The sequence below is a fragment of the Nelumbo lutea genome, chromosome 4, assembly GCF_056320005.1.
Source record: "Nelumbo lutea isolate HS-2025 chromosome 4, American lotus-T2T, whole genome shotgun sequence".
In the NCBI taxonomy this organism is placed as follows: domain Eukaryota; kingdom Viridiplantae; phylum Streptophyta; class Magnoliopsida; order Proteales; family Nelumbonaceae; genus Nelumbo; species Nelumbo lutea.
Window position 1 is genome coordinate 17456435 of NC_142687.1, and position 60948 is coordinate 17517382.

Here is a 60948-nt window from a genome sequence, read left to right on the forward strand (position 1 = left end):
ATCCCAGTTTAATTCTCTTCTTTTCTTTCCTCCATTTTCTCGTAAAAAAAACATTGGTTTTATAAACTGTAACTTAGAAAAACTTTTTTTCTAAATTATCTCTAATTTTTATTTATCCTCTCATCCACTTTCTTAATATAAAAATATGGTGTGCACAGACATTTAATTATCAGCCATTATCAGTATTATATGATTTTTTTTTTCTAAAATTTGGAACCATTATAGTGTACGTTTTGATTCTAACAACATGAGTATCATGTTCCACTTCCACAATCACTTATTTTTTTATTTATATTCACTTTTAGTTTTGCTGCATCATTATTATTATTCACTTTTTTGTTTTATAAAAACAATGAATGACAATAATGTAATGTTCTTGAAAATGATTTTTATTTTGGTGGGATTCTATATTCTTTGGGACGATAATTATTTTATAGTTTTAGTAATTGATGATGGCTTGATCGATGCTTATGGGGTGGGTATGAACTGTCAACTGTATGTAATAGGGTAATTTAATTAAAGCCATATCCACTATTTTGCGAGGTAGGTTAATGCAACAAGTAGCAATTAATATATATTGTTTATCTAGACATTAATGTCGGGGCCAATTTGATAATTCAGTATTAGATCATATTGTTTCTCTAGAGCCTAAATCCCTCAATCCTAAGGTTATGTTTGGTTTAAAGGAAAAAGTAAGGAAATGTAGAGAAACTTTTAATCTTATATGGGTTTTCTTATCTTTCCTTTCCTTTCCCTAATTTTTACTTTAAACCAAATACAGCCTAAGGGAGTAAGGGCCTTCTCTACACTACGAAGGCTTAAATCACAAGAAAACAAAATATACATGTTTATGGGGTGTAGAGGTGCTTACGGTTCAATTAATCGAATTGTGGGATTTTTTTGTAATCAAATTGGTATTATTGTTTTTTGGAAAATCTGTAATCAAAACCGAACTGAAACCAATTGATTGACCGGTTCAGTTCATCAGTCTTGCTGCATCATTATTTTTATTCACCTTTTTGTTTTATAAAAACAATGAATCACAATAATGTAATGTTCTTGAAACTGATTTTTATTTTGGTGGGATTCTATATTCTTTGGGACGATAATTATTTTATAGTTTTAGTAATTGATGATGGCTTGATCGGATGCTTGTGGGGTGGGTATGAACTGTCAACTGTATGTAATAGGGTAATTTAATTAAAGCCATATCCACTACTTGCGAGGTAGGTTCATGCAGCAAGTAGCAATTAATATATATTGTTTATCTAGACATTAATGTCGGGGTCAATTTGATAATTCAGTATTCGATCATATTGTTTCTCTAGAGCCTAAATCCCTCAATACTAAGGTTATGTTTGGTTTAAAGGAAAAAGTAAGGAAAGGTAGGAAAACTTTTACAAATTTTGTATAGATTTTCCTATCTTTCGTTTCCTTTCCCTAATTTTTACTTCAAACCAAACACAGCCTAAGGGAGTAAGGGCCTTTTCTACACTACGAAGGCTTTAAATCACAAGAAAACAAAATATACATGTTTATGGGGGTGTAGAGGTGCTTACGGTTCAATTAATCGAATTGTGGGCTTTTTTTTGTAATCAAATTGGTACTATCGGTTTTTGGAAAATCTGCAATCAAAATCGAACTGAAACCAATCGGTTGACCGGTTCGGTTCATCAGTTTCAGTTTTTTTTTTTTATTTTTACAATATATTTTATAAAAATATAATAAAAAATATTATATTTTAAATAATAATTAATATATCACATATTATAAATAAATAAATAAATAAATAAATAAATATATATATATATATATAATATATAGAAATATATAAAAATATATGTATACCGATCGGTTCAGTTAACTACTAGTTCTCTATATTGGTTAACCGAAACCAAATCGGTACCTTTGGTTTTTTTTTTTAAAACACCGAAACAACGGGTTCGATTAACTGATTTTTCAGTTCGGTTTTGATCAATTTGGTTTTTCGGTTTTTTTGCTCACCCCTAATGGGGTGTTTACAACTATCAAGCTTTTAAACATTCATATAGTTTGATACATCCGATGGGGGCATATTGGACTTCGTATCAAGTCACTTCATTTTTTTCTTTTTTAGTTTTTTTTTCAAGCATTCTTAGGGGGTTGGTATATCCCTAAAACAGGTCAAACCCCCAAAACCTCTTATTTCACATATCAATGACTCACCGATATGATACATATCGCATGATATGTTGTGAAACTTTGATTCTTGCATTTTATATATTGTTCTTTAATTTTGTAATCTATCTATCTCTCTCTCTCTCTCTCTCTCTCTCTCTCTCTCTCTCTCTATATATATATATATATATATATATATATATATATATATAGAGAGAGAGAGAGAGAGAGAGAGAGAGAGAGAGAGAGAGAGAGATAACAAGACGGTCAACGCCAGCATTAGGGGTGTCAATTGGGCTGGATTTGGTCCAATTTGATCCAGTCCAATCCAATCCAATGAATGCTTTGGACCAATTTGGACTGGTCCAATTCAATGTCTAGGCCATCCAATCTATTCATATTCATTTTGATTTAGATTGGTTTCAACTCAAACCTAGTCCATTGACACATATATTCTTATATTATATCAATGAACTAGATATTGAATTAATCCAACTCAATCCAATATAGATTTGTTATGGACAGACCTGGTCCAATCCAATCTAATATGTCTTGTTGGTCTGTCCAATCCATCCAAATTGATTTTGGACTATACAGGGTCTAATCCAAAATTGGTTCATTGACACCCTTAGTCAGCATGCCTCTCCTTTCTCCAAACCCCCTTCCTAATTTCTTGTTTTTTTTTGAATTTTTTATTTTTTTTAATTCCACATAATTGCCCATTAAACCAATAAGGAAACAACATTTGCTAAATTATCTCTAACAACTAATAGATAAAAAAATAGAGATTTGATTTTCTAATGTTTAGCCAAGTGGCACCACCATCCCCCACTTTCCCCTAAATTATCTTTAATTCTTATTTATCTTCTCCCCTGCTTTGCCAAGTGGCACCATTATCCCCTACTTTCTCCTAAATTATCTCTAATTCCTATTTATCCTCTTCCCCACTTTTTATCTATATCTATCTAAAGAAAGTTTGAATTAACAAATTTAAAATATATTGAAATATTAAAAATAAATTATATAATAACTTTAAAATATTTATTTAAAACACAATAATCATTATAATAGATTTAATAATATTCACATTATTAATAATTTTCATTTTTACAAAAATATTTATGAAATTATGTACTAACAATATAAATTATAATTTTACAAAAATGTTATTCAAATGATAAAAATTTAGCATAAAAAAAAAATATTATTTAAATATTTTAATAACTAAATATCTTAAATAACAACATATTAAAAATAACTAAATAATTATAAAACATTTAGCATTATGTAATAACTTTAAAATAAATAAAATTCAAATAAAAAATTAAATATTTAAATAACAAAATATTTAAATAGCTAAAATAAGGAAATTATGTAACTAATTTAAAAAATTTTTAAAAGTATAAAAATAATTATAATAAATTTCATAAATAAATCATTAATATTTTACAAATTATTAATGAAATTATGTAATAATAGTATAAATTATAATTTTATGGATTATTAAATTCAATAACTAATTAATATTTTAATATTTTAAATAATAAAATTATTTAAATAACAAAATAATATTGTAAAATAATTTCACTTATATCAATTAATAATTCTAGAAAATAAATTTCAAAAAACTTTAAATAATAAAATTATTTAAATAACTAATTAATATTTTAATATTTTAAATAATAAAATTATTTAAATAACAAAATAATATTGTAAAATAATTTCACTTATATCAATTAATAATTCTAGAAAATAAATTTCAAAAAACTAATATTTATTAATAATAATTTTAAAATCTGAATCTATATTTATTTTATACTTATATATACATTAAAATTAATATTTATTGTATTTTTAGTAATTATTTATTATTGATGAGGGCGGATTTGGCCCTCCAGTGATATTGTGACACATGGCACCTCAGAACAACTAGGTGACACCTAGAACCACTTTGGCAACAACTTGCCTTAGCCAAGTTGATGGTGTCCCACTTGGCAGCCTGGCATAGGCACGAGTAGGCAACTCGGCACCTCACATGCAGCTTGGCACCTGGTCAGTCCGACACCTCATAGGAAGCTCGACACCTTATAGGCAACTCGACACTATAGTCAGCTCGCCACCTAGCCTACCTAGCTTGACTCAGCTCGGCAGCCAAAGTTCTCCACCTCGACATGAGTCATGGGCCACTTGGAAGCAGATCAAATGACGAGGTACTTAGCACAAAAAATTGACCATCACCAAAAATCGATCCATCAATTTTTAGCTCTCTACTTTCAAGAAATTTTAGCTCGCTACTAGCCTACTGACTTAAGCATTGGAGCGAACTCGCTGGGTTAGCCACCCCGGGTCCTTTGACATTTGGTTCCTTGCAGGTCTCTAAAAAGCAACGAAGCTCATCAATCTAGCTCGACACCTAGGCATCACAAAAAATTGATTCATCAATTGCCAGCTCGATTCAGCTCGACAGTCAAAGTTCTCCACTTCGGCCTGAGCCATCGGCTACTTGGAAGCAGACCAAATGACGAGGTACTTAGCACAAAAAAATGGCCATCACAAAAAAATCGATTAATCATCTATTTTTTGTAATAAAAATATTTTCAATAATTGTGTATATTATATTTTTGTTATGTTATTTAACAAAAAGTTTTCAGTAATTGTTGGAGATTAAACTACTACTATTTAACATTTTAACTTTAATTTATTATAGTTTTGTTATAAATTTATTTTTAGTAATTATATATTTTATTTATAATTTATTAAAGATGTTGAACCAAAGCCGATTGAAAATATTAGAAACCAACCAATTCAAGTCGAATTGGATTAGATTGGTCAACTTCTTCAGTTTCACGAACAATCCTAGCTAAAATTAAAAGTAGTATATAAAATCTAAATAATTATTTATTATTTAAAAAGTTAAAATATAAGCTTTCGCTTAACAAAGCCCATGCATCATACAGATCCCCATTATATATATAGCAAGTTAGTCCACGTCACCTTGCTTCTCCTTTCTCCATTACCTCAACATTTTCTTTCTTGCGCAGAGGCAGCAGATCAACCAACGTGGCGGTTGCAGTAAGAGGACGGATCAGTTGCAGTAGCTGAACCCGCCGTTCTCCCGTTCTCCCTTGAAGGCTTCGCAACAGCAGGGGAGTCACACGTAAAAATGTTTGCACGTGAAATGTAAAATCTACTCGCATGAATAGATTTCGTTTTCTGAATGGGGAAATGGCTCATTCCATAATAATATATAGGCTAAATTATAAAGAGCCCCTGTACTATGGGGTCTGTGACAAAGGCTTGTAGCGGAGTTCGGTTGTAAGCAAAATCTTTGTAATTTGAAGATTTGCTTACTACTGGTTATTTCTTGCTGCCGTCGGCGTTCGGTTGTGCTCAGAAATCGCCGATGGCCTGTATTAGGGTTCGGTTGTGGCGGTATTCATTAGCCGGTGGCCTCTATTACCTGGCTCAGCGTGTTGATACCACCGGCGAAAGGACACTGGCGGTGGTTACTAAACGTGATAAAGCTCCTGAAGGTCTGCTCGAGAAGGTCACTTCCGACGATGTGAACATTGGGTTTGGCTACGTCTGTGTGAGGAATCGCATCAAGGACGAGTCCTACAAGGAAGGAGGCCAGGGCTGAGGAGGCGAGACTGTTTCAGTCGGATTCTCTTCTCTCGCAGATCGACAAATCTATCGTGGGCATCCCTGTTATGGCCAGGAGACTGGTGCAAATCCAGGCTGTTAGTCTCACGAGATGCTTGCTGGACATCGTGAAGAGCATCAACAACAAGCTCAACCTGAACGTTTCTGAGCTCAACAAATTGCCCCAGCGGAAGCCATGATTGCTTTCATGCGGATTCTTGGGTCTGCAAAGGAATCCCTAAAGAAAGTCCTCGTGAGAGGGGAGTTTGACGAGTACCTAGATGACAAATTCATGCACTGTACCGCCCAACTGTCGGACAAGCTCAACAAGTACTCCAAGGAGCTCAATCTGAAGCGCAAGGACTCCAAGGAGAAGTTTTTAATGGAGGAAATCCTAGTACCGGAGGAATCCAAAGGGATTGAACTTCCCAATTTCCTCCCTCACACTACTTTCCTCGCTATATTACAGAGAAAAGTGAAGGAAGTATCGACCACTCCCATCAAATTCGTTCAAGAGGTGTGGAATTACGTAGAGGAGGTGGTCGTACGTGTACTGATACCACATTCAGAGAGCTACCCAAAGCTTCAATCTTGCACCAGAAGAGCAGCGCAGAATCTGATTGGCAAGATGAAGGATCAATCGATTAACCGAGTAACAGAGATCGTGGAAATGGAGAAGATGACGGATTATACATGCAACCTGGCGACGGCTCATGGCCAAACAAGAGATCTTCATGCAGAGTTTCAATGACCCCTACCAATATTCCTCTACAAATATTGAATTGCGGCATCTAAGGGAATATGGGGGGATGGTGCAACAAGCGTTTGACCTGAGAATGAGGATCAGAGCTTACTGGACGATTATGTTGCAGAGGCCAGAGGCTGGTCACTGCAACGAGTTGTGGCAGTTATGGCCTAGAGGAACGGAAAATAGAGGAAAGCAGGAAGAAGAAAGGGGAAGGGGAAGAAGAGAAATTGGAGGAGAGAGAAAGAGAAATGTGAAGGAATCTAAGGTATAAGGTATTACAATCGCTGCTGTTCATGTATCCTGAGGTAGGGGAAGATGAACAGTGTTTTTCTACAAGGGTAGTATGGGAATTAAAAAATATTGGAACAGTGGATTTCAACGGAAAGCTAAGGAAATGGGGTCTTTGTCTCATGATCATAGTACAAGGGGGGTCTTTTTAATATATATATATATATATAGATTGGGTCAGTTGTGGTTCTTGTCTGTTCCGAATTAATTTAGACCTAGAATTAGTTATTTTATTAAAAAAATATTTTCTTTTAATTTTTATCATATTTTATGTTTAAAATGATAAATTTGATAGATGATAAATAAGATAGTATTAGTTAAAATTGTTTACTTTATTAACATATAAATAATTTAATATTTTCATAATTTTTAATTAAGGATGTATTATCAAAATTTAGATCTTAAGTTATTATTTAAGTAAACAAATATGTTTTTCAATATAATTGGGCTTGGATCCGATTATTAATCGAAACAATTCTGGGTCTATGATTTTGTCCTAATTAATAATTGGTCCGGGACTGATTATACTTGGATTGGACCCAAATCCAACTTGTTGACAACACTAATGTACGGGCATAAATCATGCTGGAATCTTTTGAAAGGGATTTTAGTTAGGAGGAGATCTAGTCTCCAATCAAGTCTAGAGTCCAAAGGTTTGATTATGAAAATTACCAAGGAAAAGGTTTTCCAATACAGATTACCAAAAGGTGGGAGATTCAGAGTGGCATCCTTAGGGCATACCTTAAAAATACATGCACGAGAGGTTGTTTCTAGAACTATTTTGTTAAATATTTTAAAACCAGAAGCTACACTTAATTTATATTATGATACCATTATGCCCTTGACTTAGTCTTTCTAAAGTGCTAACTCATATTTCTCAAAGCCTTATTTCAATAAATTTCATCTTTATTTATTACCATTGAATTTATAGAATTTTGAATGGACAATTTAGTAACTTTACTCTCACAGTCAACTCCGTTAGTGGGTCAGGGGCTGGGCAAGGTGCTCTTGAATCTTGTAGAAGCTCAAGGGGTCTTTGTAACAAAGCGAAGTTGAAGGGAGCTAAGTATTAACATCTCATAAATACAGGATGGTTATATGTAATTTACTCTACGTACAACCAATGCCTTTTCAACTTTCCAATAACTAATTAGGAAGAACAACCACACCAGACGAGGAGTATACCATTAATTATAGTGTATTGACAAATCTTTCACTAGAAGGGTGAGATTGAGGATTGCTTTTGCGGCATTAGGAGTCAAAGCTAAGGGGACTAATTCTTTGTTGAATTTTGATGGAAGTGTCAAACTCTCCGAGGCAGGTAGAACAGTGTTGATGAAGTCTACCCTTGAGAGTGGAGACCATCCTTGTGTACATAAGACTATCACATGCAAACTCGACCAATTAATGCCAAAGGTGGTGGGTTCAGAGATTAATTCTTTAATTATTTATGTAGAGACTTTTGATGGAAAGGTAAAAGGTACTACTTAATCAAAGAAACGAAAGAGAAGTCTGTTTGGGTCAGGCTCACAAATTATTCCTTTTTGGTGTATTAAGGAGAAAGGAAACATTTCTCGTACTTGGGCTGGTTTGATTAGTTGCAAGGGCCAAGGGATCTAATTTTGAAGGGGCCGGGGGTGTACGGTAGATGGTTGGAAATTGGAAAATTAATTCCTAACCACACCCTTTGGCATGTAATGAAAATAGAGCTTTTGTGAGAAATAAATGGTGCCGCGTGCCCGGGGATTGTTAGTTGTTACTGACATGGCGCTGATGGGGTTGGCTAATTTTGGGTATAGCTCTAGCTAGGCCATGCATTAGACAGACCCCGGCCTTCTTAATATACAAGTGTCAAAGGATCGATCTCTCAGCAGCTGGCTACTTGACCTACAGATTATACAATGCAACCTTTTCTTTTCATCTCTTGCGTAAAACTCAGAAATGCAGATTTAAATGAAAAGGAAAAATAGAAATAAAGAGAAACAAGACAAGAGATGGAATATACAAATTTACCTGATTTGATTTATAGTGTACATCCACAAACTTAACAACAACAGAAATTCACTATGTAATCCATAATGGAGAGAGGAATACAGAAATCCACCAGGTCCGGCCAGCTTTCTTAATTAATCTACCTACAACAAGTGCCCCATCTACACTCTACACTACAGTAGTAAGGCATAACCTTGTGCCTATGTGATCCTCCCTCTACTCTAGAGCCCTTAAAAAGGATGTCCTACATGGAATAAATCTAGTACCATGATAATTCTCCAGCCCAAACAAACACAAGTGGTAATTAAGCTGATTCTCAAGTAATTTAGGTTTAATATACAAAATAAGAGATCAGAAACACAAGGTTAAGAGAGCTTTTTCAAGGAATTATGTTAATTTATTTCCAACCTGTTTTAGTTGCATACACCAATTAAATAACTAATAATGTAAATTAAACGCTATTAATCCGATAAGATACTTTTAGCATGTAAGAAGTAGCCTTAGTGTCCGGCCGTTTGGGTGAGCTTCATTGCATCCATCGGCTTCTTATGGTGCATGGTAGGCTCCACAATCCACACAAAAGAAAGCAGCTGTGAAAGCCATTATTGTTTGGTGAAAAACCTGAAAAGTTAAAAAGAGGAGGTTTACAGTTTACACCAACCCAAAAATCAAAATTGAGTAGCTTCTCCCAAACACTAGAGGCTCCCCCAAGACATATACAGCTCAATCAACGCTGAAATCCTCTCAAACGGGATCTTAATTTAATAAAATAAGCTGATCGATTATAGTTAAGTAGCTAGAGTTTTTCCTGATGAGCAAACTTCAGAGCTAGATTTATTTATTTATTTATTTTGTTTTCCATATATCTGCAGGGGTTTTTTACCCCAGGTGTTATGTAGGGTTACAACTTACACAGTTTAATATTATTGTCGCTGGACCTCACAAGCACCCTGCTCTGTCCCACCCAAGTCCCCCTGTAATGTTTAATATAAAAAAGAAAATCCTGACAAAATGTCTAAATGATCCTGTATTGTTTGGTTTCTGACAATCATTGGATGAAGGATGAAAAAGGAGTAAGTTATAAGTAGATAGGGAGAAGAGTGAAGAGGATATGAAGGTGGATCCCAGATATTATTATCGCACATTTCATTTACACAGATACATCTAGAAAACAGAGTTGAGCTGTGTGGGTTAAACTGCTGGAAACTTGCCAGCTCTACTCTCCCAGCTGTAATTCAGTTAGCCATGAAAGTGACCCTTCCTCTCCTTATTTCTTGCACCCGTCGGATAATCCAAGAGCGGTGCTCATTTCGAGTTCTCTCACCGGTGAAAATTATTTGACGTGGCGACAAACAATGCGCAATGCCCTGCAAGCGAAGAACAAATAGGCTTTTGTTGATGGTTCGTTGCCAAGACCAGAGGATTCTGAGAAGGAATAGGCTTGGGTGAATGTAATTCCATGGTGATCTCTTGGATCTTTAATTCTTTGGCAAGAGATCTCCATGAAAGTGTTGTTTATATCAAAACTGTACAAGAAATTTGGAAGGATCTTGAAGATCGCTTCTCTCAGAGCAATGCACCACGCATACACCAAGTGAAGCGGGGCATTGCTCTATTACAGCAAGCCGGGGACAATCGATTGCAGCCTACTTCACAAAGCTGAAGGGGCTCTGGGACGTTGCAAGAAAGGTGGACACAAACACAAATGCGACTATTGCAAGAAATGTGGACACACAAAGGATCGTTGTTATGAGCTTCATGGCTACCCTATTAACTGGGAAAGGGGGCACAATTCACAATCCAAGAAATCCAGTGACACTCAGATTGCAACACAGACATCTGTTGAGACAGAAGAAGTTAAGCAATATCTTTCTAATAATGCATCTCCGATCATCGGACTAACATATCAACAATACCAGAAGCTGATCAACAATCTTGGACCCGAGAAGACCTCATCAACAAATCCTATGATTTCATCTAGCTTTGTTGGTATGATCATTGAATCTTCGTCCCATGCATCATCTTGGATTCTAGATGCAGGTGCATCGGATCATATGACACCATATCCTGATCATATGATTCCGCTAAAATCATCTCATCCTGTGAAATTACCGGACGATACAGTCTTGCCAATTACTCATCATGGATCAGTATCTCTTACACCTTCTCTCACCATTGATAAAGTGTTGTGCATTTCACAATTTCAATGCAACCTCTTATCTATGAGCAATTTGACCTCACAACTTCACTGTTGTGCTATATTTCTTCTACAATTTTGCATATTGCAAGACCTAGTCTCGAACAAAGTGATTGGAGTGGGTAGAATGCACAACATAATTTATCACCTACATACTCCCAAATCCATGCCATCCACAACCTCCCCACTGTCGATAGCTGATGCTATATCTTTGACTTCACCTACCATAAATAATTGCACTACTATTGATTACCAATTGTGGCACAGATGGTTAGGACATGCATCCTCCAACCGAATTACTTCATTGTTTGGTTGTTCCCTTGTTGAAGATCATTGTTGTGAAGCTTGTCACTGAGAAAAATTCACTCGACTCCCCTTTCATCTCAGCACCTCTAGGGCTGTTACACCTTTTGATTTACTAGATTGTGACACTTGGGGTGAGTACCGAACCCCATTCATTAGTGGTGTTCATTTTTCTTAACCATTGTAGATATCCATTCTCAGTGCACCTGGGTGTATTTGGTGAAAAATAAATCAGAGACATTTTCTCTTTTGATTGGTTTTTGTGCTATGGTTAAAAATCAATTTGGAACCTCAGTTAAGGTTATCCGTTCTGATAATGAGTCCAAATTCACATCTAGACCAATGATGGAGTTTTATATGACAAACGGCTTTATTCATCAGCGTTCATGTGTTGACACTCCTCAACAAAATTGAGACTCTATTTCACAAAGCCCCTTCATATGATCATATCCAAAACCACATGAAAAGTTTGCTGCAAGGGAACAAAGATGCATCTTTGTTGGTTATCCTTTTGCACAAAAGGCTTACCATTTATATGATTTTGACACACATCAAATATTCGTCTCACGAGATATTACCTTCCATGAATCTGTCTTCCCTTTCGTCGCCACCGCAGATCAGAACAATCAAGTACAATTTTTTGTTGTGCCATTACCTAGTGCTGATGATAGCCTACCTATGGTTGCTCACCCCCTATCCGAGCCAATGACCAATTCCAACATGGAACCCTCAGTAACACTAGCACTCACTTCCAATCCTGCCCCTGTCATTAATCAACTTGCTAAACCCAAGCCAACGAGTACCTGACTCACACCCTCTCATCTTCAAGACTATATATGCTCTCTACCTACTTCCTTACATTCTGCCTTCTACACTTGTATTTCATCTCACATTGAGCCTTAGAACTACCATCAAGTTGCCAAGGACCCAAAATGGCAGTAAGCTTTGGCGGATGAAATAAATGCTTTGGTACAAAACAATACTTGGAGTATATTGGATTTACCCCCAAGAAAGCATGCCATTGGCAAAATGGGTGTACAATGTCAAATTTAAAGTAGATTGGTTCAGTTGAACGGTATAAAGCCCGCCTTGTAGCAAAGGGTTACAACCAAATTGAAGGGTTAGGCTACCACGACACCTATGCTCTTGTAGCCAAGCTAGTCACTATACGGGCTCTTATTGTCGTTGTCATAGCAAAACATTAGGATTTGTAGCAATTAGATGTAAGTAATGCTTTCTTGCATGGAGATATTTACATGACTATTCCTCAAGGGTTCGAATAAGGTCAACCTAATAAGGTTTACAAACTACATAAATCACTATATGGGTTCAAACAAGCCTCCCGAATGTGGTTTGAGAAGTTCACCATTGCCTTGAAGCAATATAATTTTCAACAATCTCTCAATGATTATTCTCTCTTCACTCTTCATCGTGATGGGCATTTCACTAGTGTACTTGTGTATGTGGATGATCTCATTATTATGGTGACTCTTCATCATGTATTGAAGATCTCAAGAACTATCTTTAGTCATGCTTCCCTCTTAAAGATCTCGGTCCACTGACCTACTTTCTAGGTATTGAAGTCATCACTACTCAATAGGGTATTTTTCTCTGCCAACAAAAATACATACATGACATTCTTCAAGAAACTAACATGTCGGAGTGCCGACCCAGTCATATTCCAATGGAGCAACAAAAACATTTCCATGATGACAGCAACCCATTACTTTCAGATTCAGCTCAATATCGACGCCTGGTTGACTGCCTAGTGTATGTTACTGTCACATGGCCAGATTTATGCTATTCAGTGAACATCCTAAGTCAATTCATGCATCAACCACGACAAGAACATATGGATGCTGCCATGAAAATTGTTCGCTATCTTCGGGTTACTGCCAACCTAGGCCATTTTTTTCTCATCTACCAATGATCTATGCCTTACTGGATATAGTGATTTGAATTAGGCAAGCTATCCCATCACTCGGCGCTCTACCACAGGTTATATTACTATGCTTGGTACATCTGCCATATCTTGAAAAACCAAGAAACAACATACAGTCTCACGTTCTTCAGCTGAGGCTGAATACTGAGCTATGGCATCCACAACAGTTGAGTTAATATGGTTAAAGCTCATCTTACAAGAACTTACAGTTTCATTTGATCGACCCATCAAACTTTGCTGTGATAGTCAATCTACTCTACATATTGTGACCAATCTGGTATTTCATGAACGTACCAAACACATTGAGTTAAACTGTCATTTTATCCGTGAACAAATCACCAACAACACTATTCACACTTCCAATTTGCAAAGCACGAAACAGCCTGCTGATTTATTCACAAAGGCACTTGGCACTAATCAATTCCATTCCTAACAAGCAAGTCGGGCATCTAATCTCTTCCTGCTCCAACTTGGGGCGTATTATCGCATGTCATTTACACATACATCTAGAAAACAGAGTTGATCTGTGTCGGTTAAACAGCTGGAAACTTGCCAGCTGTGCTCTTAGCCAGCTGTAATTCAGTTATTTACCTTGCATAAATCCCCCCTGTATATTGAATAAACGGTGGTTGTTTCTTTCATTTTTAGATATCCTGCAAGTAAAAATTTTGTTCACACAACATCCAACGCTACATCGATCTCCCCTACATGTAGATGTATATTAAATTTACAAATAGGTGTTTTCAAATGTACAACAAGAGCCCCTCTGCTTTCAGAGTGTGCAAGGTTTTTACTTGCAAGAGAAGAGATCCCGGTCACAACATGAACATGCTGATGCTGGGCATGAGATGATCTTGACAATCAAACAAATGATGATTAAAGCGGAGTTACAAAATAAAATCATCCATATTGGCGAGCACGGAGCACCCCTTGAATTCTTCTACAAACTTGCACATTTTCAATCAGCGCTTCAGCATTGTTCATTTGTTCTTATTTTACACGGATGGTGGCCAGATTTCTCGTGCAATTTCGAACTCCAAACTGTTGAAATTCTTTAGTAGGCAAGCAAAGCACAAGCAGATAGGTTTGGTAATATACTATATATATGTATAGCTCAACTTTTGAGAGGTTGTTGCAATGGCTATAAATATAACTATGTAATTCTTATAAACTCATTTTATTTTACAAGTCTAAAAAATAACACGAGGTACACGATCAAACTTTCGAAAGCTCCAGCACTATTAACTAGTTCAAATTTCCATTTCACACCATATTGCCCTCTATTTATTTTGGGGGAGCTAATCTGAGGATTTTATTAATATACATATAGAAGAAAAGGAAGTTGCAAACTTTAACTTTACAACAGAACTGTGCAATGAGCCAGCTAGCTCATCCACCCCATTTTATAATTACAGACCCATTACCTGCACTATTAATAGCAGGCTCTAGATACACTTCCCCCTCTTTACACTTCTCTGGCAAGTTCATCTGCTAGAGTGAACGGCAGATTTCCTAACCAACCTAAAGCACGTAGGCTGCCAGTTAGAAATGTGGCATCCCAAGATAATGTCTGAAAACCCAGTAGAGCCTGACCCCTCCTCTCATTCATCTTCAAATCTTTTTGTACTAATAAACCCAAATTTACAGATCTCCAGAAGCTATAGTGTTCCGTCAATATGATCATTTCTGAAAGGTTGTCATGGGCACCTAATGTGATCTTCAGCGAAAAAAGTACTTTCTCCCTCTCTGTCTACGAATCCCAATAGCAATTGTGGTCAACTCTACAACCAATCATCTGCTAACGCATGACACAATATAGCGACCTTTCTCCAGATCATAGATAGTCTTGTATTGGGGTTTTTGCCACTTTGACAGGGACCATGCTGTAAAAATCACCATGATAAAGACAAAAAAGAGGGAAACCAACATGGATGAATCATCACTGACATTGGTAACAATCCAATCAACTTCCATACCCGACTCAGCTGTATTTTGCAAGATGAAAGCTCCCAAAGCCCAGTCAAGTGGCATATTTGCAACCTGATTTGCAACCAGAATCCTGCTCTCAACAAAAGTAACTATACGATCAAAAGATTTGAAATTGCATGGAATGCCTGGCTAAATAGACTCTGACAAGCATAGATACTTGGTACATTCAACTCGAAACAATTATATTCCAGACTGAGCTTATGTACTATATGAAACACTTATGTATTAGAAATGCTGGATAAAACCTTTGAGAACAATGAAAAAACATTTAAGTTTAGTTGAATTAAGTTGGGAGTTAGACCACAAGACTGTAGTTGATGCAAATTGCCAGTAGTGCTATGACCCCCTATATGGGTAGGTTAAAAAAAAGAGAAGGTAAATGGGGAAAAACTATTAATCTTCATCAGTTGTTAGGCTTTTTGGAACATAATAAGTTTCTAGATTAACTTGAGATTTTGATTTTGCATTTTATGGATAGAAAACATGATCTTCCTAGATATGGCTTTTAAAACAATGATAAACAGTGTTTTCTACTAGATAGAACAGTGGCTAAAGAAGGCCACGATGTCTGTGGATAAGGCAGAGTTATACCACATGCAAATTTGACAGCTTTCTGGGGAAGCAAACCAGGAGTAAACTTGTTTTTGATAATTTGTAATCAGGTACCAAGAGTATAACATTCAGTCACCTACTTAAAACCAGGGATGAGGAAATGATAGGTCCAGGATGTACCACATAAACTTGGTTTGTAGATTATCATGTATCCCACCCCATATAGTTGAGATAAGGCTTAGATGATGATCAAGGTTTTAAAAACTGGCAGGGAAATGGAACCACTTTGGCCTCCGTTTTCCAGGTCAGCAGTTCAACTCTGTTAGGTATAACATGAAAAGAGAAGAGGAGAAGAAGAAAAGAGTAGGCAGTTCAACCTCTCTCTCTCTCTCTCTGAACAGTTCAGCAGTTAGTTAGACTGTCCAGATCAACGGTTTGTTGACCAATTCAATGTTTTTTAAATAATGGGCCAGCGGGTAAATGAAACCAGAATGGTGACCGGTTTCCAGTCTGAACAGCTCAACTGCCTGGGGTCAATGACGTTTTGAAAACATTGATGATGATCATGATATAATCACGGAATGATCTTGGGAGGAAGTGGCAGAAATCATAAAAGGAAATACCTTTGATCATCCAATGAAATTCCAAGAGTATCATGCAGTAGAGCCACAATATAAGATGAAGAGAAGCAATATCGCAGCAAATCATCCTCAGAAAGGCTACTGTATTTCTTTTTGAGTGCTGACCAGTCTTCTTCACAAAACTGTTGTCCAGTGAACATCAGATTGGAGAGAAATGCTGTTTCAGGCAGTCTGAAGAACTGTCAAGCAAAAGCCAAAAAGAAAAGGAGGCTTAGAAATCATATAACCAAGTAATAGCACAATACTACTAACAGGAAGAATATATTTTTAGAAGGCATCGAGTCATTGACGATACATATCCAATAGGGTAATTCTTACAAACATATTTAAACTCCATATATGAACTTTTATTTTTAAACTCCATATGTGAAATTGTTGATAATCTGCCAGAAGGGTGAGGAATCTGTTTAGAAGCCTAATTTAAAGATCAGGTTCCCCCAATTACTAACTCTGGGATGTGTCTTTAGGCCCGACATTTACCATTACACTCACTTCTAATCTTCTTTTAGATAAGTTACACTACTTCTAATCTTAATACAGTTTGTTTAGGCTGTTAAAAGAGGAAAAAAATCAGACTGACATATATGAAAGAATTCATAAAACCTTTGATGTATGATAGAAATTCTCTGTGGCCAAGAATTTTCCCTGCAGCTTTGGTATGAAGGTTGATCCGATGTAACAATGCTGGAAAGAGCATTTCTCTGGAGAAAGATGGTTGTCATTAATTGTCTATAAAGCAACAGATAAGCTCTTGATGAAGAACAAATGTGGGTTTATTACAAATAGAAGATTTCTTAGAGTGTTTGCAACCTTTTCCTTTCTGTAACAGCATTAGAGCAGCAGATCTACATTCTGAGAAGTTACCCCTAGCATGAAGAGTTGGAAGATATTTGCTCTTCTCATCCGGTACAGCAGGTGGGAGACTCTGGAACTGCACTTCATGTGAATACCCTTTAGGAGAACATGGATCTATAGACACAGTCTCTCGAACAGATTGTGCAGCTGCATTAGTAAGAAAGGGATTAGATTTTCAAAATTTCAATACTTCCTACTACTAGTGATTAAAGTTTACAATAAATAAATAGCTTTACAATATGAACATGGATCTATAGCAACTGTTTCTCTAACAGATTGTGCAGCTGCATTAGTAAAAAAGGGATTAGATTTTCAAATTTTCAATACTTCCTACTATTGGTGATAAAAGTTTACAGTAAATAAATTTGCAGTATGAAATTCTTTTTGCATCCTGATAATTCTTTATTGTTATCTAACAAGTGAAGAACGTGGAGAACAGTTTTCAGACACTGAAGACTTGATACTTGATACTTTATTTTTAAGGAATTTCTATAATTATGTTACTACTTAAATTGATATAAGAACATTCTAACAGCTTTAGTCTAAATACATATTCTTAATATTCCGTAATTGTTAACCAATGCTTTTTCTTTTTTGCTTACTCTTCTTTTGGGCAATAGGAACTTCTATTAAAAAATAATAACAAGAGAACAAGACAACCGGAACCAGAAAACACAAACAAGAAAAATATAGAAAGAATCAAAGAAACAAAGACAGAAGGCATCAGATAGCACAACCCCTGACAGTGTCAATCCCTTCCATAAAATCTATCTTTATCCTTGTTCTAAGTATCATACAACCAAGTTGGGGGAACCAGACCAGATTCATTTGAGCCTGAAAAACCATTGGAGGATTTACACAAGGGAACTATTTATCCTTCTCTTCTTTCTTCTCTTCTTGAAACCCATGGATCTTTTATGCTCTACTGGTAAAACCCTTAAACAAAGCATATTACATAGGTAAAATATACAATATATACAGGACATTTTACAAATATAGCACTAATATGTAGCCATAGTAATAATATTACAATAAGGTGTCAACCTTGTTATTTTTTCTGCCAAAAATTGGCACCTTATTGCCTAGGTGGGTGTTTTGTCACCTAGATAGGCACCTTTTTTTTATAAGGCATGGCATTCAGGCAAGGCACCGAAGAACCAAGGCTGCCTTGTTGCCTTGACAACTATACTTTTTTTGATCGGTACTTGACAACCATTCTTTGATGTTAAATAGGTAATTAGCTATATTGTACGCTGTATTTATGCTTTTTAGAACTTAATAGCTTAGCCTATGGGGGGTTTATACAAGGCTATAATGTTCCTGTTAATAGCATGATGCTCGGACCAGTTGAGCTAAGATTTTTTTTTTTTTGAAATATCTTATTTTTCAGAATTTAAATTTGTATGCTAATTTTTTTTTTCTTTTGATTTCAAAATTAGCATCTCACTTTGTTCAGCCATACACTTCCATCTCTAACCATAAGAGATCTAAATAAATACAGATAGGTCCAGAGAGGCAAATACTGCTTTTTTTTTTCTTTTGATTTCAAAATTTCTCACTTTGTTCAGGCACACACTTCCACCTCTAACCATAAGAGATCTAAATAAATGCAGGTTGATCTAGAGAGGAAAAATACTGCTATTAATAAATGCAGGTTGATTTAGAGAGGAAAATACTGCTATTTTTTTTTCCTTTGATTTCAAAATTAGCATTTAACTTTGTTCAGGCACACACTTTCATAAGAGATCTAAATAAATGTAGGTTGGTCCAGAGAGGCAAATACTGCCTCTCTCTAAATTCCTCACAACCTACAGTAACATACACAAAATGGACACATATTATGGCACTCCATGGAAAACATAACTTTGTTTATCCCATCTAATCACTATATATTTTCTACATAATGAATGTATCAAGTAATTGAATAATAAGCCCAAAGATTTAGCATTCCCACTAAGCATCCATCCTCCCAACAGAAGCTGCTTGGTGAATAACACACTACTATCATTTATTATATGAACTATGCATCCTATGAGGTTGATGGCTTAAAATATCTGCACTCGCTGCTTGTCAAAAATCATCTGCTATAGCCTGTATGCTTCATTATTGCCAGTCCTGAATTGTTCTACAAAAGACCGATGACCAAGTCTTACACCAACAGAAACATCTTTTCCTACAACTTTGCTCCCACTGAAAAAGCACCAGTTCTGATATGTATTGTTACCACTAATATCTGCATTGATTTTATTTGTCCAGAAAAACCTACCTATAGTCTGTATGCTTTTGTGCAATCAGTCCCGAATTATTCGACAACAGATTTATGCATAGTCTTAGTGCCCTTGAACCAACACAGAAGAATGACAATTTTTCCTGATAAAACACCAGTTCTTATTCTTCTTCCATTCTTTTCCTTTTTGGGAAAATCTATGATACCGGAAAGACAGGTTATCGGAAGAGTTTTGATCAATCAAATAACCCCATGAATTTTGATGAATATTATCTGATAGATCACCTCTTTTATGATACCCACTGATTGGCTGTAAGTTTTTCCAGTATCATGTCTTTCCGCTATCATAGTCGAACCCTTCCTTTCTTCTTACATAGTTTGCTAAGTAGTTAGCACCTCTTTTCCTACTGCAGTGCATAATCACCTAAAAGGTCAAAGCAAGATGATGAATTCCATGCTCAGAAATTTCACAAGGACAACCTATGTTTTCATGTATTAACTATTAACCTTAGAATTATATATTGTCATCTATATATTTTCAGAACAGGCCCGAGACAATTCTAGAATCTAAAATATCATTTGGATGCCATAGAAGACCTGAGACCATTCATAACCAAATCAAACATCAAAATATCAAAAAACAATATTTCGAGAAACAGATAAGGCCTTTGACATGATTGACTTGTAGCTTCAAACATATCTTTGTATGACAGTATCTGAAGAAACACCTTATAAAAAATGAATCACTTTATATGCTTGGTAGATGCTTAGGTTCCTGATTTCTGATAGCACACTCCCAAAACACTACCGTACAAAGCAAAAACACAACATGATCCAGAATAGATAGTTTTCAGAAAAGAAGATAGAGATGAAGTTAGTCCATTAACTTTATACCAAAAAGAAATGAGAAAATCAAAGAAAGATGGGAAAAGTATTTTGAAAAATTATTACATGAACATCATGTAGAAGGCACTAATGGAGGAGATAGTAACTAAGTTATTTAATAAGATAATAAAAGAAAAGAAGATGCCTAATGAGTGGAGAAAGAGCAGTATGGTACCTATATTTAAGAACAAAGGTGATATACAAAGTTGTAATAGCTATCAAAGGATTAATCTCATGAGGTACATTATGAAACTTTGTGAGAGAATTAACTGAGCAAAGGTTATGACATGAAACAAGTATATTATATATATATAAACAATTTTGGGTTTCTGCCAGGGAGATCAACCATGGAAGTTGTCTTCCTTTTGAGATGATTTATAGAAAAGTTTAGAGAGAATAAGAGAGAAAGCATAGAGCCCTAGAGAAAAAATATGGTGAATGGTGGAAAAGAAAGGGGTTCCAAATATGTATATAGACCTAATTAAGGATATTTAAAGGGTTTACCAACCAATGTTAGAACACCTATGGGAGAGATCAGATTTTACAGTTACAATGAATCGTTACCAAGGTTCAATACTTAGCTCTTATTTGCACTGATCATAGATGAATTGACTAAACATATTCAAGATGAGGTCTTCATGGTGCAATTTTTTATTAGCAGAAAAATTATTTTATTATATATAGCATGCACATGTATAGATTATTGGATTGTTAATAGACAAATAACCACTTACAAAATTTCCAATCTCTTGAGGCAAGTAATTCCTGCAACGAGTCATATGCAACATTCTGCAAAAGAAAATGACTTAGGAGCTCTTTAGATAAATATGAATCTCAAAAAAGGAAAAGAAGATGCAAATAAAATAAAAAAGAGGAAAATTTTGGAATCAAGCACCATGTTATAGAGAAATCCTTTTACAAAGTAAGCTTATTGTAATTGAAAGTGAATCAATTACCAATTTCAAACTGGCACAAAAAAGGAGAAAATTTGGATAGCCAAAAAAGGATTACAACAGCAACGAAAGCCACTGTCAAACTGATTTTATAAGCACAAAAGATTTTAACAATGGCTTGCCCACAATTACATAATGGCATATATACTAAAGTTCCCAAAACTCTCAGACATAACTAGTATAGTTAAAACATCACCTAGGTGTTGACTAAGAAACTGTCTAGGCACAATGTTTTCAACAGGATTCCCTGTCAGTTTAGCCCCTGAAGTGCTTATTTAAAAAAAATGTTGACCAAGTCAATGACTTGGCAACTTCGAAGGTCCAACATTCAACCCAGTCAACAGGTCAAGGGTTAGACATGAAATCTCTTTTTCTGTTTTTGCTTTTTATTTTTTGTATTTTTAACCATTTCTATTGTTAATTAATATATTGTGAATATAATATTAGAGACAAACCCAATTTTGATCTATGATATGGATTCACCCATTTCACCTGGACAGTCGAACCACTAACCTACCACCTGAAAGGAAAGGCAATTCCATTTCTAGGTAGGCGAAGATATAAGTATCTTAGTGGGTGTAAAGAACTAATCATGCTTCATGCCCCATTTGTATATTGATATAAAATGTGTGTAACCCATTTTGGATCACTAGGAGATTATGTAGAGCTAATAGTTGGGGCTCTTAATCCCTATTGTGTATGTTTGTTTTCTTTATATGCAAGGAAGTTAACTAAAAATATTGTCATTTTTCTCTTACTATCAAGTATAACTTGACACTTAATCATTTATCAATTTAATTTGTAGTTTAATGGCTTATAATTAACACGTATATACATAAAAGGATTGGGTCCACATTGGAAGCACTCTATGCTCTTTGTGACTCTCTAAAAATTTTCTCCTTTTTGCATTTTGTTAAAAATAAAAGTAACCAAAAGGCTATGGATTCAATTGTCATTAGTTGAAATGTCCATTAATTATCTCATAATATAATTTACCATTAATTCAATGCTCTATTTATTATATTAGAAAAGTGTACTCAATATAAAAAATTAATATAAGATTAGATGTCTAATAATATTAAAAATAAATAAATGAATTAATTTGGTTGGCTCATTCCTAACTAAACATCCCATATATTAGATTAGAAGTTGTTAATTTGAAGTATTAATTCTTTCCAAATTTAATTTTCAATTAATCCAATATTCTGTGTATTAGATTAGAAATTTAAATTCATAGAAAAATTATCATAGCATTAAACTAAAATATTTAATTCAAACAAATAATTATCATAGCATTAAACTATATATAGAAAAGGATTAAGCCCATGTCAGCAATTCAATTGTATGGGCCCGTGACATTATAAATCATATAAGAAAATTTTTTAAAAAGATAAAATGCAAAAATGCAAAAAACCATAGAAAAATAGCCACATCTTTGATATTATATATTCATCATAGTAAACAAAAATAAGTGTAGTAAAAGAGAACTATTGTTATTAATGATGGAAATGACCGAAAAAACAAATAAGAGATCTAATATCTACCATGTGACCCATTAACCAGGTCAAACGGTTTAATGATTAAACTGAATGGATAACTAGGGCATTAGTTGCACTGATTTTTTTTTTTGCAAGTAAACGGTTCATGGACTAAATAGACCTAAAAGCCTAGCTGGCTGATGGGTCATCCAGTCTTACTTGTCAGGTTAATGACAGGTTGAAAACATCGATATTTTGGTAAGATTTTAGTTATAGAGTCAATTGAGTAAAAGCAGATGGGCTTTTATTTGGATCTAACCCATATAAATGTATTTATAGGGTAAAAGAGTTGGATTTAGTTTAGGTTATATTAAAATGGATGGATATGGATCCTATTCATGGAACCACTCAATTCCAAATCAGATCTTGTAAGGCAACAAGGCCTAGAGGCCAGAACTTTTTCAAATCTGGAATTCTGGATTCAGATTTTATTGGATGTCACAACTCCTCTACGGTCTCTCTGACTCCTCTAAATTTTTGTGTTATATTTTACTATTTGAAAAAAAAGAAAAACAAAGAAAAAACATCAAATTCAAGGCTACTTAAACTCGCCCACAACCAACTGAGTGTCCTTTTGTATTAGGAAACTAAGTCTAATCGTGTAAGCATGTTTACACCTATCTGCACATCACAAGGTCTCTTCCGGTATACTTGTAATTTATTCATTTTTGCCATCTAGGTGATCTTTAGTTTTTGCCTAGGCATCAACTCACCAAATCAGGCCAAAAACACCTCTCTGCCTTAACTACACTGTATGATCTATCTCTAGGTTTCTAACATAAATATGAATTCATGTGGTTCACATGCAGAGAATTGGGTATCCACTAATGCTAAGCTTAGTCTAAATGTTTCTTTTTCCTGCACCTTTTGGTAAGATATAAGAATATTTGAATTTCTGGCATAGGGAATTTGATTCATGGCCTCTAAGAGGCTATTTGGATAGCATACTAGAATTTGGATTCTGTGCAAAACCAAATTCTAGATTCAATTCTAAAATCTAGCCTTATTCTAGAATCCATGTGCAACCTGTTTCAACTTCTGGACTGATTCTGGCAAAGTTATTAGAATTCCAAAATTCCAAATTATTTGAAATTTTACAGTGCCATGTTTCATAATCTGGATAATTCCAAATTCTAATTGATTCTAGTATGCAACCAAACGCCCCTCAAGTGTCGTTACATATTTTAAAATATGGTTACAATTATCATGGACAAGATGAAGCACAACTAAACTATTTAAGATATTTAATAATAACAAATTATATTTACAATTGAATCAATTTAAACAGTTTGACATTATAATTACCTGGCCAAAATGAAGCAAACTATGACTATAGAGATTGTAAGTGAACTTCCCAAATTTAAGAGTATGTGAAAACTCAGGAGGCAGAGGCTCACTTGAAACAAATGTGACCTGAAATAAAAGTACAGCACCGAATAAAAATGCCAATTCGATATCTCATACTTCTGAACTTTGCTCTACATAGTATACAAAATTGTAGTAACTTGTCTGCAAAACTGGAACTGAAAAATGTAAGAAATTCTACATTGATCATTTTATCTTTTTCTTGTTCCTTTTTGGATTAGTTGATCATTTGATGAATAGACATCAGTTTTTCATACATTCAAAACAGCATACATCTTTGTATATAGTAGTCACGTTCCTATTTAAGAGAATTTCCAGTACTTTGAAATGTCTTTGGATTCCTTAATGCGAAGGAAAAAAGGACAGCTCAACCAGCCATCTAAGAACAAGCAATGGCTAAATGACTGTAAAATGAATAAAGTAAACATGAGGATGTTGAAATGGATGAGTGACAGGATTACTGGATTAGGAAGGATAAGAATTACTTCATCCAATAGAGAGTAAAAACATAGTAGACCTAACAGGTGACAAATGAGAAAGTACTGGAACTATGTTACTCTACCCAAATGCATGTTCTTGCTTTCTATTGCAAAAAGCATGTTGTGAAAGCACATTAATAAAACCCATTTCACAGCACAAAGCCTACAGTAAAAGCCCAAAAGCAGCGTTCTGAATTTCTATTTTTAAAAACATAATAGCAGAAGTCTATCCAAACAGCACCTTATTCAAGTTGAAATCTCCACAACTGTTTTGAAGAAACTGAAAAAGAATATGATTCAAATCTACTAGAGGATAAGGACCCTGATAGAGTGGACTGATGAAACAGATTGCGGAACCAACCCCAAATAGTTGGAAAAAGCCTATTTGAGTTAAATTGAGAAACTAATCTTAAATACTATGAACAAAAGGAATAGAAGTGAAGGAAAGAAAGCTAAACCTGAGCAGAAGCCCCACCAAGTTCAATTATCCCAGTTGTATTCTGAGGATCACCACCAAGTGTGCCAAGGGCATAATTTGCCGCAACCCAGGCATATAAACCTTCATCAGAACCTACATGAGATATATCATCTGATATTAGGGTTCTAGAATGTGAATTCAGGGTCTAGTTATAAATTGCAAAACCAATGAAGATAGGGAAAAAATTCAACAAGGTATCAAGTACAAAGAAGTAGATTTTCCCATCTTCACAAAGCAAGACAGTAATTGATTAGCACATAGGAGTCAATTATAACATAAGCAAACCATAAATCTCTTTAGGTCTGTAATAACAGAAAATGAAGGTTAGAGTTGTGTTCAAAAATTTCTGCAAGGCCTTTGAAAGATTTCAAAATTTGCTAAGAAGAAAGATAAAAACATTTAAAAAGAGAAAGCTATCAAGATAAAGAACTAGGGTTCATGCTTCATGGTTTTACCTTGAACCCTATTGTATTTAAAAAATAACAACAAACAAACAAACTGATTAAAGGGATAATAGCTGTGTTACTCAGCCAAAAGCAGCATATAAGCCACACCTCTGGCCGAATCGGGATTTGCTCCTGACCGAGCGCACCTCACACCGACATCACAGCCCCATCCCACCGTGCATTGGGAACATCTCCCAATGAATAAAACATAAAAATACAGGAGATGTTCCCGATGTGCGGCTAGGACACGTTGAGGTTGGCGTGAGAAGCGCTCTGTGACAGTGAGAAGAGCAGATCCAGACTCTCTCTGGCCCACGTTTGCTTCACTGCATGACTTACTAGGGGAAGAATCGCTTAGTTGGCCTGTAGATAAACCACAAGCAGGAGGATCGAGCATTTACAAGTAGAGTTGAAACTTGACATCGAGGTCCAAACATGATAACCAACTGAAATGCCTCCTATTCACGATTCACCTAATCAGCCAACAAGAGACTGGTTTTCTCCGCATACCTCCTTCATCACCTCCTTCTACCTCGATAGAACACAGGCCTGTTTATCAGTCAGCGAAGCTAATAACCTATTAACCTCCCACGTTCAAAGCAATAAATTCTGACACACGGATTAAAATACCAAGTACAGTGTTGCCTGAGTAAATTGCAACTGGTCTTGCCTAGGTTGCAGGACGAATTAGATAAAAGAGTAAAGTTTCAATTGCATGAAATCGCAAGGAGGTCGAAAGCCCAAACCATTACCTGTGATAACAGAAGCCCAGTGATCCCGAAATAGGAAACCTGAGTCACTAAGAACCTTCCTGCAGGAGTCCAATATCCGCTCCTGAATATCTAAATCAAGCCTCCGCAAACCCGCAGTGGCCATTAGCCTAATTTCAGTCTCTCCCCAATGATCCTTCGGAATTCTCTCCTTGGCAAATTTCAAAAGCTTCAACAGGGAACTCGCGGCATTTTCTGGGTTCGCCGAATACGAAGATAGACCCGGATTCACCCTCATGGATGCCAACCCATCCTTCCCAAAATCGAAGAGAGGCACTCCTTTCCCGTTGATAGAGAACCGAAACACGTGAATTCGAGTACCGGTGCTCCCACCGTCCAAAACAATGGCAAACTTTCTCTTTGAAAATGGAGAATTTCGAGAACCTCTTGCATTGACGAATAGATAACAGAACAGGGTGATACTTACAACAACCGCAACGAAGATCCAGAGATCTCCTCGTGGCGTGCATTTTGTATTGGATGTAGAAATTCGAGAAAAGAATTTGTTGGAACGAGGGGGGTTGGGCCGAAAGTGGAGCTTTACTGTGTCCATCTTCTTTTGAGTTTGTACCGCCGGAGTTGGAATATTCGATCGTCGCATCGAAGAAGAAGAAGAGAAAGCTAGAGAGAAAGAAGAATCATGAGAACATTAGGGGTTTCTGAAACCCTGGGATTTTGCAGAGAAGGGTGAACGGATGATTGGAGGAGGAGGAGGAGGAGGAGGAGGAGAGGACTGTGAAAGCTCCGCCCTCTCTCTCTCCTTCTTCGTCTAGTCGCGCGCCATTTTGGTTTCTGCATGAGGAGATTATAAGCTTTTGCCTCTGAGCGAATTTTCGGGGGCCGGTCCAGTGCAATTTGTGGACCGGGCTTTTTGACCATGTAATAGAGTCATGCATGTGAGGTGAGTTGGCTGCTTTGTGAGTCGTCAGATCTTCCGGAGAGCACCCCACAGTGGTCCGAAGATTGCAAACTCTTGCAACATAATCGGGAACAAGGAACAGAATAAATTCACGTCAACGTCAGTTAACGACTGGCGGTGGCGGGAAGACGAACGAACATCGAAACGATACAGGTTACGGGTTACTATTTACCGACCACAGCGTCTCCGCTAGTCCGGTGAGGAAAAGCCTGCTAACACTATTCTAATTTCTAACACAGCAATTCAGCCCCATATCGGGAACATCTCCCCAAGGTCGTAGCAAATCGAATCTGTCCATGGTTCAGGTCTAGCACTCTGGCCGCTCCTACTTTTTAATTGTCTAAAACTCATCGTCAGCAATTTTCTTAAATTCACCATAATCTTTCAAAACGTCCAATAAACCTCATGTGGCCATGTCAGTTGTTTTTATTTTTCAAAACTCAACTTTGTCAATGTATTTTAATAATGTTTCTTAACGAAAATGACCATGTCAACATAAATAATAATTTTCATGACAAATTAGGGGAAAAGAGTCATTTAGGTTAGGATTAGACTGAAATTCTCTCTCTCGTTTGAAGGTCATTGTCGCACATATCTACTATTTAAAGATCTACTAGTTTGAAAATTTGAAAGAAGGCAATCAGAAATTTCAAAGACTTTTGATGTTTTGAAACATTTGTAATGTATTATTTTGAATCTGGAATGTAAATCCCCATTGAGGGTTCTACAGATTCATCAATATATATATATATTGTAAATTTTTATTTGATTGTCTAAAATATTTTTTGTAAATATTTGTTGCAATAATCTTTAGATTCAATGTCTAGTTTTTGTTTATTTTTTGAAAATATTTATCATATTATTAGTTTGTTTGTAATTTTTTATTTTTTCCAAAATATATAATTTAAAAATATCATTTTTTTTTATTTTTTCTTTTTTAGTTGATATTTTTAAATTTTTATCATTTTATGTATTTTTGTGTAGGTTTTTATTATCTTTTTGAAATTTTTATCACTTTCTTGTGTTTTTTACAATTTTTTACTTTTTTCTATAATATATAATTTTTGAATTTTTATCATTTTATGTATATTTGCAATTTATGTTTTTATCCAATCTTTATATTTTTTGAGTTTTTGTCTTTTTCAGTTTTCAATTTCCTTGTTTTTTCTTGCATTTTTAGTGTTATGCTATAATTTCAATGTTTTATAATTTCTGTTTTTTTAGATTTTTCTATTTTCTATAATCTATAAATTTTCTGTATTTTTTGTTATTTATTTGTAAGTTCTATGTTTTTCTATAATTTTAGATGTTTTTTACTAAAATTTTCATTTTTCGATTTTGCTTTTCAATTTCTATAGCTTTTTATATTTTTGTAATTTCTGTGTTTTTATGTATTTTAAATTTGAAAATAGTTTTTGAACATTTTCTTTTTTTTCATGTCTTCTTAGTTAAAATATTAAAATATATAGATATATATTTTATATTTTTCTATGAAGAGTAAAATGGTAATACATTAACTCTTGTTAGTCTGTTTAACGTCAAACTAGTGACATGGTGAATTTTAAACATTTTAAAAAGTTATAGTGAATTTAAGAGATAGGTTGAAAACTCATGAATTTTAGACAAATTCCATAAAGATAAAGGTATACAACCAATATAAACACCAATAGATGATTTTTAAGACAACATTTGACCCATGCATGCATTATAAATTTACAATAGCAAACCTCTGCAATCCGGCAATCTACATCAAAAACGAGGATTTCCCAATCTACATCAAATATTGGTCTACAACCAACATTTGACCCATGCATGCATTAGGGAAAAGCACCCTCTTTCTGTTTGCCTCCACTACCATAAGTATTAATCGGGTAAACGTCCTCTATCTTCTCCGTTTCAATTTCTGGATATACATTCTGTGATCCAGTCTTGCATCTCCAAGAACTGAGTTATCTTCTCTGACTCATCCCAATCATCTTCGATTCTTGATATCTCCATTACAGCTTCACATGTTGCATGCCTTGACACACAAACCAAAGAAGAGCAATATTCTAAGAAGAATGAAAAGTTGCAACAACAACAAGAAAAGTAATAGCCCATTTAAGAATTCTTAGAGGACTCATTGCCAATAATTTCTTCTCCATGGAGGAAGATCTTGAGCTCAGTTTGAGTTTGATTCATTCCTTGAAAATGCTTTCGGACAGGCATTAGCTCAATACATGTTTTTTCCTCTCCTTCACTTCTATCTCTAATTCCCCTCTATTCTCTCCACTTTCCCATAAAAATAAGACCATAATATATTAAGTTTTGGTTTTCCAAATCAAACAATATTTATATCTATAGATGTGATTTCAAGCAAATAAAGAGAGGGGAATAAGGGGGATTCGATAATGTTTCCTATATATTTGTGGCATCCTCCATTATTGTTAAAAATTTATTCTTAGATGATAATCTATTATTGTAAATAATTAAATTATTATATATTACTACTAATCAATAGCAATTTCAATATTTTTTTGAAAACTATTATAAAATATTATAATTTATAGTTATTTAATTTACTGTTCATTAATTATAGAAAATTATTAGAATTGTAGGGACGACAATTTTCCATGTAAAACGAGGGCCCTATCTTGCCCCACCCCAAACGGGGCAAGTTTTCTCAGATCTTGAATGGGGATGGGGCAGAGACAAGGTGGGGACAAAAAAAATATTTTTTCCCCAAATTAGGGATGAGGTTTGCATATAATTCCATGAATCCAATGGTAAATTAGTAAAATATCTATATATTTAATATTGATTTCTAAAATATCTCTAAGTTTTCCTCATATTCTTATAATCTTAGGATCCCATAATTTTGTTTATAAAATATCCCTAAATTGTCATAATCCAAATCCTAAAATACCCCCAAATTCCCATAGTCCGATTTATTAAATATCCATAAATTAGATTTTTTAGATGATTGACTTAAGGGGGTGAGGGACAAGGAGGGGTGCATCACATGGCCCCCGCCCCGCTATTATCATTTAGATAATAGCTACCTGGTTTTTCCCTTTCATTTCAAACTTAAACACTTTCTTTTTAATCTTGACAAATCGTATTTTTAAAAATCATGTTCCTTGTTATCCAAGTTATTTTTTTCTTATTTTAGTCAATACAACTCAATATTGATCCCCTAACTATTTGGGGTTACCTAAAATAATTTAGTTTTACAATTGTTAACGATCAAGGGTGATTTCTTTTTATAAATGTATTAACTCTCTAGATCATTTCTTACCACTTCCAAACACATCTCATTGAATCTTCCTCCTTGACCTTTTAAAAACTCTTACTTGCACCAAGACATGTGACCAACTATCTCAGTTGATGTTTCCCTCATTTTATCTTTGATGATTGGAACCACTCGTAAGTTCTCTTTAATGTACTGGCATTGTAGTCTTGTCATTCATTCTTCTTTCATTTATGGTGTGCCAAAAAGATATGATACAAGAAAACTTATAGGGTAGAAGACTTAAATATACCTTAAATTTTGACTTAAAACATACCTTATTAAGTGGCCCCAATGGGACTTAAACGTACCCTCCCATGGTAAAACGCTTAGAACTGTTGACGTTAACATCACATGACCCATCTGAATTTTTAAAAACCTTGTTTTGCCTTTTGAAATGCTTCTCCCATCTGGTTCAGTATTTCATCCAGAAAATTGTGCAATAGAGAATCTGAGAGACTTGTCACCATGGAGGCTTGAGCAATGCACAAAATCCATACCTGTGCTTGAAGAAGTGTTCAATGGGATCAAATGTTGGTGCCAAAGTAATACTCCATGACTGAATTCACTCATGCTCATGGAGACTGTCCGAAGTTAAAAGTGAGGATTCAAAGGGAACTTTAAGCAGTGAAGGGATCACTATGGATGAACAAATCTTAGAGTGTGACTTACAAATAGCTATCCAGGAGGACTATGCTCAAGCAGCCAAAATAAGAGATAGCCTTCAGCTTCTCCATGAAGATAGCAAAAGTCTTCAGTTCTAGCGGCAAATGCACCATTCTACAATTCCTTCAGATTGGAGATCTGGCTATAATACAATACCTCTAGGCAAGAGGGGAACATGTCAGTTGTAGAATATTTGGTTATTATATTGTCACGAGTTGTGAATTTGTGTGGATAGAATATGAACTCCCACTTGAGCTTTATGTTAGTCCGGCAATGTTGGGTAGGTATAATATGCACGGAAGTAGTTAAGTAGCATTTGGTGGGGAAGGGAGGGCAGCTTGCTTTTAAGCTCTTTTCTTTGTTTAAAGTTTTGAGTACATTTGGTTTCCATTTTGTTGCATTCTAAGCTCTCTTCTATTGTGCAATGCTTAATTATTTATTTAAAATTTACATTATATGCATTCTGTTGGCTAAGAGAGGAGGAGGGGGTTGGATGGAGTTGAAAGTGGGGCTTTGATTTTTCTTTAATTTTGTTTTATCACTTATTTTCTTTAAAAATTTGAAGTATTACGAAGGGCAAAATAGTCTTTCCATTGATACTGTAAATTCTAACCATCAGAAGATATGCTTAAGTCCATCCAAAAATCTAAGGGTATGTTTAATCAATCAGGTGGGTTATCATCAAAGTTCATGATAGTTGATTGGTCAATATTTTCTGGTATTATATCTTTTTAGCATCATAGCCTTCTCCTTTAAATCCATGTATTGGTTGCATTTATTTTTAAATATTATTGTTTTATCATAACAGTATTAATTTTAAAACTTAAAAATTTTTTAATGTCATTGCTATATTTCAATTATACATAGTATAACAGACATTGTGTGTATGTGTGTGGGAAACATCTCGTTTAGTTTCTCACTCATTATGAATGATTGATATAAAATTCTAAAAGTTTTAGTTTGGGGTATCGTTTGATCATTAATTTTAATAGAGTTTAATTTTACTTTTTTTTTTATTCATCCACCATAGAGATATTAAGGTTATGTTTGGATAGACTTCTACTTTTGTATTTTTAATAGTGTCAAAGTACAAAGTACATAAACTGCTATTGTGAAAATCGTTTGGGTAAAAAGATTTTGTAAAGTATGCTTTCTAAAACAAAAGAACCATTTACTGATTGGTAAAATTACATTAGCAGTCATGTGATTTAGTTGAATTTGCAAATGGAAAATACCACAATACCCATGATTAGCCACCTGTATGCATTGAAGGCACACACAAGCCACGTGTTCCTATAATGTACACAAAAAACTGCACAAAAACCATGATCTTATTCACTGTGTAGGAAAGGAAATGCCATACGAAATAACAGATAGTATACCAATGCAGCTGTTAACTAATGAGATTTCATCCAAAAACCATCACAAGGTATGTTTAAGTCCACCCAAAAACCTCAGGGTATGCTTAGTCAATCAGGTGGGTTTTGATCAAAATTCATGACGGTTGATTGGTCAATATTTTTTTGGTATCATATATTTTTAGCATCATAGGTTTCTCCTTAAAATCCAGTATCAGTCACATTCATTCTTTGAATATTGTTGTTTTATTCATTACCCAATACCCACAATATTGGGGTAATCAATACTGTTAAGTAATGGGAAATGCCCGCTAATAATGGGAATGCCATAAAATAGGGGAATCATAGTTCGTTGACAGAGTTACATCAAGGAAGCCATTGAACATATGGAGCGGGTTCCTTTCAGATCAGAGATCAAATAGGTAGAGTGAATAGCTATAACAGTCCATTAAACAAGCAATAAACAAGCTTCGTGATTAGTTTTGAGCTGTGGTCAACAATGGTGTTTCCGGTGAAGATAGGTCGTTGAATAGTGGAGCAAATGGAGAAAAAACATTCAAAAAGGGAGAACATGAAACCGGGAACCTATACCCGCAAGATTTTTGCTGTTAAGGGTGATTCTGGCGAAGTAGTAGTGCTGCCAACAGACCGTGCTTCTGGTGACGATACCCAGTGGGTTGGTGGTCAGAGATAGGTGACGGTGGAGAAAAAACTCACGGTGGCAGGAAGGTCTAGGGCTTGAAGAGGACAAGCAAATGAGGAGTCTTCGGTCGAGGGGTTCTATTGAAGGGTGGTCACACGTGATCACCCGCACGAAATTAAAAGCACAATTTTGCCAAAAGCACAAAGTAATAAAAATGGACTTCGTGCTTTTAAAATGTATAAAAGCACAAATAAAAAGTATGCTATTCAAATGATATGTAATGCTTTTCATATTTTTGTACTTTCAAAAATATGCGAAAGTACTTTATAAAAGCCTATCCAAATAAGGCCTTAACTTTGCTGATGGAAAGAAACTTGGTGGAAGTCGTGGCATGCATGCGAAATCTAATAACAACAACATAGTAACCTTCAACCTTCAATTTCCGAAGAGAATAGACTATGAAAATGTGAAATACGGATAAAAGATTTTGTAAGGAAGCATTTTATAAGCTATAAGCAAGGTTCTAAATCTCGATACAGGTTGATATGTCCGGCGTCTCAGCCTATATCGGTTTAGAGGGGTCAATTTAAGTCCTAGAAACCCTCTAACCATGGCCTGACCCGATACACCCCCTGTAGGGACATATCGAGAAGGCCCCAATACAATACATATTGACCGATACAGATTGATACATAACGATATTTTAAACATTGGCTATAGGCTTCAATTATATTAAGGGCCTGTTTGAGAGTGTTGAAGCTTTGGTTGAGCTGTTTTGCAAAAGCTTCAGTACAAAGCCTTATTCTTGGCTGAAAAAAAATAGCCATTTTTGGTTTTTCAGGATTTTCACCAAACATAACTTATGACTATTTGGATGGGCCCAGCTCAGAAGCCATTACCTGAAAGTTAGGGATGATCATGGGCTTGGCCGGGCATTACCATCTATAATAAGGGTTATAGACTTATAGCCCGAGCTCCCCATAAAAGACTTATTGGCCAAATCTGGGCTAGGCCTGGATAGACTTTGGGCCTAAGGCATTTAATAATGAAAATTAATTATTTATAAAATTTCAAATTATATGATACATAATATATGAAAAAATATTGCATGACCCTAAGCTAGGTTAGGCTTAGCTTGTCTTGGCTTAACTTTGGGCCCTTGACACAAAAAATATGGTATGGGAATCAACACACGGTTGTCTATTCTCTTTTATAGACGAATGTCTTCAATCATATAAGATAGATAACTCTAGAGAACAAGTTTATTCTCTCCCATGTGAATTGACATAAATATGTATACGTATTTCAGAATTTTATATAAATTTTTTATTTAATAGAAAAAGATATGTTTATTCTCCGGGGCATAGCCCATCCCCAACCCTGGGGAAAGTGGAATTCAATCCCAACTCTCCGACCCTCTCCGCTATAACCCGTTGGAGATCTAACGAACTAGCCAATTGGCACTCAGGCCTCAACACAAACACTAGGGCTGCCCAAGCCTAAAATTTCCGGTGCAGGATGAAAATGATCACTACTAAAGTCCTTCAAAACAAACATTAAGGCTATATTTGGTTTGAAGGAAAAGGTAGGGAAAGGAAGAGAAATATAGGGAAACCTATACAAGATTTGTAAAAGTTTCTTTACATTTTCCTTCTTTTCCCTACTTTTTCCTTCAAACCAAACACAGCCTAAATAATGAATACCCATTAGAAAAACAAAGAAAAAGGGAAAATTGTTTAGAGCCTCAAAGTTCTACTACATTACTCTAAAATATTAAGATACTTTGAATCAGAAACATAAGGTGTATTGTGAAGATAATTTTAAGAGACATTTTAGGATACACTTTAGATACGTATAGATACATACAAAAATCAAGATACGCATGGATACACTAAGAAACTTATATAAATATTAAAAAATATATTAATAATAATAAATATAAATTCTGTATGACCTTAAATAAGTTATTTAAACACTTATAAAGAAAACAAGTTATTTAAATATACAAACCCATACCTCAATAGTTTATATAAAATGTGAGATATAGGGACAAATTGGTAATCGTAGAAAATAATGGAAGGAGTAAAATGTGTATTAATTTTCAGAAAATCAATATAATTTATATTAATGTTTATTAGTATATAAATTTTAATAATCAATTTTAACATTAATTAATCAATATCCATTAAGAAGAAAAATATTTGCTTAAAAATAATAATACATACAACTATAATCACAATTGAATATGGTGTAGTGGTTTGTTTGTGTTTATTACAATCAAATTACTAGGGTCTAATTCTCCTTACCTTTTTTTTTGTAGTTTTAAATATGTTGGCTTAATGACAAGTCAACTTTGAATTTATTTCTTTAATGGCAGGTCAAATTGAAATTTGAATTTGAATATTGTCATAAATATAGTAATTAATTATTATTTAAGAGAAAAAAGGAGTTATTAGAGAGAAAAAGAATTATTAAATAGGCTTATTTATGAGAGAGAGAGAGGGGGGGAGATAATCTAATATTACAATATGTATCGACTGATACATTCAAAATATCGATCCGTATCAATTGATTCAAACCCGAAATGACCCGATACGAGTCCGTATCGATCCGAGACAAACGAAAAGGAATGAAACTATTGGATTTGTAGCGCTCCATGTATCGGGATGTAATTGGAATGATACGTGTCGACCTGTATCAACCAATACATTGCGATTTTTTAAACCATGGATACTTTTATCAAATTCTAGCTTAGTGTACTTGGCCATAGTAAGTTTCATGCATATAACAACTACTCAAAGGGAACTCGGATATGCTACCACAAGGACCCTACCCACAAGTACTCATAAGACACTATAGCCATACATTGTGAATATCTAATACATATATATTAAAGGAAGGTCTTCAGGCTACAACCCCCCCACCATTTAGACACATGGCTTTCTCATTTTTTTGGAAATGTAGACATGTGGCATTTTCTAAGTAGTTGTTAAAGCCTATAACCCACTACCACCATTCAAACAACTGGCCTTCTCATTTTTTGGAAAGCTAAACACATGGCAATTTTTGAGAAATTCCTATTAAAGCACCCTGCCCACTACCGGTCTACCCCCCATCATTCAGACATGTGACCTTCTCATTTTTCTAGAAAGCTAGACACGTGGCATTTTCTGAGAATTTGCTGCTAAAGCCCACAACCCACTACCACTATTTTTTGAGAAGTGGGTAGTTTCACTCCTAAACATTATCAACTGACAGTTATTTATTAGCTTAACACATGTTTATCCATAGTCCCATTAAAAGATTACCATAAACCCACATTTGTTTTTAAAATGATTTATTTAAAAAAATACTTTATTAATTACAAACTTGATTTAACTTTTAGAAAGCAACCTGATTTGACTTTAAAAATAAATAACTCAAAATAGATTTATTAGATAAATAGTAAATACCAAATAAAGTGGGTTATTGTTTACCAATAAAATCTCATTTAATATCTTAAATCAAATTAAAAAAAATTAATAGTGGGTTTGAAATAAAATAGGTCAGAAAAGATTGTCAATTACAAAGATGTAAGACCCATATTAGTTTTTTTTTTTTAATTTAATATTTGATTACTAAATAGTAAACTTCAAAAACTGATTGTGCATTAAAGTTATGTTAATTACCAGAATTTAGTGTAATTAGAAAATCTATTATAACAACAATACTCAGTAATTAAGTACTGAATATTAATAAAAATATAAGAAAATAATTATCACCATTACTAATTAAAATTAATACTATTATTTAATTAAATAATTAAATAAATATTATATTTTGATTAATCTTTAATTTTTTACAGTAAACATTTTAATTATAATAATTATTATGATAATAAAATCATTAGTTAAATACTTAATAGTAACAATAATAATTAATTAACTAAATATTGCAATACAAATAATCTTTAAAAAATAACAAAATAATAATAAAAAGTTAGACATTTTTTGTTTAAACAAAATAAAAATTTTCAAAAAATACTAGCCCCATACTTAGTACGGAGTCATTCTCTAGTTTCTCTATAAATGACAAGGAAATATTCCTGATGTGCGGCATATTGTGAGTAGATATATATGATTTTGTTTTACAAACAAAAACAAATTCCACATCAACAAAATAATGTTGTAAGAAACAAAATCATATACATTCACAAGGGAAATATTTCCAATTTGCAGATGGGATGTCCCTTGACGAATAGAAAATGACAGGTATATTTGATCTATAAATGTCCAATAAACAAATAAATATTAACCAAAAGTTTTCATTGATCTTAGAATTCATTTTCTTCGTTTCACCTTTTCCAGCCCTAATTCTTAGGTTCATTTACTAAACGGACTGGGTTCAGGTCTAAACAGGCCATGGTGGGCCTAGGGTCATGGTAAGCCTGACATCGTTTATACATAGTTTTAGCAACGTTCTAAAAGATAGATTGGGCTTTAGGCATAAGTTCAGAATGAGCCTTTCCCGGTTTGATCTACAGTTAACCCCCAAAATCCTGGTTTTCTCAATTTAATTGAACCCAGAAAGTAGGGGTGCAACTTGACTAGCATCCCTACCAGAAAGGTTCAGTATTTTGATTCTTTGTTTAACCTGCTTCAACCAATCAATCCTATTGTGTTATTAAAACCTGGGCTTTTACGGATTTGTAAATGTTTTTTGTTTTTCCACTAACGAAAAGAGGATGGATTTCAATACTAATCAAACTTGACATCGATCATATTAAAATCAACCTTGATGCATCTAAGAATGGGGAGGGATTTTGCTCATTTGCGATCATTGCTAGAGATATCTCGGGAAAGTCTTAGACATGAAGGCTTATAAGCTTGATGATGCGTAATCCGGTCAGTCCTAGCTGTCGGTTACTTCGCTTCTAATGAGATCGGAGGTACATGAAACAAGAAAGAAAATGGAGACTTCCAGGGAGGAACCCGGTTGGAACATTCCGAAGCTCAAGTTAGTGCTCTTTTAGAAGGCAAGGGAAATGGGGAAATCTAAGACTAGAAAACGCAAGAATCACATACCCTCTTCTTTGTGAGATGGGGGCCTTTTATAATCACCCTGTGTGCTCACTTCCATGCCTCTGCCAGTTCGGGCATCATTGCCTCTACCTGATCGGGTCACTTCCTTCTGTCAACTGCCAGTTCGGGTGTCATAACCTCCACTGCCAGTTGCCAGGGCCACCTCTGTCCATCTGGGTGGCGGTGGCAGATGGCCGTTGGATGGCGGTTGTCATGTGTCAGCCCTTTGATCGGTCAGGTGCGCCACCTCCGTGTACGGTCTCCTGGGCGTCAGGTACAATTGCTCAATCAAGCGATTTGGAGCTGAAGTGGTCTTTTAATGTGAAGTCTCAAGTTCGGGTAGGAGTATGACCTGAACTTCCCCTAGGTGGGTAGTTTGGGCTTTCGGCCTTTGGTGCTCTTTGCAAGGCTCAGGACCTCGAAGGGAGAGCTCGGGACTCCTTAGTTCGGAGCTCAGTTTGTAGGTTCCTTCGAGGGAATTTGGCTCTCTTTAGTTCAGAGCTCAGGCTGAGGGTTCCTTTGAGGGAGCTCGGTTCTTTAGTTCGGAGCTCAGGTTGTGGGCCTGCTACCATGTCGAGCTGGCATTTCTGCCAGGTCACTCTCGGTTGCTTCCACGTGTAACATGGCCGAGGGGTCGGGTCAAATCTTCCTCCATCAATTGCCCACCACTCCCTGTGCTCGGGGTCATGACCCAACATGGGGAGTTCATGGGATGACAGGTGGATTTGCCTCGAGACACTTTGGCCTTGATCAGGAATGTGCGACTTGGTCTACTTGTGTTCTCGGCTCAACCGGGGTTGGCTTGGCTTGACCAAGGGTCAGTCCTGGGCTGCGTGTGGCTCACGCGCGCCAAAGATTTTCAAAATTTTGAACGTGCGTGCCAAACAATTTCGAATTTTTGAATGCACGCACCAAAGTGTCTTTTCGTCGGGGAGTGCGTAGCTGACTTTGTGGGGAGCCGTTGGATGGTTTCGATCTTGGCCGTTGATGCACAGGTACAGTGGCTTTAAATAGTGGGGGGACCCCCAGTCACTTTCCTCTGTTATCCTTCAGTGTTTGTTCCTTGAGCTCGTGTCACTCATTCGTAGTTCGGTAGCTTTTCCTGGTGAGTCCTCAGCCTTTGTTTTCGATGTCTAGCTTTAGTAGCATGGATAGCCCTCTAGGGGGGTTAGACGCTAGTTCTACAAACCGAGCTGCTGCCCCCGACGGCCTTAGTGAGTCCGAGGCGGGGCCCAAGGTAGAGCTCGAGTTCGAGCCCATATACCGAGTCACATTGGGTAGTTTGGCATCCACCTCCCGCCGAGGTCGGGTGCCAGATAAGTTCGGACCTTCCACTATGACGCCTGAACGGCTTTGGTCCCTTATTGTCCAGTACAACTTGCCCGAGGAGTATACTTACTTGGTACCATTAGGCGACTTTCCTTGGGAACACGGTTCGGATGAGATCATGATATTCCGGGAGTAGTTTGTTGTCGGGTTGCGCCTTCCCTTTCATCCTCTTATCGTCGAAGTCATGAACCACTTCGGCGTTACTATAGGTCAGCTCCACCCGAACTCTGTTCGTAACCTTGCTGGGACTATCTCCCTATGCTGCGAGCACTGCCTTCCTTTAGACCTGGAAGTCTTTTCAGCTATCCTCATGCTCAAAAAGTAGGCGGGTCCCCTGCCCGGGCGTAGGAGGGCGTACTACTTGTCACCTTGCCCAAGCTTCAAGCTTTTACAGGACCTTCCAAATAAGGTCACGACATGGAAGCGGGACTACTTCGTGGTTCGAAGTGCTACGAGGTGGCCATTTCCTACTGAGTGGGGTTTGGCCGCTCCTGATCCCGGTGTCGTATTAGATGAAGGCACGGTGAAGGGCCTCCAGGACTGGGCCCGGCAAGGGCTCAAATGCGAAGCCTATTTGGCGGAGGATAAACTCATTAAGGCCGGTCTAAGTTCGGGTAGGTTTCTCGCTCATAAAGATGCTTTTGTTTCTGCTTTTATTCCCATTTTCTGACGCCGATCTCCTTTTTACAGGTGTTATGGAGGCAAAAAAGACTCAAGGTGCGAACTTGTTTGCTGGCATTAAGCGGAAGAAGCGAGTTGCTAAACGAGTTCGCGCCGATCCTTCCCAGGTGTCGGAGCCTGAGGTATCGAGGACGGAGCCTCCTGAGAAGCCCGAGGTTCCCCCTTCAGTTCAGGAGGTAGCAGGGGCTCCCTATGCCCGGGCTGCGCCTTCAGGCTCGAGGAGCCACGGTGGGATTGGGAGCTGACGCCGGGCTACGCTCTCCAAAAAAGCAAGGCCGACACTTGTCTAGAGGAGGTCGCGCAGTGGGCCGATCTCCCTACCAATCACATAGGTGCTCGGGCTGCAACTCACGCCATGGTGGTAAGTTGGAATGGGTTTTTTTTTTTGCCGAGCTGATTTGTCCTCGTTCTGGCAGGTGAACTCCTCTATCCACGCCTTGGCGATCTAGGCGGAGAGGCGCTTGAGACGGGTAGAAGCTGCCGAGGCTAAGATATCGAGGTCTCAGAGAGACAAAGAGGCCATAGGAATGGTGGTGAGACATATGGCCGATCTGAAGTTGGACCTGGAGCACCAGGTTGAGTACCTTCAGGAAGACATTAGGGAGAAGACGCAGATCTTTTCTCAGGCTGTTGAGGAGGCGGAGGCAAAATCCGTTGAGGATTATATCATCTCGCCACGCTTTGACGACATGATACCAGCGCCATAACCACCTTGCGCATCACTGAGGAGATGGCTACCGCTGCTGATGATGATGTGGATTCCGAAGATGAAGCGGGTCCTTCAGGTGTTGTCGAAGTCCCTTCTGAAGGTGAGGAAGATTGTCCTCTAGGGTTGTGAGCTCGTTTATATATATATATATATATATATATAAACACTGTAAAGCAAACATTTAGCATTGAAGTATTTTTTCTTGTTCAAATATGTTGTGCAAATATTCTCCATTTGCCAAAGTGACTATACCCGAGCTACTAGACTTGTGCCCCGAGGCGAGTTAGCGTAGTAAGGCTATGTGCCCGAAATGTTCACCCCAAATTGCTTTCATCGATGATGTGCCGAGGTCATCTTTAGCTCGGTATTCTGCCCCTTTTGGTGCCGAGGTCCTTGTTAGCTCGACATTCTGGGCCTTGGGGTGCCGAGGTTTTTGCTAACTCAGCAGTTTATTAACTTATGAGTAAAACCGTCTTAAGTTGATGATGTTCCATGCCCGGGGTATCTGCTTACCTTCCAGGGTTTCGAGCTCGTACGCTCCCCCAAGTACTCTCTTCACTCAGTAGGGTCCTTCCCAGTTCGGCCCGAGTTTACCAACTCCGGGCTCAAGTACCATGATTTTGCGGAGGACCAATCGCCAACGTGAAAGTTTCGTTTCTTAACTCTGGTGTTGTAGTACCGAGCTACCCTTTTCTGGTATGCTGCGGTTCTGACGTATGCGAGGTCCCTCACCTCGTCAAGTAGGTCGAGGTTGGTACGTAGCTCATTGTTATTAGTATTGTCACTGTATGCTTCCAAGCAAAGTGAGGGGATTTCGATTTCAGTTGGGATGACTGCTTTCGTGCTGTAGGTGAGGTTGAAGAGAGTTTCTCCAGTGGCGGTCTTCTCTATAATTTGGTATGCCCATAGGACACTGGGTAGCTCGTCTGCCCATAACCCTTTAGCTCAGTCTAGCCTGGCTTTTAGTCCGCGGAGGATAGCTCTGTTCGTGACTTTTGCCTGACCGTTTGCTTGTGGGTGTGCAACCGACGTGAAGTTTTGCCGAATCCCCATGCCTTGGCACCACTCTTGGAATTTGATGTCTTCGAATTGCTTTCTGTTATCAGAGATCAGCACTCGAGGTAGTCCGAAGCGGCACACTATGTTCTTCTAGAAGAAGTTCTGGACGTTTCAAGCTGTGATGATTATGAGTCTCAACTTCAATCCACTTGGTGAAGTAGTCTACTGCCACTACTAGGAACTTCCTTCCTCCTGTTGCTGGCGGGAATGGCCCGAGTAGGTCGATACCCCATTGTGCGAAGGGCCATGGGCTGGTGAGGTACTTGAGGTCAGTGGCGGGCTGGTGGTGAATATTGGCGTGCTTCTAGCACTTCTCGCACTTCCTGATTAGCCTGACGGCGTCTGCTTTCATTGTTGGCCAATAGTACCCCTATTGTAGTGCCTTCTGAGCGACGGCCCTAGCCCCCAAGTGTCTGCCACAGGCCTTCATGAATGTCGTGGAGTATGAGCTTGGCTTCGGGAGGTCACAAGCAGCATAGGTAGGGGAGTGTGTAGGATCTTTGGAACAACTGTCCGTCTATCATGACGTACTTGGTTGTCTGACGCTCTACCCTCCTGGTGGCGTTGCGTTCCGTGGGGAGGGTTCCATGTAGCAGGAAGCTCGCGTGTGGATCAATCCAGCTCAGTTCTGCTTGGGTGACAGGGGCGACCTCCTCTGCCCCCTGGAGAATGCTTGGCCGAGGTAACTCCACTATATACACAGTTCTCATGGTGTTGTCACTAGTGCTGGCTAGCCGGGACAGGGCATCGGCCTCAGTGTTCTCTAACCTCGGGATTTGCTTGATGAAGTGTGACTAGAAGCTAAGCAATGCCTCTCTTACCTTTGCCAAGTAGGCGATCATAGCCGGCTCGTGGGCTTCATATTCCCCTGTAACTTGGTTGACCACGGGCTGGGAATCACTGTAGATAACTATGTGTTTTGCCTTCACCTCTTGCACCAGAGCTAGCCCTACTATCAATGCCTCGTATTCCGCCTCATTGTTGGATGCCGCGAACTCAAAGCGCAGTGCGTACTCTAGTTTCATGCCACTCGGACCACGGAGAACTACACCGGCTCCGCTGCCTTGCTGGTTTGAGGAGCCATCTACGTGAAGGATCTAGGGCTCTTCATCCTAGTTCGCGCTTGGCCTAACCAGGAGAGATACCGAACTGGGTGCGACCTCAAGGGGCTCAGACTCAGCCGACCTGGGAAAACTGAGCTCACCCGAGCTGGGAGCCCTATGCTCAACTGGGCCAAGGTCCTCAGAACAAAACGTGCATTCTGCAATGAAATCCGCCAAGGTTTGAGCTTTGTTGGCGGTCTGGGGCTTGTACTGGAGGTCGTACTCACTGAGTTTGATGGCCCACTTTGTCAGTCGTCCAGAGACCTTGGGCTTGAGTAATACTTGCCTCAGGGGTTTGTCGGTGAGGACGGTGATGGTATGAGCTTGGAAATACAGGCGGAGTTTACGGGCCGCAATGACCAGCGCATAGGCCAACTTTTCTATCTTTGGATATCTTGTTTCTGCTCCCTACAATATCTTACTAACATAGTAGATGGGTCGTTGGATCCGATCTGCTTCCTTTATTAGTACCGAACTGACCACTTCATCGTTTGCCGAAAGGTACCGTTCTAAAACATCACCCTCTTCGGGCCGGGTCAACACTGGGATACTGGTGAGGTATTTCTTGAGCTCATCAAATGCGAGCTGGCAGTTCGGGTTCCACTCGAACCTTTTCCCTTTTATTGCCTCGAAGAAGGGCAGGCAACGGTCTACTGATTTAGACATGAAGCGACTTAGGGCGGCTATCGTACCATTTAGCCTCTGAACCTCTTTTACTTTTCGGGGTGGTCTCATATCTAGGATGGCCTTTGTTTTGTCCGGGTTAGCCTCAATACCGCACCAGTTGACGATGTACCCTAGGAACTTACCCAAGGTGACACCGAAGACACACTTGTTTGGGTTTAGTTTCATGCTAAATTGATGCAGAATTTGGAAGACAGAGTGCAAGTCTTGTATTAATTCATGCGAAAATTGTGTCTTGACGACCATGTCGTCTACATAACATTCTATCTTCGTGCCAATTAAGGGCTAAAACAACTTATTCACGAGTCTTTGGAAGGTCGCCCTAGCATTTTTCAGTCCAAAGGGCATGACCTTGTAGTAGTACAGGCCAAACTCGGTTATGAAGGTGGTTTTTTCCTCGTCGGACGGGTCCATCCTGATTTGGTTGTAGCCTGAGTAGGCATCCAGGAAGCTTAGCAACTCATGTCCCAAGGTCGCATCCACTAGGCGGTCAATCCTGGGGAGGGGGAAGCAATCTTTCAGGCAAGCTCGGTTCAGGTCGGTGTAGTCGACGCACATGCGCCACTTGCCGTTTGCCTTTTTTACCAGAACTTGGTTGGCTGCCCAGCTCGGGTAATGAACTTCCCTTATGAAGTCTGCTGCGAGGAGCTTCTCGACCTCCTCTTCGATCGCCCTCCAACGTTCTGGGGTTAAGTTGCGTTTCTTTTGTCTAACGGGTCTAACTACAAGGTCAATATTGAGCTTGTGAGTTTTGAGCATAGGGTCTATGCTGGGTGTTTCTGCCATGGGCCAAGTGAAAATGTCTAAGTTACCAAGTAAGAAGCGTACCTGTTCGGATCGCAGGGGTTCTTAAAGGGATGCTCCTACCTGAAGTAGTCTGGCGGGGTCCTCTGCCAAGACAGAAATGGGAATAGTTTCCTCTCTTGGTGCAGCTTGCTCCTCCTGTTCCGTAGGTCACTCCAGTTCAAGGTCGCTAGTTATCTTGGCCTTTCCCTTGAGGGCGGCAACATAGCACTTGCGGGACTCGAACTAGTCACCCCGCACTACCCCGATGCCGAAGTCCGTTGGGAACTTCATGGCCAAATAGTAAGTGGACACCACAGCTTTTAAAGCGTGGGTGATCAGCCGACCTACTATGGCGTTGTAGGGGGAGGGGGTCGCGACCACCAGAAAATCGTGACTGAGTCTTACCGTGCTAGGCCACGTGTAGACTTCCATAGGTACTATGACCTTTCCCAGGGGTCTGACCTCTTGCTCGCTGAAGCCATCCATCGGGGTGTTCGCGAGCTTTAAGTCACTCTCTTGGAACCAAAGCTTGTCGAAGGCCGCTTTAAAGAGGATGTCTGTCGAACTACCGGAGTCAATGAGTACCCGTCGGACTTCGAAGTTGTTGATCTTCATCTTTATGACAAGTGTGTCATCGTGGGGGTAGTGGACCCCGCGTGCATCGTCTTCGGTGAAGAATATAGGGTCTTTCATCCTAGGCCACTTTGGCGGATTTCGTTCTTCTCTGGCAGCTTCCTGGGTTGACGCGCGAGCTGCCGCCGAGGTGCACTCTGCCACGATCGACCCTCCAACGATCACGTGGATCGTTCCCCAAGCTGGTCTTTCCTCCAGGGGCTGCTTCTGTGGTTCTGCTGGCTGGCTGCTGGACTCGGGAGCTTCTTTGTTGTGCTCTCCCTGCCGACCTGGCTTATTGCTATTATTATTATTATTATTGTGCTGTACAAAATTTCGTAGATATTCGCGACGGATGAGTTCCTCTATCTCGTCGTAGAGATTATTACAATGCTCGGTGCTATGACCGTGGTCCCTATGGAAGCTACAGTATAAGTTTTTATTCCTCTCGTTCGGGTTTTCCTTCAGACGAGGTGGCCACTTCACATATGGAGTGTCTTTGATCGTCATTAAGATCTCGACCCGTTTTGCGTTTAAGGATGTATAGTCCGTTTGAGCTGCTAAGGGAACTTGGAACGGCTGGCTCGACTTCGTCTCTCGAGCTGGGTCTTTCCTTCTTCTGTCATCTGGGTTGGAGGGCTCGCCTTCCCTCTTCCTTTTCTCGATCCCGCTTTCAGTCCTTTGGTTGATTTCCTCCTCTATTCTCATGAATTTGTCTGTGAGCTTGAGGAATTCAGCCATGGTCGCAGGCTGGCTAACTACCATGTGCCACTTTAACTCCTTGTGTGTCACTCATCTCTTGGCTGCCGCGAGCTGCACCGTGGGGGTCCTATCGTGGTATCTACAAGCATGCATCACTGAACTGCTTGATATAGCCTCGGATGGACTCTCCTTCTCTCTGGACTACTCCGAAGATGCTCTCCTCGGTTCTAGGGCACCGCTTGCTGGTAACGAAGTGCGCGGTGAAGACCTGTATGAATTGGGTCTAGCTTCTTATTGACCCAGGGGCCAGGTTCCTGTACCCGGTGCGGGCCACCCCCTGAAGGTGGTAGTGAAGGCCACGCACATGCATGATTCACTCTCCCTTGCCAGGTGCATTTGGGACTGGAAGGCATCGATGTGGTCGTTGGGATCGAAGGACCCATCATACTTGTCTAAAGAGGGGAATTTGAAATCTCTGGGCATGGGGACTACAAGGAGTTCTGATGAGAGGGGGGAAGGGACTGAGAGAATAGGGGCAGCTTTTACCTCATCCGAGCTTGTCTCTTTTTTACCTCAGAGCTCGGGCAGTACGCGGGTGGTAGTTCGGCGAATTCGCCGGCGCCTTCATTGCTGCTTAGAGGGCATGGTACTAGCATTGCTGGCCTCGGTGTTGCCGAGCTCGATGGGCCCGGACTGTTGGTAGTCTGCCGCTAGGATGTTGAATCGGTACTCTATGGGTGGGAGCTCAGACTTGGAGCGCCGAGGTGATGACTTGGCTGGCGAGATTCCCGACCCACCGGCGAGCTGTGAGGCGGGGGTGGTTAGTCTTTCCCTTCGCCCCGGGGATGAGGCCTGGCTCTTGGAAGGTTCTGAAGTTGGGAGGCTTCTCCTCGGTGAAGGCATCCGCCCTGAGGTGAGGGCTTAACCGGCTTCGGAGCGGGGTGCCGAGGTGGAAGCTATGGTTGGTTCAGAGGTAGTTGGGTGAACTGCTGTTGATAGTGATACTGAGAGATGTGGTGCAGTACTTGGTGCTACTGGGTAGTTTGGGCTTTCAGCCTTTGGTGCTCTTTGCAAGGCTCAAAACCTCAAAGGGAGAGCTCGGGACTCCTTAGTTTGGAGCTCGGTTTGTAGGTTCCTTTGAGGGAGCTCGGCTCTCTTTAGTTCGGAGCTCAGGCTGCGGGTTCCTTCGAGGGAGCTCGACTCTTTAGTTCAGAGCTCGGGTTGTGGGCTTGCTACCGTGCCGAGCTGGTGTTTCTGCCAGGTCACTCTCGGTTGCTTCCACGTGTCGCATGGCCGAGGGGTCGGGTCAAATCTTCCTCCATCACTTGTCATTGCTTTAATTAACATTGTAGAAACTTGGACGGCATGAGAAACTCATAATTTGGCTTTGAATTTTAGAGGTTATCCTATCATTATCGAAGGTGGTTCCAACCTTGTCATTTCTTGTCTCAAGCAGAAGATCCCAACTCCTTGGAAGATAAGACACATCATCAAGAACTGCATCGAGCTAAAGGACGACTTTCAAAGAGGTATGGCGTATAGGTATATCTATCGGCAGGCAAACCAGGCCGTTGATTGGCTGGCACACGAAGCTCTATCTGCTCCAATAGAGTCCATTAATCTTAGTTTAGCTTCTCTTCCTTCCCCTCTTTTTTCTATTTGTGATGCTGATATCTGGGGATGTGTTACTCCCGTCTTGTATAGTCTTTTTTGGTTCTATAAAAAAAAGGGGGAAATTCTCAATGGATAAGCTGAATGCCAATTTAGTACCCGTATTTTAAATTGTGACAATTTAGTATCCGAACTTTCAATTTGCGACAATTTAATACCCGATGTTAAATTTTCGTTAATTAGAAGATGAAAAAGTCCTAAATACCCCCAGCTCTTCTTCTTCCTCCCGCCTATTCCTCGGTGTTTGCACTCCAACAACAGTTCATCCACCAAACATATGGCTTTATTCTTCAACAACTCCTCTACCACTTCTACTTCTGCCTTCATCACCACGTACTCTTCTTCCTTCACATTCTTCCTCAACCAGTCTGACATCTCCAGTTGGGGCACTGCAGTGTCGGTTGACGGTTCTTCCGTGGTGACTGTTTCTATCTTGTAAATTTCGAAACCCGATTCCTTGTTGGGTAATTCCTCTCAAACCAATCAGGGCTGCCGCCGTTTCTCTCCGGCAAGCCAACATCGATGAAGACGCGACGTGGGTACCCTTCGAGTGAGTCCCCTGTTAAGTCCGACAGGAATTTGGTCCTCTTCAAGTACTTGTTCGACTCCACTTGAGCTCTTCGCGGTGGTTCCAGGAGCACATCCTCGAGTCCATCCAATGCCGCCTTCTTGGCTTCTGAAGGGAATGCACAGAGGCGCCTCTTATTTGGCCAATTCCCAGATGATAGTTCGGAGGGGCCAATTTTCTTCATTGCTACAATTGTGGATGCATATCGCCGGATGTAGACAATGTAATTTGAGGGCTTCCAGAAAGCATCCGAAGGGTCGTTGCTCAACTGGATAGCTGCAATTCCGCCGGTCTTGAGCGTGCGGTCGGTGAATGTACCAGAGCCAAAGCTGGAAGTGAATGTGAAATCAAATGTTGCATCCAGAACTGAGCTCTAGCATTGGGAATCGAATTCAGAGATGAGATATATCTCGTTATCATTGTAGAACCAAGGACTGTGAACGATCACCTCTTCGGCGCTGCTGTGGCATACAAAGAGGGCCTTGCCTTCGGATTTAAGAATACCTTCGTCGGTTAAATCCTGAAACAACATGGTCAATAACTCAGCATTGATGAGTTCAGGGCCAAAATTGGCCTCAGAATCGGTCATGTAGGAATTAAATTGGGGAAGTCCGTCAATGACCAACTTTCCAAGCCGTCTTCTCCGGTGGCGCATTCGCTTGACACCAGGCATTGGTCAAAATAGATGATGGGTAATTTTCGTAATTTTAATCGATAATTGAAATAGCTGAGGGTATTTAGGACTTCTAATTGATAGAAATTTAACACCGGGTATCAAATTATCGAGAATTTTACCCTAAAAAAATACTCCCCCGTATTATCTAGGACTAATTGAAAAAGAAATCAGTTGGGATAGTGCACTAACCAATAAAAAATTCATCAAAATTCATAAATCTAAATTAACTAAATATGATGACAGTGTTAGGGACCAATAATAATGTCTCATGCCATGCATAGGGTGATATACCCCATAACCATTGATGTCTGACTTCATGTACATGATTCTCACATGGCATTTCTAATGTTGAATGAATTGGCTATTCAAAGGCGGGCTGTGAAATTAATGATAGTATTTTACACCAATAATAAATTGATGGACTCCACATGTCATAAAACATTATCATTGGTTCATGTGCATCTATGATATATCTAAATCATCATTTAATTCAACAGTCTTTCATCAACACCCATTCGCAGGGACCTCACACACATTTTATTGAACATAAGGGTTCTTTTAGGAGAGACCGGATCTGTCCAGGGACAAGATGAGTTATAAACAAAGGCAATACAACGAAACCGCTGTACGTATATTGGTGTGTTTACTCTTCATTAGTTTTTTTGGCCCCGGTCAATTATTCCCTTGATGTGTTCACTCCGTTACCTATGATTAAGGTCAATGACGCTCTCCCTCTATTAACCTATATTGATCGACATGTTGTAAAATTTTAAATCTTACTAAGTGCTAAACATAAGTTTCTTAGCCAAAAGACTCTAGCCTCACATCGGCAACATCTTTTGTGGCCTAATGTGATCAACAGTTGTGAAGTTAGAATCCCAACCCAAATTCCAACTGAACCCAACCCAACAAATGAACAATACTTCTATTTTTGGTAAAGAACCCGTCATACGGCATTACGGCACCGAGGACCTAATTCCGACTCAATCCAACTCAATATATGAACAATACTTTTATTAGTATTTAATTATTTGTTATATTAAAAAAAATAATTTTTTAATAAAAATTTATAATTATAAGTATTTAAGTCTTGAAATTCATATATAAAGACTTAAATGAAAACATCATGTGTTTGTTTTTTAAATCTTGTTCAGCAAAGCATCTTATATAAAAGAACACGATTATAAAGTGATAATTTTGAGTTCTACTTTATAGTTGTCATTTGTTTCACATTGAGAACTCCTAGTTGACCCGGACGATAGGACTATTTGGCCCGGGAACCATCCAGGCAACCAGTTCCGTTTTACCCCAAACTTGGTCCTTGGCAAAAAATTGTTGAATTAATCAACGACTTGTTGACCAGGGCGGTTGACCCGTTCAACGGTTTTTAGCTATTTTTTATTTTTAATTATTTTTTAATTTTTGTTGTCAGAACGAGTTATCCGTTTGAATCGGATGGTCAAACCGTCGACCTGGAATGGTGGACATTGTAAGGGATTCCAAAACCTTGAAAGATAAATCCAAAGTAATCTTAAACACAAAAAAAAAAAAATTGGCGATAAATCCACCAAACTGGAACAACCAAGGAAAAAAAATCAGAAAATTGAATCCAAAGTTCTGCTTTGAAAAGAAGCTAAACATACATGCAATCAAAGAAAGAGACAAAGCAAATCGTCTTGTAAGAAAAAAAAAAAAACATTGTACAAGAAAACAAAAAAAAAAAGAGACAAAAGGGAAGAATAAAATAGTGATAAACCCTAACCGTTTTGCAGGATCTTGAAGAAGAAGACCAAAAAAAAAAAAAAAGAAACAAAAGCAGAAAATGAAAAAATAAAGAGCATACCACACACATTTGAATAAAGCCCATAGTAGAAGAAATCTTTGAATAGTGAAAATCCAAAAGCATAAAAAACCATGGTTTTTGAATAGCCGTTGACCCGGGTGGACGGACATTTCAGCCCGGGAACCATCCAGGAAACCAATTCTTTTTTACCCCAATCCTGATCCTTGGCCAAAAACTGTTGAATTGGTCAACAACCAATTGACCTGGGCGGTTGAACCGTCGACCCGTTCAATGGTTTTTGGCCATTTTTATTTTTTAATTGGGAACCATCCAGGCAACCAATTCTGTTTTATCCCAATCCCAATCCCTGGCCAAAAACCGTTGAACTGGTCAACAACCCATTGACCTGGGTGATTAAACCGTTGACCCGTTGACTCATTCAATGGTTTTTGGCCGTTTTTTTTTTTTTTTTTTTAATTTTTGTTGTTAGAATAGGTCGTCCGTTCAAACCGGACTGTCGAATTGTCGACCCAAAAACCGGTGGCCAGAACGGTTCTGTTTTCGGGTCGCATGAGTCACACGCTCGAATGAGATAACATATATGATACTGCTTAATGGACCTCACGCACTCAATTTTTTGTAGATACATTTTTGTTGTCAGAACGGGTCGTCCGTTCAAACTGGATGGTCGAACCATCAACCCGAAATTTGGTGGCCAAAATGGTTCCGTTTTCAGGTCGTATGAGACACACGCTCGAATGACAAAATGTATGACACTGCTAAATGGACCTCACACACTCAATTTTTTGCCTATAATTTTTGTTGTCAGAATAGGTTGTCCGTTCGAACCGGATGGTCGAACCATCGACCCAAAAATCGGTGGTCAGAACGGTTTTGTAATTTTTTGCTCATAATTTTTGTTTTGGATGATTGAACTGTCGACCCAAAAACCGATGGCAGATAAAATATATAAAATTTCTTCTGTTTGTTTCTTGTAACTTGAGAATTTTCAATGAAGAATCTTATTTCCTGATTTCCCTTATATATATATATATATATATATATATATATATATATATATATATATTATAAGATTCTTAATAAAGGAAATAATTACAAACTTTTCATTGTCACTATATCACTTATAATATAGAAATTTCAAGAATATTTTATTGTAAACATTTCAAACTTGTAATGTATGTCTTTCACAAAGGCTTATGAATATTTTGGTTTTTACTCCAAACTTCACTTCAGGTGGAGGGATGACCATCTTAAAATTTTATTAATCATTCTAAAACAGAAGAAAATTATGGGGAGTACATAGCCTGCATCGCCACAGACCCAAAGGTTACAATGTGAAACCTTAGGCTCAGTTTGGAAAGACTACAAATATAAATACGTACAGTATAAATACATACAAAAATTACTATTAATGAATCAGATATTGGCTCATCCAATCCATTCAAATTTGTTTTAATTTATATTAATTCTAATCGAAACCTGGTCCATTGATACCTATATTCTTATATTCTATTAATGAATCAGACATTCGCTCAATCCAACCCAATCTAATATAACTTCATTATGGATGGGCTAGGTCAAATCTAATCCAATAATTACTCTGCACCATTAAAATTAAACTGGTCCAATTTAATATGCCTTGTTGGTTTGTCTAATTCATCTAAATTGGTTTTGGTTTGGACGGATCCATTGACACCTCTATGACCAAAGTATCAACAACGTACGTGCATTACAACACCTCTGCCAAATTAACATTAGAAAAAAAAAATCAAAAGGAAATCAATCTATGACTTGGTGTTGCGAATGGGTCTATGGGATCAGTATGGGTCTGCCTTCACCCGAATCGAAATCAGAATAGATTTGGTTGACCGAAACCTGAGCAAGGTTGTCCCAAATCTAATCCAATAGGATTTGTCAAGGTAGGTTTACCATTTAAAATCCCAACCCATTGACATCCCCAGTCTCTTGCAAGTTTTATGGGTTTACCCAACAAATTCATTGACATCCACAGTCTCTTGCCTGTGAAGAATCGATTTTTGTTGATGGACAATTTTTTGGCTAAGTATCTCGTCATTTGGTCTGCTTCCAAGTGGCCGATGGCTCAGGCCGAAGTGGAGAACTTTGGCTGCCGAGCTAAGTCGAGCTGACTATAGTGCCGAGCTGCCTAGGTGCCGAACTGCCTGTGAGGTGTTGGGCTGACCAGGTGGTGAGCTGCCTGTGAGGCGTCGGGCTGACTAGGTGCAGGGCTGCCTGTGAGGTGCCGAGCTACCTATGAGGTGCTAGGCTGTACAGGTGGTGAGCTGCCAGTGAGGCGCCAGGTTGACTAGGTGCAGGGCTACCTGTGAGGTGCCAGACTGACCAGGTGGCGAGTTGCTTGTGAGGCGCCGGGCTAACAAGGTGGTGAGCTGAATTGATGAGCTTCGTTGCTCTTTAGAGACCTGCAAGGAACCAAATGTCAGAGGACTTGGGGTGGCTAATCTAGCGAGGTCGTTCCGATGCTTAAGTTAGTACTCTCATAGTAGACTGCGAGCTAAAAATCACATAGTATGAGAGCTAGGATTTGCTTACTTGCTATTGGGGTTGGTGCCTTTATATAGGCCTTGTTCACATACCGCCCACGAGATCTCCGGGATGTCGTGTCTAACTGGTCCGAGATCCTCGGAGGTAACTGCCATGCATGTTGACCATCTTTCGGAATGAGGACCGACCTCCAATGATCGTGGGGTATGCATGTCGAATTTTTCAGCGAGCACGTCTCGCAGGTCACCAGGTCGGTGCATGTACCAGGCTGCCAGGCCACCAGGTTGGACACCATCAACTTGGTGAGTTGTTTCCTAAGTGGTTCCGGGTGTCACCTAGTTGTTCTGAGGTGCATGTGTCACAATGTCATTGGAGCGCCAAATCCGCCATCATCATTTGCCCCCCACTCCCGAGCTGAAAGTAACTCGGTGAAGGGAGTAGATTTCTCCTTTTGGCTCAGAATGAATAGTTTGATGAGCTTGTAAGCGTTGATTCAATTCCTTAGTCTCTAGGAGCGACTCGCAGTCCGCTCCTTGATTTTGCCCATACCGAAGAGGCGACTGGGTCTTATGTGGTGAGGAGGTCTTCGCTAGTTCGGTATTTTGGCCCTTAGGCTCTGGGAGCGACTTGTAGTCCATTCTCCTTGATTTTGCCCATGCCAAAGAGGTGACTGTGTCTTATGTGGTATTTTAGCCCTTAGGCTCTGGGAGCGACTCGTAGTCCACTCTCCTTGATCTTGCCCATGCCGAAGAGGCAACTGGGTCTTATGTGGTATCGAGGTCTTCGCTAGTTCGGTTCTTTAGTGCTATGGCTGCACTGCATCAGCTCGTGACGCCAGTCACCCACTCCTACAAGAAGCTACTAGGAGCTCGACCTACGGGGGTAGCACTACTGACTTTAGGTTGCCAGCTCGCACAGGAGCCTTGGAAGGCTCGACCAGCAAGGGTGTCCATGTAGTCTGTTGGCCGCCAACTCCCGCGGAAGCCACGAAGAGCTCATCTTTGTAGAGGGGACCTCGCGAAGAGGACTGATGAGGCTTTATCCGAGTTGAAATAAAGTTGGTAGAGCTGCTTAGTCTGTTAGCTATCAACTTCCTGCATAGTCTTTGAGTTCATAAAAAATGGAAACTATAAAGCGAGAGCTTTAGTTTCTAAAAAGTGAGGACTTAGCTTTCTGGAAGAAGAGGACTTAACCTTTTAGAGGGTGAGAAAACTTTTTGTAGTGTTTCTCACAGACAACGCCAATTGAAGAATCGATTTTTGTTGATGGCCAATTTTTTGGCTAAGTACCTCATCATTTGGTCTGCTTCCAAGTGGCCGATGACTCAGGCCGAAGTGGAGAACTTTGGTCGCCGAGCTGAGTCGAGCTGGGCAGGCTAGATGGCGAGCTGACTATAGTGCCGAGCTGCCTGTGAGGTGCTGGGCTGACCAGGTGGCGAGCTGCCTGTGAGGCGTCGGGTTGACCAAGTGTAGGGCTGCCTATGAGGTGCCAGGCTGTCCAGGTGGCGAGCTGCTTGTGAGGCGCCGGGCTGACCAGGTGCAGGGCTTCCTGTGAGGTGCCGAGCTGCCTATGAGGTGCCATGCTGACCAGCTGGCGAGCTGCTTGTGAGGTGTCGGGCTACCTGTGAGGTGTCAGGCTGACCAGGTGGCGAGCTGCCTGTAAGGCGCCGGGTTGACCAGGTGCAGGGCTGCTTGTGAGGTGTCGAGCTACCTGTGAGGTGCCAGGATGCCTGCGAGGCATCGGGCTGACCAAGTGGCGAGCTGAATTGATGAGATTCGTTGCTCTTTAGAGACCTGCAAGGAACCAAATGTCAGAGGACCCGGGGTGGCTAACCCGGCGAGGTCACTCTGATGCTTAAGTCAGTACTCTCATAGTAGACTGCGAGCTAAAAATCACACAGTATGAGAGCTAGAATTTGCTTACTTACTTACTTGCCCACTTTTCGCCCCGTCTGTCATTGGGGTTGGTGCCTTTATATAGGCCTTGATCACGTACCGCCCCTGAGATCTCTGGGAGGTCGTGTCTAACTAGTCTGAGATCTTTGGAGGTAATTGCCATGCACGTTGACCATCTTCCGGAATGAGGGCCAACCTCCAAGGATCGTGGGGTATGCATGTCGAATTTGTCGACGAGCAGGTCTCGCAGGTCGCCAAGTCGGTGCATGTGCCTGGCTGCTAAGCCGCCAGGTTAGACACCATCAACTTGACAAATTGTTGGCTGAGTGGTTCCGAATGTCACCTAATTATTCTGAGGTGCCATGTGTCACAATATCATTGGAGGGCCAAATTCGCCCTCCTCAGGTCTATGGGATCAGTATGGATGTGCCTTCACCCGAATCCAAATCATAATAGATTTGGTTGACCGAAACCTGAGCAAGGTTGTCCCAAATCTAATCCAATAGGATTTGTCAAGGTAGGTTTAACGTTTAAAATCCCAACTCATTGACATCCCCATTCTCTTGCAAGTTTTATGGGTTTACCTAACAAACTCATCTTTGTTTAAAACAAGAAGTTTGTCTTGTCATTCATTAAATGGCAAGAGAGAAAGAGAAATCGTCAACAGAAGAACGTGGGGAATATGGTTGAAGAAGATGCATCGCTCTTGGTCTGCCACAAATAAGGTCCATGTTTAAGATCTATCAGATAGCAACTGATGCAAGCCAATCATGCTGGCATGGAAAGAATTGTGAGATCGGATCCTATATGTCAGTCACTCAGATCGAGACTGAAGCTTTCAAAGCAGGTATTCGTCTTTCGGAAAAGAGTTGAGGATGACTCGCAGCAGATTATTATTAACTCTTATCGGAGGCATGGAAACAATTATCCTGCACGTTGCTACCAATTGCAGGATTTCGTGTACCAGTTGTGAAGCCTGCATTTATGTCAATAAATGTTTTTACGTGGTCTATCTCTCCTCCTTTTTTTGAACGCATCATTTACGGGGAGAGAACGTATTTGGTTGATTGATGGATGTAATTTGCTCTTTTAGTTTTCAAAATAAGAAAAGGAAAAACCTCTTGTACCAAACCTTACTAATTTGAAATGAGAATTCCATTTCAAAATTTCAACTAGGGCAGCCAATCGCGTTTATTTGAATTAGATCCATCCACATATGACCTCTGTTACTGAAAAATGAACCCAAATATCATTGTTTATTTTTCGGATTTTTGGGTTCTATTTGCATGCTTTTTTATATCCAAAATAAGAAAAAAGATGATAAATTATTTAATTATTCTTAAACTTAAATACAATGTTTTAAAAAATGACACAGAAATGGAATCATTTTGGTTACCAGTTTTCAAGTCAACAGTTTGACTGTCCGGTTCGAACAGATAATTTGTTTTAACAAGAAAATTTTTAAAATAAAAAAATATTAATTAAAAAATAAAAACGGTCAAAAACCATTAAACAGATTGACGGTTCAATGATTCAACCGCCCGAATCAATTTTTTATTGACTTTTTTTGACAGTTTTTGACCAGATTCCGAGTTATGGGGTGTATTAAGTGATGAGATCAACTAGTGCAACATGGAGTGTGCACTGTGGAGGCTGGATGTATGGCAATTAGCAAGGGAGGTCGGTTCGTTTTGGAATTTGGTCCCTGAACGTTCCACATCCTCTACCTTCTAATCGTTGCCTTTGATATCTAATGAGAACTCCCACATCCATGCAACACGCCACGAGACGGAGACCAAAAGCCATCAACAGGCTTAGCTCATCCTAAAAACCACTACCTCTTCTCAATCCCCTTTCATATTCTTATATATATTCGTATATACATTTTGAAATTTGAATCCTCTCTCTCTCTCATGACTCATAAGATGGAAGTTGAGCCCTGTGATGGGTTCTCTCTTGTTAAACCGCTCCTGCCTGACAAGAAACATCAAGAGAACGAGGTGATCAAGGCTAAGCAGGAAGCTGATGAAGAGATCTACGCTAGCCACCACCACAAAAGCATTGGCACCACTGGCTTCTTTAAGGCTTGCTTCAATGGGCTCAACGCTTTGTCAGGTTCTTCTTCTTGCACAATTATTGTTACTCTAACGCATGTTTGGCTTTGAAATGGTTTGCATTGTACGTACAGGAAAAAGTTCACCCAAGCTTAGGGTGTAATTCTTCCTATTTCCTCATATTAACCAATTAATCCAAATACATATAATTTATCTATGCCTATAGTACCATATCATGCAAGAGTGGATTCCACCTTTAGTGATGTCCATTACCTTGTAATTAGATTTGTAATTCTATCATTAAGCTTCCAATATGATTGTTTCCTCTCATTCTATTCATTATCTGTTGGGGGGCCAACATGAAGCTCTTGGGGGATGTTATTTTTCTGGATTTTGAGAGGGAAAAAGGTGGTCAATGTGATTTTGATTTCCATTGATCAATCTCGTATTCTTTTTTTAGATTTATGTAGGAATCAGGAAAAGTTTATTTTTCTAGGTATCACTTACCCACCGTCTTCTAGGTGGGTAAATAACTTTCCCACGTAGGGGAAAATTTGCAAATACTTGAATGAGACAAAAATGCCCATTTTAATATTGGATTTTTATGCTTTAAATGGTCATTACCTTGTTTACATGGGAAATAAAAGAACATGAATAAATGCGCTTATCCCAATAAGTCTTTCCTCTAAAGCACTAACCTCGGTAAGTGCATTTACCTAGGAAAAAGCGAAGCTTTGAGATTTTAACTCTATAACCGCATTTGGCAAGTCTTTCCGTGCGGGCTTCAGACTGTTTAGAAGCCTGAAAGCCTGAATTTTGGGCATTTCCCATTTGAAAATAGAAAGATCTATTCGGGAAAGGCTCCAGCCCATAAAAGATGTCAGAAGCCTGAATTTGGGCTCATTTAGGAAGCTTCAAATGAAGCTTTTAGTCTTTCAACGCCCTGTCTTCATTAAACGTGTGGTACGATACACACGCTTGGGAGAAAATAGGTTATCTTTCTACAAAAACTATTTGAATGTGTAAGTGGGGCCCACCTTGGAAAATATATGTGGGGCCCACATTAGGTATTATGTGACTCACCTTGTAAAATGTTTGTGGGCCCCACATACATGTCCATACATGGTATGTCGAGCCCACCTTGTAAAATACACGTAGGCCCCACATATATGTCCACCTATGGTATATGGGTCTCACCTTAGAAAATGTGTGGGTCCCACGTGTTAAATGAAATGTTGGCCTACACACAAGACTTCACATCACCGGACAGTCTTCTAGCTTTTATGATATTTTATGAGATCTATATAAAATATTTTAACCAAACAGTCTTTGGTATTACAAGATCTATTTGCAAAAGCTCACATTGTATTTTAACCATAATGTAGCTGGGAATCCATGGTACTCATTTGTACAGTAGTGGCCCCTCTCAGTACTCTTTCTTTTGTTTTAAAAATAGTCCTATGCCTTCCCTTTTAAAAGTAGTCCTTACTTTGTTATCAATCAGTAGCTGATTTCAGGGAAATTAATAGTTATCTACGTTTTCTTTTCTTTTTTTTTTTTTTATGGGCAGAAAATAATTATCATTCATCATGCTATTTGGCTTCTCAGGAGTAGGGTTAGTATCAGTTCCATACGCACTATCAAAGGGAGGATGGTTGAGCTTGATACTTCTTTTCATTATTTCTGTTGTAACTTGGTACACGGGGTTGCTAATTCGAAGATGTATGGATCTAAATTCAAGTATCAAAACTTATCCTGACATTGCTGAGCATGCATTTGGGTACAAGGGAAGAATGGTGGTATCAATTTTATTGCATTTAGAGCTGTATTTAGTTGCCACGGGATTCTTGATATCGGAAGGGGACAACTTGCACAATCTGTTACCGGACATGGTCGTCTTAGAAGTTGCAGGGCTGAAAATTGGAGGAAGCAAGCAAAGTTTTGTTGTGATCATTGCTCTTATAATATTGCCGTCTGTATGGTTAGATGACTTGAGCATTGTTTCCTATATCTCTGCCAGTGGTGTCTTAGCTTCTTTTATTGTAATTGGCTCTACTGCCTGGGCTGGTGCAGTAGACGGGGTTGGATTCCATAGAAGGGGAGTACTTGTAAGTTTGGCCGGATTACCAACCACTGTTAGTTTATACACCTTTTGCTACTGTGCCCATCCAGTCTTTCCTACCCTCTATACTTCCATGAAACACAAACATCAGTTTTCTCAGGTGCTGCTGCTTTGCTTTGTTATCTCTACCATTGGTTATGCATCAATGGCAGTGATGGGGTATCTCATGTTCGGCTCAAGTGTAAAATCTCAGGTAACACTAAACCTTCCCATTGAAAAACTTAGCTCCAGGATAGCAATATGCACTACTCTGATCAATCCAATAACCAAATACTCATTGATGATTACACCAATACGTGCTGCTTTTGAGAATCGTTTGCCACGTCGATACAACAAAGGGCCCATTAGACTCCTGATAAGGACCACTCTGTTGATTAGCACAGTCATTGTGGCCTTGGTCTTTCCCTTTTTCGGCTATTTGATGGCATTAGTCGGAGCTTTTCTAAGTGCCATAGCTTCTATGCTACTACCGTGCATCTGTTACTTGAAGATTTTTGGCAATAATCAGGGATTGGGCTATGAACCAGTGATTATCATGGGGATTCTGTTGTTTGGAATTTCAGTTGTGGTTGTTGGCACTTACACATCTCTGGCGCAAATAATACAACCTTTATGATGAACTTCAGCTAGCTATTCACTCTCACAGTCGATCGGAGTGCATCTTTTACCATTCAAAAGAAATTCTGTGCGAGCTGGGATAAATTGTATGGACTACTAGACAATACATTTAGTATATAGTTAATTAATTGCTTTATTAATTAATTAATGGAACATTGGGAGGTGTGGATTGGATATATATATATAGGTGATTATATATATCCAAGTGGCTACTCTAAAATTATTCAAACCAATCTTCTTAACACTGCTATTTGACAGCATACCGGCCAGCAGATTGTTCCCGATCGATAATTTTGTCGACGTTAGGGTTGATCTTTGTATCTGAAACATGGGAAAATTGTATACTTCCCCTACTTTATATAAGATAGTTTTGTTTAAAAACGCTTGATATTGGGACAAGCGTGCTTATGTATATTTCCAGAAAACAAGGCCATCTTTCCAAGAATATAATCACGAGGCCTTGCGGAAGAACTTCTATTATTTTATTATTTTCTTTAAAAAAAAAAATTGTTGGGAAATTGTGATCACTTAAACTTGGAGGAGAAGTTTGAGGTGTGTCTGAAGATACTGTCTCCTTGGGCAAGAATTTGCAACCAACAAAGTTGAAGATTCTCCAAAGAAACCTTATGTGAGACAGTAAATAGTGCTTCTTGATCACACCTGATTGAATCATAATCGTTGAAATATCAACAGTCAACCTCGCAAGCAAAGTGCGCCTCATTGTACCGCACACATGCATGCGTGCGCATTGCACGGTAGCCTCCATATTCTCCTCTTTATTTCTATGGAGTGTAAATAAGCTCCTATTTAAAAATTCAAAACAAGTTTTGTAATTTTCCAATATGGGACATGTGTGCATGTGTGTTTTTCATGTAATTGATTAATCAAACCCCATTGGATTTAATCTCAAATGGGATTAAAATACAACAATTGTAAATGAGTTCTACCATCATTCTAACAATCATTCATGATGACAAGAAATTTTATTTTGGAC

The 60948-nt window shown here is 38.6% G+C and overlaps 3 protein-coding genes and 2 pseudogenes across 10 annotated transcripts; 2 read left to right on the forward strand and 3 right to left on the reverse strand.

The window, feature by feature from the left end:
• The first annotated feature begins 5560 nt into the window (after nucleotides 1–5560).
• On the forward strand, nucleotides 5561–11379 carry LOC148854249 (dynamin-related protein 4C-like; annotated as a pseudogene).
• Nucleotides 11380–14552: 3173 nt separating this feature from the next.
• LOC148854250 (putative apyrase 6) lies at nucleotides 14553–27324 on the reverse strand. 5 transcript variants are annotated; one of them, XM_088983598.1, is made up of 10 exons: nucleotides 26430–27231; nucleotides 26079–26226; nucleotides 25212–25324; nucleotides 24215–24322; nucleotides 21153–21207; nucleotides 17262–17453; nucleotides 17055–17152; nucleotides 16434–16630; nucleotides 15246–15328; nucleotides 14553–15152 (listed from the first exon to the last, which is right to left on the reverse strand). In XM_088983598.1, the coding sequence occupies exons 2-10, from the start codon at nucleotides 26098–26100 to the stop codon at nucleotides 15061–15063; spliced, it is 960 nt and encodes a 319-aa protein (XP_088839724.1). In that variant the 5' UTR covers nucleotides 26101–26226; nucleotides 26430–27231; the 3' UTR covers nucleotides 14553–15060. The 5 variants fall into 5 exon arrangements, with proteins under 5 accessions (XP_088839724.1, XP_088839723.1, XP_088839721.1 ...); XM_088983597.1 differs by having other exon boundaries at nucleotides 26017–26226; nucleotides 26430–27230; XM_088983595.1 differs by lacking the exon at nucleotides 26079–26226 and having other exon boundaries at nucleotides 26430–27324.
• Nucleotides 27325–44111: 16787 nt separating this feature from the next.
• On the reverse strand, nucleotides 44112–46089 carry LOC148854251 (uncharacterized). Of its 2 annotated transcripts, none has more exons than XM_088986654.1 (2): nucleotides 44755–46089; nucleotides 44112–44644 (listed from the first exon to the last, which is right to left on the reverse strand). In XM_088986654.1, exon 1 carries the CDS (start codon nucleotides 46087–46089, stop codon nucleotides 44956–44958), a length of 1134 nt encoding a protein of 377 aa, XP_088842780.1. In that variant the 3' UTR covers nucleotides 44112–44644; nucleotides 44755–44955. The 2 variants fall into 2 exon arrangements, with proteins under 2 accessions (XP_088842780.1, XP_088842782.1); XM_088986656.1 differs by having other exon boundaries at nucleotides 44112–44648.
• LOC148854252 (uncharacterized) lies at nucleotides 44112–48716 on the reverse strand (annotated as a pseudogene). The gene is made up of 3 exons (XR_016113389.1): nucleotides 47856–48716; nucleotides 44794–47742; nucleotides 44112–44705 (listed from the first exon to the last, which is right to left on the reverse strand). The product of XR_016113389.1 is annotated as an uncharacterized LOC148854252 (transcript).
• Nucleotides 48717–56819: 8103 nt separating this feature from the next.
• On the forward strand, nucleotides 56820–60274 carry LOC148854253 (amino acid transporter AVT1I-like). Of its 2 annotated transcripts, none has more exons than XM_088941357.1 (2): nucleotides 56820–57275; nucleotides 58785–60274. In XM_088941357.1, exon 2 carries the CDS (start codon nucleotides 58804–58806, stop codon nucleotides 59950–59952), a length of 1149 nt encoding a protein of 382 aa, XP_088797483.1. In that variant the 5' UTR covers nucleotides 56820–57275; nucleotides 58785–58803; the 3' UTR covers nucleotides 59953–60274. The 2 variants fall into 2 exon arrangements, with proteins under 2 accessions (XP_088797483.1, XP_088797482.1); XM_088941356.1 differs by having other exon boundaries at nucleotides 58823–60274.
• The last annotated feature ends 674 nt before the right edge of the window (nucleotides 60275–60948 follow it).

Bases quoted from the DNA above. Each gene is read 5' to 3' on its own strand.
- LOC148854250 (XM_088983594.1), bottom strand. From the start codon at position 27,048: ATGCGACGATCGAATATTCCAACTCCGGCGGTACAAACTCAAAAGAAG. The intron at 21,208-24,214 runs GTAATTATAATG...TTTCTTTTGCAG, and splicing joins GTTTGCTTCATTTTGGCCAG to AATGTTGCATATGACTCGTT. The intron at 17,454-21,152 runs GTAAGTGGTTAT...TTACTAATGCAG, and splicing joins CTCAAGAGATTGGAAATTTT to CTGCACAATCTGTTCGAGAG.
- LOC148854251 (XM_088986654.1), bottom strand. From the start codon at position 46,089: ATGGTAGTTAGCCAGCCTGCGACCATGGCTGAATTCCTCAAGCTCACA.
- LOC148854253 (XM_088941356.1), top strand. From the start codon at position 57,074: ATGACTCATAAGATGGAAGTTGAGCCCTGTGATGGGTTCTCTCTTGTT. The intron at 57,276-58,822 runs GTTCTTCTTCTT...TTGGCTTCTCAG, and splicing joins TGGGCTCAACGCTTTGTCAG to GAGTAGGGTTAGTATCAGTT.